This window comes from Lethenteron reissneri, chromosome 20, assembly GCF_015708825.2.
Source record: "Lethenteron reissneri isolate LAM-NWPU_2019-01 chromosome 20, ASM1570882v1, whole genome shotgun sequence".
In the NCBI taxonomy this organism is placed as follows: domain Eukaryota; kingdom Metazoa; phylum Chordata; class Hyperoartia; order Petromyzontiformes; family Petromyzontidae; genus Lethenteron; species Lethenteron reissneri.
This window is the reverse complement of record NC_083798.1, coordinates 7,882,683-7,954,771: the sequence shown is the minus strand read 5'-3', so window position 1 is coordinate 7,954,771 and position 72,089 is coordinate 7,882,683. Positions and strand designations below refer to the sequence as shown.

At 45.7% G+C, this 72,089-nt stretch overlaps 1 protein-coding gene across 4 annotated transcripts; it reads left to right on the top strand.

The window, feature by feature from the left end:
• Positions 1-27,262: 27,262 nt before the first annotated feature.
• On the top strand, positions 27,263-66,149 carry TAX1BP1 (Tax1 binding protein 1). 4 transcript variants are annotated; one of them, XM_061554750.1, is made up of 21 exons: positions 27,265-27,510; positions 33,228-33,418; positions 38,967-39,069; positions 39,522-39,709; positions 41,516-41,674; positions 43,061-43,209; positions 43,831-43,921; positions 44,414-44,605; positions 45,298-45,480; positions 46,033-46,206; positions 46,873-46,927; positions 47,146-47,252; positions 48,064-48,189; positions 48,790-48,885; positions 49,506-49,598; positions 51,895-51,978; positions 53,444-53,527; positions 56,818-56,875; positions 57,044-57,165; positions 63,111-63,163; positions 64,136-66,149. In XM_061554750.1, exons 2-21 carry the CDS (start codon positions 33,239-33,241, stop codon positions 64,341-64,343), a joined length of 2,505 nt encoding a protein of 834 aa, XP_061410734.1. In that variant the 5' UTR covers positions 27,265-27,510; positions 33,228-33,238; the 3' UTR covers positions 64,344-66,149. The 4 variants fall into 4 exon arrangements, with proteins under 4 accessions (XP_061410733.1, XP_061410732.1, XP_061410734.1 ...); XM_061554749.1 differs by having other exon boundaries at positions 27,263-27,510; positions 45,301-45,480; positions 56,818-57,165; XM_061554748.1 differs by having other exon boundaries at positions 27,264-27,510; positions 56,818-57,165.
• The last annotated feature ends 5,940 nt before the right edge of the window (positions 66,150-72,089 follow it).

Here is a 72,089-nt window from a genome sequence, read left to right as displayed (position 1 = left end):
GACACCACTGCTGGCGGAAGGACGCGGTAATTTCCACAAGCCACCGTTGGGTGCCCATTTGTACTGCCGGGTGTGGCAGAGGTGGGGGTTTGGTTTCACAAACTGGCACCATTGTTTCAGCTGCCACGCCAGGAGAGTGACATTGAACAGTGCAAACGCAGGGTGTGCTAACCGTTGCACCACCACCCCGCGGCAGCATTCAACTCGATGCAACCGCCACGACTTAGTTGGCCTCGAACTTAGTTTGGCTCAGAAGACAGAGCGCCGCCTCGACGCACGCGTGCGCCTTGGAAACGAAGTCCCCTCCGCCAATTACGCGTTGCACCACCCACTTACCGCAGCGCGCCACCCAACCACCACATGGCACCGCACCGCATCGGACACCGTAACTTACAGGACCAACCACGGAACCACCCACTGCATCGCACCGCACCACCCAGCCGCATCCCACCGCATTGGATACCGTACCTCAGCAGACACCGCACCTCACCGGACCAACAACGGACCCACCCACTGCATCGCACCACACCACTCACGGGACCACCGAACCATCGCACCGCACCGGGCCACCCACATAACCACCCACTGCATCGCACCGCACCACCCAGCCGCATCGCACCGCACCACCCACGGAACCCACCGAACCATCGCACCGAACCACCCACCCATCGCACCGTCCGCTGCATCGCACGCCGCACCGCTCAGCCGCATGGCACCGCACCGGCCACGGCACCACACTGGAGCGCACCACAGAACCACTCACCACGCGGCACCGCACCACCAAGCCGCACTGCACCGCACAAAACCACCGAACCACCCAGCCAGAGACTGGAACAGATGTGAAGAAGTCTAATTGCGAAGCTGCGTGCCGCATTTTTCACCGGGCGATTAATGCGTGGCGACACTGCTTCCCCTTATTAAAAAAAACACAACAGCTTTCCATCTGCGCTTCTTTCGCTGTTAGCGGCAGCAGACGAGAAGCGCGCGTGGTGTGCGTGGTGTATATGTGTGGTGTGTGTGTGGTGTGTGCGTGGTTTGTGTGTGGTGTGTGTGGTGTGTGTGTGGTGTGCGTGGTGTATGTGTGGTGTATGTGTGGTGTGTGTGTGGTGTGTGTGTGTGTGTGGTATATGTGTGGTGTGTGCGTGGGTGTGTGTGGTGTGTGTGTGGTGTATGTGTGGTGTGTGCGTGGTGTGTGTGGTGTATGTGTGTTGTGTGCGTGATGTGTGTGTGGTGTGCTTGGTGTGTGTGTGGTGTGTGTGGTGTGTGGTGTGTGTGTGGTGTGTGAGTGGTGTATGTGTGGTGTGTGCGTGGTGTATGCGTGGTGTGTGCGTGTTGTATGTAGGGGGTGTGTGTGGAGTGTGCGTGGTGTGTGCGTGTTGTATGTGGGGGGTGTGTGTAGGTGTGCTTGGTGTTTGCGTGGTGTATGTGTGGTGTGTGTGTGGTGTGTGCGTGGGGTGTGTGGTGTGTGTGTGTGGTGTGTGCGTGGTGTGTGTGGGGTGTGCGTGGTGTGTGTGGTGTGCATGGTGTGTAGTGTGAGTGTGGTGTGTGCGCGGTGTGTGTGTGGTGTGTGCGTGGTGTGTGCGTGGTGTGTGTGGTGTGCATAGTGTAGTGTGCGTGGTGTGTATGTTGTGTGCGTGGTGTGTGTGGTGTGTGTGTGGTATGCGTGGTGTGTATGTGGTGTGTGTGGTGTACGTGGTGTGTGTGTGTGGTGTTGCGTGGTGTGTGTAGTGTATAGTGTGTGGTCTGTGGGGTGTGTGTGGTGTGTGTAGTGTGCGTGGTGTGTGGTGTGTGTGGTGTGTGTAGTGTGTGTGGTGTGCGTGGTGTGTGGGTATCAAACTGTGACGTCAACGGAAATCAACGTTTCGCGTCTGCAACCTCAACGGTGTTGTGAGCACCTCAATTGTGTCAAATTAAAACCCGTTTAGGTGCGGATACTATTATGAAAAGGGCCTCTAGTTCATAAATTGAGATTTTACACAGATGTCTGTATGTATATATACATAAAATAAACAAAGTAAAAGATCCCCCGTAAAGCCTGAACAGACTGTTGGGGCAAGTGCTGTTAGCGAGTAGCACCTATGAAGGCCGGCACGGCACACGAGGGGGTGGGTGGCCAGCACCACGCCCGACCGCCTTTGTCTCCCCAGTAGCGAAGTTTACACACCGCACTAGGTACTCGTATGAGGCTGAGTCAAGATAAAATAACAAACGCAGAGGGGATAACTGTTGAAATCACCATACATGCAGGTGATCTCTTCAGATCTCATCAGATCTCAGAGTCTATGCAGGGATGAGCCGGGGTAGTACTTGGTTCGTGGCCACGGAGGCTTGCCAGGTGCTGTAGGCCCCACGTTGTACTGTTGTTTCGGGTTGTTTGGTTTCCCAACACACGAAGCCACTCATTGATATGCAAATGTTTTCTCTAACCCCCTCCCTCTCTCCCTCTCTCTGCCTCCTCCCCCCTCTGTCTATTTAAGGCCACCCTACAGAGATGATCACCCCTCTCTGGTTCCTGTGTTGCTCCCTCTATGTATCTTGGTGATATCTGTCTGCTAATATGTCTGTCTATAGTTTTCTGGTTAGATTTTATGTCGCTATTTCATTATACCTGATGATGATTGCTTGTGTTGCAATCGAAACGTCGTATGCTATTATTTAATTTAATTTATTATTTTATCTTTAGACGTGACTTAACCGAAAGAACCAAATAATCATTTACTGCAGTCACGAAAGTTCTAAAATTAAGATTGAACCACTTCTACGGGGAAGTTTTGAGCTTATCCTTTTTTCTCTCTCTCTTCTCTCTGCCTGTGTCTTCTCTTTGGAATGTTCACACTTAAATTCTAACTTAGCAATCTTTGAAATACGTAATCAACCAGGCTATGCGTTAATTGTGTGTTGACCGACTCTCTGTGTTGTATTACATTACATTTCGATATTTTGCTAGGTTATTGAATTTTAGTTTGTCCTTCTGATTTTCAGACTTGCTTGCCGTGTCATCGCACTTGCAGAACCTTGTTTTTGGACCACTCATTGATATGCAAATGTTTTCTCTAACCCCCTCCCTCTCTCTGCCTCCTCCCCCCTCTGTCTATTTAAGGCCACCCCACAGAGATGATCACCCCTCTCTGGTTCCTGTGTTGCTCCCTCTATGTATCTTGGTGATATCTGTCTGCTAATATGTCTGTCTATAGTTTTCTGGTTAGATTTTATGTCGCTATTTCATTATACCTGATGATGATTGCTTGTGTTGCAATCGAAACGTCGTATGCTATTATTTAATTTAATTTATTATTTTATCTTTAGACGTGACTTAACCGAAAGAACCAAATAACCAATTGCTCACTTCCTTAACGAAATCGGGTTAAACAAATATCCCAAATTAGCCGGGACCCTCTTGAAAACATAGCATAGAGACACCCAAGTGAGGCTTTCCTGGGTGAATCATTGGCATGGTTTGACATTCAGTAAAACACATCAATTTATGATGTCGAATAAGAAACATGGCGAAGTGTATTGCGGTATTTGTCCGTATCAGGGCCACAATTCAATTCGATAATTGTCGTCTCGTGTTCACGGCCTTCCTTGTATTGTTCCTATTTCGTTGTCTCGTTTGCGCAGCTGTGTTAGGTCGTTTCACATAAATGTATCATTAACACATTGTGTGCGTGTATAACGTACACAGCCCTTTCTAACTCCACTGCTGAATGATGGCGTCCCTAAGCCGTGCCGGCTACGAAGATCGATTGATTAGTCATCATACCTCTTCGTGCTGGCCAGTGCGAGTTTGATCGAAGGCTGTTTCCAGGACCAGCTCGGATAGCGCTCACCACTGATTTCATCCGTGGCAGTGGTCCAACTGAGATCGCTAGCGAGGTTCGTAGCACGATGCAGAACCCACTGCGCCACTGCAACGCCACGTCATTCATGCGTCATTTGCGTAACTTCGATTCCCACCACAGGCAATTTGACGCATGCATCGCGATCATGAAGAATGTATATTAATCGATGAATGGATGCTAATTAATTAACTAATCGATGCACCGTCGCATCCCTGGTGTTCGTATCGACACAAGCCGTAGGGTGCCCCTCTTCACTAGGGACCATAAACTTTAGCATCACTAGTGGGGGGTTCACCCCCCCCCCAACCCTAAGCACTTATCAGCTCTTAATTAGGACCGTGCAACAGTGAATGAAGCCAATGATTGATACTGCAGAGTAAGTGAAGGGGCTTTTACGATCCCGTGGGGAAATGCGGCCAGGGCGAGAGATGCGAATTCAATCGTTCCCCCTTTTCTCGCCCCACCACCACGAAGGCCTATTCCCAGCCAAGCCGGAGAGACTGTCTAACCACTGACATCAAGGCCACACCGACCCGGTGCCCGAGGTCAGGTCATCCTTTACACTCAGAAGCAGTTTGAAGACGTAATTTACACCAATTATATCCCAATTGTGGGTTTTATTTTTGCATCATGTCAGGTGAATGAAGAATCCGTTCGGATCTCGCACACGTTAGGGGGCACTCCGTGGAAGCGGATACTGCAGAGCTACCTCTGAAAGCCCTTCACGTGACCTCGGGTATACACGGTCGGAGGCAGCACTTTTCCTACCTGGCCGGGCATGACCTCCTCTCTACCTTGCACAAATGTCCCCCTCCAATTGCAAAAACAACCTTCAAACCCGTGGATTCTCCTGGTTTTGACATAAGCCGGGTTCACAACAAACGTGATTGGCAACAGAAGGAATAGACAAATTAAAATGGCAAGACTAATCACGTAAGCGAGCAGTGTTTAGGAGAGGTTTATATGCCGTTGACCATATTATGAGATGCGTAATAATTATAATTATGATAATGGCCTTTGTGTAGCCCAGAAAGCCTCAGAGTCTCGTGAATTTTATTTTACGAGTGTTTGACATTAGTGTGAGGAAACTGGAGAATAACCCCGATTAAAACATCCATTGCCCAACTACTTCCATAATCCTACGGCCACTTCACCGTCCAATGTAACACAAACACCTGGTGTTCCCAGACAGCCTTCCCATTCAGTCGCCAAAGCAGCTTCCAAGATATTGATGCCATTGAGCACATTCAGGGCTTGACGTGGTCGCCAGGCGCGAGAATGCACGTGGAATGAGCGACTGGTCGGCACAGCGAGATGCGGCGACAAATGTGACCAGCTGCCCGGGGGGGGGGGCTGGGGGGGGGGGGAAAGGGGGGGGGGCTACGATGAAATGCAAAGACCTTGGGCAAATGCGGCCGTGTCTATGCTCATTTTTACAGCGACTCAGGTGAAGGGGACGCGGAGAAATTAATCTCTCAGCCTGTTCGCCTCTTCGTCGAGTTGAACGGAGTGGGGGGGGGGGGCAGCCGTCAGAAGAGCGGCGCCCTGCCGGGTGGCGTAGAGGTCAGGGGAAGTGAGGCCGGGCACCGTCGAGATTCTGGGCCAGAGTTCGGGGTTTCGGCCGCCCTCGACGGCACGGACGTAGTAGCGAGTTGGTTGGTCTCAGGCGGCATGTCGCCCCCGAAAAAGCTCTTCCGGATCGATCACCCGGCGCGGAACATGCAACAATGGGAAGAGTTGATTAAAGCCTCCGTCCCTCCCAGCGGGAAAGATGGGTTGCAACCACAGTTCGTCGATCTCGCAGGTCACGTGCGGCGGTAGCGGTGGCGGTGCTGGTAAAGTGTGGGGCACACCCATGTTATCCAAATCGTCTTGGCCAGCAAGAAAGAGTTAAACCAAATTACCCTCTACAAGTCGAGAGCGTCTCTCCGGGGCCTATCTCAAGTTCGGGGAGGGAGGGGGAGAGGGGGTTCGTCCAGCAACAACAGCAGCAGCAGCCGCGTGAGCAATCACCACGCACCTCCGATTAGCACGGTTGGGTACGTACGGCGCGAAAGAAGTTCAACATACGTCACAGCGATTGCAGGGCTGCGCTTTTACCACCCCCTGCCACATTCCCATTACGGGGCCGCGTCGCGTAGTCGCGCACTCCTCTCTTTCCGTGGCGCCGCCGCCGCCGCTTGTTAGGGGGATGTCCTGTAGGGTGGGCTTTTGTGGTTGTAATGGACACGATTTGTGGATCCCACTTGCCTAACAGCCGACGACGCAGGTAGTCCCCCCTACCCCGCTGTGCGCACAGATTTCACACGTCCTGGGGCTGCTTCGTGCGACTTGCCACACGTTAGTCCACTAACGCCCCGCGGCAGAAACGCAAACGCACGGCTCCGTTGTCGCAGGTGTTACGTGTATTTATTTAAAAAATTTTACTGTTGTGTTTTTATTATTATTATTTTACAAGGTAAGGCTCACTTGACCTTATATAGCTCTTTGTCAGAAGCTACAAATGATAGCTCAACGAAGTGGCTTATTACGTGGACATTTAGAGCAGCAGCCAAACACTCTAAACGCACGTTTCAAAATGTGGAGGGGGGGAAAAACCGAAGAAGAATCCACGCGAACACGGGGGAGAACAAGAACACTCAAAATATAAAGGCGTCAGAGTCGGGATCGAACCCACAACCTCCTCGTCGCAACACCAAAGCACCCCCGGTTGGCTACGTAGGGCGCGAAAGAAGTGTATCCTGTTGTGTGCACATTTAGCGCTTAAGATGTTGCGGAGGCATGGAGCTGTTATGTATAGCTGTCGGCTTTTTTGGGAAGCCATTCCCAAAACCCTACTTCCTCGCACAGTGGGTTGGGCCCCTAAATGTGCTGCGATTCTGCTACCAATGATCTTCTCGAACAATCAGGCTCACGTGCAGAGGGGCGGAGATGGATTGTTTCATCCCAGGGCAGCGAGGAGAGATGGCAATGGTTTAGGGAGGCCTGTAACAGGCAGGGGATAGATCATAGCTAATAATGATGATGTGCTGTTATTCAAATAAGGTTTGGGAAATCGATTGTATCCATGATAAGAACATTTTACTTTGCTTGCTCAAACTCTTCTTGGTTCTTTCGGTAAAGTCACGTAGAAGGGAAAGAATAAAATAATATTAATAATATTAATTATGTTTTATTTTTATTATTTTATTATTTCCCTTCTACGTGACTTTACCGAAAGAACCAAGAAGATGAATCCCTGCAGTCACGAAAGCTTTAAATCGAAATATGGTCAAACTGCTCACACAGCTGTCCCAGCATGGGGAGGGCTTCAGCCAGCAGCGCAATGACAAAGGGCCGTACGTTATTGATTTTAACTTTAATAATCAGAGTCATTTCTCCGAGTTCTCATTGGAAACCCAATTGTCTTGCAGCACCTTCTCTCGGGCGGGAGTTCACGATTGGCAAAGTTGCGCATCGCCTGCCAGACACAGCAAAAGATCGCATTGAGATCGTTTAGGGGTGCAGGGGGGTCCATAGCAGAAACATTCCGAGGCCCTCTCATCTAAAGCCTGAAAGGCCTCCAATGTCACTGAACCCCCCCACCCCCCCCGAGCATGGCACGTGGACTGTGGCCAAAGGGTGAGCGGACCTTGACGGGTAGATCTCACCGCGATGTCCGCTCGCCGGGCTCATTATGGCGAGAGCGCAGCGCCAGCCGCGACTCCGCTCATCACGTCAAAGTAGCGCTGACGCGGCATTGCCGTGGAGCTGAGGACTGAGCCCCGTTGGTTTCGCCTGCGACAGAAGAAAAAAAGCGCATTCCCAATTCATGGGGAGTTTGATCGTCTCAGCCAGATCACAAATTACAAAGGAAACCCACGCTGTGAATGTTGGGAAATTTATGTTTTTTCTTTCTTCTCGCGGGGTTCACTTTGGCTCTGCGAGAGTTTGGCCTCTCGGGAAATTGACCTCCTGTCGGCATCGTCTATTGGTAAGTATATGGCTACTTGGCATGTAATGGTGCACTTACTCATTGATTGCATCTATTATTGTGCTCTAGATATATATATGTGCAACTGACGACTGATTATTTCGAATTTATTCAAACTGTATGCAGATGGTAACGTTACTCTATGGCTCGAGGCTAATTAATGGAACAATACTTGCACGAGACAAATTAATGAAAAACCCAAAAAGTGAGATTGTAGAAATGGGATCTTTGGGTCAAGTCACGACACTCTGAATGGTAACATGAACAATAATGGGACACAACCAAGAGGAGATGGAGCGATGAAAAACCAGCTCGTGTGCAGGAGCTAGACGGATTGTTACATCAAGAGACTGTGATAGAGGCCTTCATCCAGCAGCGGATTGTTAATAACCGATGAAGATGTTGATGATGGAGAATTGTTACACGCCCAATAGCGAGCTGTTCCTTGGCAGTTGGCCTGAGTCCCGTCACCATTAGGATCGTGACACAGAAGGGCAAGCTGCCTCAGAGAGAACACACAAGGTGATGAAGAGGGGAACATCTGCATCGCAAGGGGGGGTGGTGGCTCCGAATCCTTGCCGAGGCCTAGTCCAGGCTCTTGTCAAAGGTGCAATTGTTCCACATAATTGGGCAAAAATACGTCGCTCTTTGAATGCCTTGTTTACAGAAAGCGTCCGACGCTCAAATTATCCATCGCCTTCGATTCCGTTTATTCAAAAAGTCTACCCTCTAGCGGATATTAAAAAAGTCTACCCTCTAGCGGATATTACAAACCAACTTTATGACGAAGTGAAATTAATTGCCTCTACCGCTTGAGTTGATGCATTTGCAATTGTTTTACTATTCCATTTCCACCGGAACATTTGAGCCGAGCAGTTGATTCTGCAAGAAAGAGAAAAAACAACAACAACAATAACTTTTGTCCAGGTAGAACAACTTGCCCAACTACGCGGCATGCTGACGACACCATATAGGCGATCGCGTGGTTCTTTAGCTCACTTCTTCAACAGAATGTCGCAACATTTGCTTTGAATGGCCTTAAGGGAAGCGCAATGAAAATGACTGCTAGTTCCACCTCCGTCTCCTAACTAAACCACCAGCCCCCCCCCCAAGCATTCCCTAAACAACCCACGCCTTTGTTGGTGTGACATACTCACCTGCAGAGCGAGCATTTCGCTATAGGGCAGGGTCTGTAGCGGGCATGCCGACGAGCGAGGGTGCGTTAGGACCCGCTTCGAGCGCTCATATATAAAAGTACGCTTATATATTCCTGTAAAGTGCAATTAAAACGGTTTCTAAAGGTCTGCACGGGAGGAGGTTTACAAAACGGCGACTGTAGTTTATACCAATATTAAAGCAGTTTGAGCGCACAAATGGCTTAATGCCGCTACCCGATGCATTGTAAAGCCCTCGTGTGTACGTATCCACCGGTGCACTCCTATAAGTCAACGGAGCTAAGACAAACGCACCCTACACTCAAGCAAGTTCCCTCTTGTTAACAAGGCGACGTGAGTTCCCCCCCACGCCCAATCCCCCACCCTACACCCGCCATCCCTAACGCGTGTAAACGTGTCAAGTGCTATGAGCTTCAGAACAGCAGCGGAAAAAGTGGAGCGCATCAAGCCACGCTTACTGGTTAAGCGGTGTCATCGTGTTTATTTATTGCGTGGCTAATCAAAGGAAACTTAATAGACAGGCGTTTACTCCTGTTAAATCCATCTTCGATTTGTTTGCGGATCGCCCAACTGCCAGGCTGTCACATATTGGATCCCAGCTAATTGCACGACTGCTAAATGACTATTACCGCGCAGCAGTGATTTTTCCTGAATTGCCTCCAGTAATAGGTGAAACCGCGCAGCAATTACAGACATAAACAGCATCTGTGTAAAAACAAGACAAATTTGAGCGAAACTTCATTTGTTACAGAATTATTCATGTCGTTTGCGAGGGAAACTAATGCTTCCTCGGGGAGCAGTAATTGTGGTAATGGATGACGCGAAGCAGCGTAATGAATCCTCGCGCAAAAATTGGGGCTCTACACGCCGCGGATCGCGCCACCAGGGCATGGCAAAGAGCGGGGCAGGGTCCCGACAATTACGGCCACCCCTTATCAATAACGAAACGCACGCGGCAAAAAAAAAAAAACCCACAACAACAACGGCGCGCTGGCACAATAACAAATACGCGTGCTTAAAGATGCTCAACACCGAAGGAGCACTGATAATTGGAACCCTTACACCTACAGGAAGCCAGCGAGCGCGCGCCCGCTCCTCCTGTCTGTGCTGGCGGCGTGATCATACATCTCGCGTGCCTATTTCCCTGCGTTTGCATCGCAAGCGGCGCTCTGGCTCATAAAACATGTGCACGAACCATATGTATATTTTTGGGAGTTTAACTAAAAATAAATAAAATTCCCCCCCCCCACCCCACACACACACACAAAGACGGATGAAAAACAGCTGACGATGTGAACGCGCGCCGCTCCGGTGGCTGTAACGCCTCTACGCGCGCGCATTACCCGCTTAAGATCGTAATTAAGACGAGTTCTGATATTGTTACAAAATAGCCGCCTCAATTTTTTTTTTTATAAAAAAAAGTTTTTTTGTAACGTTCATGGCCAACCATCGATTCTTGCGATTCAGTACGCCTTAACAAATATACGCAACAAAACCACAAAAAAGTCTATCGCAACGTTATTTTGATTCTGATCGACCACGTGACCCTTCAACTCCCGCACGCAGCGCGCGGTGTCGATCGGACGATTCGCGTGATTTGCAGCGAGCGAATTTTGTCCATCCCCCCCCCCCCCCCAAATAAAAAACATTTTTGGTGGAAACCGCCTTTGTCTGCCGACACGTCAATTGTGCCCCGAGGTGTTTAAATCCGCTAAGAGGGCTATTAACGGGCCTGTCTCCGAGCAGCTCCCAGGCTGGTTTTTTTTGTCAGCAACAATAGCGACACATCATAAGCCCTTTTTACACAATGAAAGGAGGAGGCGGCGGCCCATCCGTCTAGCCCACAGATGCCGTACGACCCGAGCGCCTGGAAAAAAAAAGAATACAAAACCTGCGCAAGAGGGTGGGGTGTGGGGGGTGGGGACGTGGTCTGTGTTGGGGGTGAGAGGGGGTGGGTGGGAAGAGTTGGCGAGCATTGAGCTGAATACACAACCTGGCTCCATTATTTTCACTGGCGGCACCCAACTGGCCAACTGTCAGCCACCATCACGGCAGACAACAATCCGCACCGCCGAGAAATAATTAAATCGGCGCGCGGCATCATGTCCAATATCCAATTAAGGACGGCCACCCGCACCCCCTCCTCTCTCCCCCCTCCCACCTCCCCTACACCACCACCAGCAGCAGCAGCGACGGCAACCACGAAAACCTTCACCAGCCCCGGGATAATCGCTCCCACCCACCGCACCCCCCGCGTCCCCCAGGCGCCGCTAGAAGAGGGCCGTGGACAATCAGGGCGATTGCCTCTATCAGCCTCGCCTTGTAAGCGGAATCGGCGTGACCCTGTTTGGCGCGTTTGATGGCTGCCTGGGGAGTCCGGGTCGCAGCTGCGCGATCGTGCGGCTGGGGGGGGCGAGCGTCGGTTCGGGGTGGACGATTGACGGGCACGCCGAGCGAGGAGAGTGAGCGACCGAGTGAGCGGCCGAGCGGGCGGGCGGGCGAGCGGGCGGTCGGAGTGCGTTGTGGCTGATTGCATTGATCGTGCAGTGCTGCGTAAATTCATCAAAGCACTGTTAATGGTGATCTTCGAAGGTGGCCGGAAGATTTTTGAGGGTTTTTTTCTAGAATGTTCTCCAGGTTCCTCCCACTTGACAAACGCTAAAAAATATTAATTTGACACATATCCCAATTTGATGGCGCTCCTGGAAAATGAGTCTTGAGTTTCGTTGAGGGCTTCCTGGCCACAATGAAGAGCATTGCAATTGTGATGTCCACGAGTGCAACATCACCACCACAAAATCCTTAAATTTACAATCATTATCACCAGCCATGGTCAGTCCACTGCTGGATGAAGGCCTCCGCCAGCCACCGCCATCTCTCACAATCATGCGATGTGCTAATCAACCAATGACCTGCACACAAACCGATTTCATCGCTCCATCTCCATTTGGGGTGTGTTTCCTCCATTGTTAATTCATCCGGCAACTCTGTGAAATGTCACCATTCAGGGTCGTGATTTGACCGAAATATCAAATTATTATGTTGTCCCATTTCTATAATCTCAATTGTATTGTTTCTCATTGATTTGTCTTCATGGTGAACGTCCTTCCAGAACCATGGAATGAGACTAAATCCGAGTTTTGGGGGGTTTTTAATGGTCATTAACGTGGGATGCAGAACGATTGTTTCTTGCTTACAAAATACATTTTCAGGAACGGTGTTGGCAGATGCGTAGAATCGCAAATATGTATTTTCTACAAAGGTGGCGAGGTATTTATATGTATGTATAAGTACCTATTGAAGCTCTCATTAGCCTCATATTTTAACTCTGTGATATACAATGTAGAGTCTGGCGACTGGAGGATTTGACCGCTGATTAGTAAGGGATTCGTATTCAGATGGCGGGACAGAAGATCCCCCAATTACAAGGGCAGTCTCCACCTACAGACCTACTCTGCCCTACAGAAGGGCGATTGCCCGAAACATCAGCCTATTATTTAATCTCCTGTTATACAGCAGGGCTAATGATGGAGGTGTCGAGTGTTTTGGATTAACGAGATCAAGGGGTCACGTGCACGCACGTGATCCGGCGCTTGGTGGGTAATTTAGAAATTTGTGAAACTCCTAAACTTGCACGGCTGTGAGGTTTCCCGTGGGACGGCAGTACAGCAAGTGGGTTCATGCACCCGAGTACTCGGATTCCCTCCCGCGTGAAGCCAAACGCTCATACTCGGAACTGGTGAAACAATCCCCACGCAGCATCCTCATGGAATCGAGACTGGAGACTCGGCGAGGCTTGCCTGGATAAATAAACGACATCCCAGGCGTGCAGGTTGCGTTTGCCCTTCGTCCCTTTGGTCCCTTAAATTGACAGTTCCAAGCAGTGTTCTTCGCTAATTTTCAGAGGGGGGCCACTTCCGTCGATAAGACATCAGTGTGAAGGCCGCCACACATCTGAAACCATTGGGTCTGTCACGTGTTGTTGTTGTCACGTGTTGTTGTTGTTGTGTATTGTCGGTGACCGCACGTCAGGGGCCGCACTAAAGGCCACCAGGGAACACCCAGTGGCCCGCGGGCCTTCCAATGAAGAACGCCGCTCTACAGCATCTTCATGTAGGACTCGTCATTAGCCAAGATCAATCCGCTGCTGGATGAAGGCCTCCCTTAGCCGTCACCATCTCACATGACCAGGGTCTAATTTCACATTAACATTTTTCGGAACGCTGCTAGGCTGGCTTGGAGAAGGGATTACCGGCGTAAGGCACTGCTACTAGAGTGCAAGGAACGTCTATCCATAATAACCCTTTAATATTACACCTTATATTCATACGAGGACAAAGTAAGTACTATATCACAATAACAATAACAAGGCGATATGGATGCGGCATGGCCAAATTGAGCCCTACTCACGATCATGCGATGTAGAGAATTCACTTCGCACCTGCGCACGAGCTGGAAGCGAACCCTGGTCCAAATGGAAGCAGAAACAAAATGATATATAGATGGTATCAGAAAGGTGAGAAGGTAAGAGGGAGAACTCCATACTTCTGGTGCGTAACTAACTGAAGATATATATATAGCCAGGTGAAGTGTGTACCATATCTGCCAGAAACAAGTGCAGCGATATAACTGCTGGGGGGTCATCTCTCCGGGACAGCTCTTGTGTAACGTGGCGACATTGACCCGCGACCTGTTCACCCAAAAAGCAATCCCAGCCGAAGTTCGGACGACGCCGGACCGAGCGTGCAAATTGTGTTGAGAGCGGTCGATAAGTTTAAAAGAGCCGCGGTGGGTACATACTCGCGGCGGTGACAGGCGCCGGGAACAACGAGACCTTGACCCCGTGACCCGGAATCCAATCCCCATGAGAGATATTTTAGTCTTGGATCATGCCTGAAAATTGTGTCAAGATTGGTCAAGTGGTGTAAGAGACACTGTGGACAGAGGAGACGTCGGGACCTTTGAGCAATAGCGTTCGTCGCAGCTCAGGAGCGCCTGATCTGACATTATTCAAATGATGTAATTAGGGGTGGGAAAAAGATTCATCCTTTGAGCGGCGATTCAATGAGTCTTCGCGACTCGGCCTTGGGATTCGTTTCGGCAATTTTTCTATCACTATATTTCAAAACGCTGCAGTGAACTTAGTGGCCACTTGTATCTGCGGGAGGGTCAGGTGAACTCATTAGCACAAAGCACATCATCACCTTCAGCCATTTGTTATCCACTGCTGGATGAAGTCGTCCCCCTGCCGTCGCCATCCTTCACAGCCATGCGTGCGCTGCCGTTATGACAACATGAATAGCTCACTGTGGCAGGCCCGCAGAGAGACAGGGCCCCATCATGAGAATGATGAATGTTCACCATTGCTTCAAGATGACCAACGGAGATTAAACATCACCCATGGGTGAGATTCTCGCACACACACGCGATGTAAACGCACACGAAAAGCAATACTAATTACAGCTGGCTTCTTTCCAATAAGCACATGATTTTAGTGTCCAAGTCTGAAAGTCCACGTTTGGTCAAAACTCGCGGCCTGTTCCGCTGGAAGCCTGATTTGCAAATATATAGTTTGAATATCCGGAAGAGCTCCCGTTTCCTAAGAAGGGACGTGGATCAAAACGTGGAACATCGCAGCCGAACAACACGCGCGCCCGTAGGACCCGTCACGCCCCTCGGAGAACCGCATGGGGCACAGGCGCGCGGAGAGCGACCCCACGTAAACGTCTCCCAAACGTTCTCCAAACGTCTCGGAGAGCTCAGGGCGAACGACGCGGCCTCGCGCGCGACGCCGATCCATCCCTCCTCGTGGAACTTCCAAGGTGGCAACAGCAGCAGCGGAGAGCTCCGATGCCGACCCCCTCCCCCCCCGGTCGAGCGCTACGCACGCAGCGCAAGGACTCGAGACGCGGACCGCCAAATGCCCCCCCCCCTCGCGCGCCCCCCCCCCCGCCCCCCCCCCACATCCACGGAGCAGCGCGGCAGTAATTTGACAGCCGTGCTCCGCTGAGTTAAAATCGAGGGGGCGTAACCCCCGTGCTCTCTCTCTCTCTCCATCCACGGCAGAGGCCATCAATATCACGCGGGCCGGAGAGCCCCGCCCCCCACCCACCACCGCCACCACCACTCCAACAGATCTGCAGATCTGGGCACTGTTTTGGTTCGAATAATTTACTGGTGTAGGGGAGATAGGAGGGGGGTCGGGTAGTTCAGGGGTTGGGGTGGTGGGTAGGCCCCTGGTTTGTGAAGGGATGAGATGGTTGCATGGTTGTGATTTCGGGAGGTTGAAAGACTGGATGTTTGGGGTGTTTCGGAGGCCGGGCGATGAGAGGTTTCGGTGGTTAAAAGGTTTGCATGGTTGGGCGGCTGAGTAGACGAGTGGCTGAGAGGTTCTTGAAAGATCGGCTGGTCGAGAAGTTGGGTGGTTGAGCGATTGGCAGGTTGAGAGGCTGGGTGGATGAACGGTTACGTTGTTTCGTGGTTCCCTGGTTCGGAAGTTGTGGGATTGGGCGGAATTATAGCCGAAATGTTGGATGGTGAAGAGGATGGGAGGTTGGGAGGTTTAGTATTTGAGAGGTTGGGTAGTTTGAGTGTCGGGGGGGGGGTGCAGTGGGAGGAGGCGGAGTCCGGCCTCCCACCAGCAGCTGTTGGCTCACAAGCCGTCCGCCCCATTAGCAGCTTATAATGACGATCAGAGCGCCAGTCAATGAGGAATCAAGCAGAGACTGTCAGCTCGCGCCCTAATTGCCTTTCTCTGTTGGACAATTGCACATGCGCGCGCACACACACGCGCGCGCGTGCACCAAGGCGCGCGCGCACACACACACAGAGGCACGCGTACACACACAAGCCCGCGCGGGCGTGTGCGAGTTGTGGCAGGGAGAGACTAACTACGGAATATGTTGTCATGCTGCCGTGGCAAAAGGTCAACTTGCCAGCGAAATGCTCTCTGAATCCGGCAAGCAATATTCCCGGGATAATTTATTTAGTTAGGCACAAAGTTATTTATTGTGCGTGCCACTGTGAATTAATGAAGTCAAATATATATCGAAGTTAATGTGTTTTCCACTGCCCAGACCCTTTTTGTTTTACTGTAGATGCAGAAAATGATCAGTGAATGTTAGGTTTGGCGAAATAACACTTGCAACTTCAACCAGATTCCCCGTGTGCCACATATTTGTCTGTAACTGAATTACAATTAAACATTTCATATACTGTATTTATTTTTTGAATGTCAGGCTTGCTGGCTGGCGGACTGTCTGTCTAGCTGGCTGGTCCGGCTGTGGCCGAGCTGGCCGGAAGGGAACGTCCAACAGAGAGTAGTTTTACTATGCAGTCATACTGTGTGTGGTATGACGGCGGCTTGTGGAGGCCTTCATCCAGCAGTGGATTGGCCATGGCTGATGAGAATACCTGCGGTATACCAACAGAGTTTGTTTTGTGTGAATGAAAATGTTCTATACACAGTAGAATGTGTTTTTTTTAAATATGCCATCATCATAATCCATGATCGATCAACTGCTGGATGAAGGTTTCCTCAAGCCGTCATCTCTCACGGTCTCGGAATACAACAGCACACAAAATACTAAAACTAACAATCTATTAAAACCATTTGTAAATCCACTGCTGAATGAAGGCATCCGCATGCCGTGTGGGTCATTAGGGTTGTTTAACCATAATTCACCACACTGGTCAGTGCAGTCTAGGTGATAAGTGGGGGGTCCATGACCCGTTTAGATATCACTCGCCTGCGGTGTTAGCCGTGACCGGTAATCGAACTCAGTCAGTCAGGTTCGTAACACCGTGCGCTAATTATTGTGCTAACGCCTCCGTAATGTACCATATAGCGCATGTGAAACTAGACCGTGCCGTAGTGCACACATAGAGATCATGCATTTTCTTTCACAATCCACAGTCAAGCAATTATATCCTGCAACAGCGTCCCGTGCATCGCCGCTTCACAAAAGCCAGAAAGAACACAAGGACAGAAAAATGGCAAAACAAAAAAAAAGTTAATTATTAGCGATTATAGCCAATTACAATTCCGACAAGAGAAAGTCTCTGTAATGAAGTGTTCCTAATGACCAGGAGCTACGCTTTGGAGAGAGTTAGCCCGCATTAGCATACTCGTGTTGAAGGGCCCTCACACCCACGCTAGACCGCACTACCTGTCAATGAGTGATTATGCACAGGCTCGTAATGATGCCGGCGTGGAGGCGGGCGGCTAAAGCCTTGTTAGCGGCTCAACACCTCCCAGAGAAGAAGAGGCCCCTTCTGTTCCACTCCGCCAGAGAGGAAGGGCTTGGTGTTGAAGAGCCCTCCAGTGGCCAAGCGTATAAATGCTTCACATGTGTCAACTATGGTCGTGTGTTGTGGAGGGGGGGGGGGGGGGGGGCGCGGAGCGGTGGCGCAGTGGTTTGCGCGCTGCGCTCCGAACCCGACGACCCGAGTTCGATTCCTGCTCACGGCCAACACCGGTGGCGATTGTCTGAACCGATTACCAAGCCTCCCCTAGGTTGACTCAGCCTAAAATTACTACCTGGTGCCGTGTGTAAACATCGCCACTGGGGATAAAAAGGCGGGCGTGCGCGCTGCTGGCCACCCACCCACCCCGTCGCGCGCAGTGCTGGCCTTCATAGGTGCTACTCGCTTGCAGCACTGGCTCCACGAGTCTGACAAGCCTATATGGGGGAGTTGTGCCTTTGCTCTGCTCGACTGCAGACACGATTATTGAATAATACGCCTCGGTCACAGACATGTCCCTCCACAAGAACAGGAGTGTGTGTTTGCCCTTCCCATCAGCTCCACGACCTTCTGGGAGTGTCAACGTTCAGCTGCTTTGGTCCAACGCAAGACAAACTCTGGAACGGATTTGACATCAAGATAAGGCAGCTTTTTTGTTTCAAACAAGGCATTATAAATGAACTGCATTTTCAAATCGCCCAACGTTAGGTACCAATCGTGCATTATCACAATGTCAGGGTATTAAATAACACATATCCAGAACACGAAAGCCTTGTCATATTTTTGCTGGCCGCTGATACGACTATATAGAACATACATTATACACTCACAAAAATGTATATACAGTATCTAAAAGCCACATGCGTTCACGGGTATCTGCGTGTCGCTATGGTTACCAATGGGAGTATATGGGTGCGAGAAGTCATTGGCAGTGCATTTCAGTTTCTCCATGATGCCAATTGCGGGCATCATCACGCAGGATTTGAAAATCAAACCCGATGTGGCATTTGTTGCCTCCACAACCTGGAGCAATGAACCACAACTGCTTTTTTTTGCTCTATTAATTTGTGTTACTGCATTAATTGTATGTGGGTACAATTTTCCAACAGCGGGAATTTGAAGACAACTCCGTGACATATCTCTTGAATAGTGGACACACTCGTATCTGCAGTATATCATACCGTACTTTTACTTTTCAGATATGCAAAATGGGCTTGCAAAAAAAATAATGTTCATAAATTGACCACAAAATAATAACCACCCCATTCCTCGTTAGCTTGCTGTAGTGAAGTCTACTGGGGTATAAAGTGCAGAAATTGCCCATTGATCAAACATCTCAAAGACAAATAATTGGCACACCCACTACGGATGAATGCATACATTAACATGATTTGATCTCACCCTTGGCAAACATACTAACTTATCCGCATTGAGTAAGCATTAAGTCGTTTAATTAATCGCATGCGCGGCCAATACACGCAATTACTTTGCACGTCCAACAAATCTCTTACTACGCGATGAAAGAAAAAAAAACAAATCAATATTTGTACTCACTCATTATCTCATGCCTAGGGCGACCGTCCATACGCACGCACACACGCGCGCGCGCACACACACACACGCGCGCGCACACACACACACGCGCGCACACACACACACGCGCGCGCGCGCACACACACACACACGCGCGCGCGCGTCGGCCAACACTAACAAGCAAAAAAAAGAAAAAAGTTTTACATCGTCAGAGACGCCCAAAAGTACACGCGTCAAATCCCAGCGCTGCGACGGTTCAAGATGCCAAGGTCCCCACTGAGCTAATTTTCCATACAACATCAACTGCTACTCATGACTGCTGTTCTTGCATGAAGGCTTCTCTCCTCGATGCAAACCGAGACCGTGAAGCGTGCAGCCTTCTGTATGACACATATGCGTGTGTGTGTGTCAGTTTGTTACAGCGTGTATGTGTGTGTGTATGTGTGTGTAGGTGCTCGCTAACAGCACTTGCCCCTACAGTCTGTTCAGGCTATACGGGGGATCTTTGTATTTGTCTTTGTGTACGTGCGTGTGGGGAGCGGTAGTGTAGCGGTTAGCGCGCTGCGCTACGAACCTGGCGACCCGGGTTCGATTCCCGTTCACGGCCACCAAGACCAGTGACGATTATTTGAAACGGTCCTGGGCCTCCCCTCGGTCGACTCAGCCTGAAGCGACTACCTGGTGCGGTGTATAAACATTGCCATTGGGGAGACAAAGGTGGTCAGGCATAGTGCTATAGCCACCCTCCCGCTTCATAGCTGCTCGCTAACAGCACTTGCTCCAACAGCCTGTGTAGGCTATACCTTTGTGCGCGTAAGTGGTGTGAATGTGTTCATGTGTATGTAAATACTGTGTGCATGTGTGTATTTGGTGTGTAACAATTTTAGAATAATTCACTTCTATGATACAAAGAAAAATTAATGAATGCATGTATTTTTTTCCAACAAAATGAGATTGTTTCTGTGCGTGTACGTGTGTATGTACGTATTTCTGAATAATGCATATGCATATATTTTTAAAAATTATCAAATAATTATGCTTGTGTCAGGAACCAGTAATCATTGTCGATGGAATTTGAGTCGTGAGTGCGGCCCGATTGGCATGTGCGATCGTACAAACGGCACGGTGGCCTAAGTCACCGCGTGGTTACTACATTTGTCCATGTTTCTGAATTTAAAGGTGCAGCCCTGCAATTGCTCGCTCACGCCACTGCTGCCGGAAGGGCCTCCACTAGAGGGAGCTCGAGAGAGTGTTTGGTCTACTGCTCCATGCTGACCCACACGTCACCCAACCATGCCTAACCTTCTGCATGGGACACGAGGGGTGGTTGTGGGGGATGGTTGTGGCTAAAACCACGCCTGGCCTCCTTTGTATCAGTGCTGATTTTTATATAAACACTGCATGCTCCACGTACACAAATAAGGAAGTTCCCAGCCATTGGTTTGCCGGGTTCGTATCGCTCGTCAAGCACACGTCAAATAGCCATAACAACAACCACCGTTCGCCACGATGTGGCGCTTGGCTTGTGCCAGGCTAGTTGCTCTTTGAGGGTTGATATATACACATACGTCATACATACATAAATGCATATAGACACATACATATAGCCTTAACAGACTGTAGGGGAAAGTGCTTTTAGCGAGCACCTATAAAAGGCCGGCACGGCACACGAAGGGGTAGGTGGCCAACACCACACCCGGCCGCCTTTGTCTCCCTAGTGGCGATATTTACACATCGCACCAGATACTCATTTGAGGCTGAGTCAACCTAGGGGAGGCCCAGGACCAGTTCAGATAATCATCACTGGTCTTGGCCGTGAGCGGGAATCGAACCCGGGTCGCCCGGTTCGTAGCGCAGCGCACTAACCACGACACTACTAGAGACAAAGACACTTACACACCCATGGACACACATAAATACACACGGACACAAACACGCACACACCTATATATACACAGATACATGCATGCATGCATACTACATGAATGAATGAATGTATATGCACACACACCCATAGACGCACACACACACATAGAGGCATATGCACGCACACGCGCAGAGTGTGCGCTCATTTCCCCGCCCGTTGTGCGAGCCGCTATGGGAATTCCTCGCGGCTCTCAGTGCTGCTCAGCAAGTGAAATTTGCTGCCTAACAAGCCGAGAGGTGCCGCGTCGGACCCTCCTCCTCCACTACCTCCACCGCACAGTGACAGAGCGTGCGTGTGATGGGAATAATGAGCCCCAGATTTCACGGCCCCGACACCACGAACGTGGTGGAAGGAGGGGCGGGGGCGGGGGGGGGGGAATAACGGGGCGGTGTGGGACCAGGAAAAGAGGGGTCTGGGGTGTTGCAAGGTACAAAACTAGCACCCATATCTATAACAGAGAGGGCCCTTGCTTATTAACAGTTCACCAGCATTGATTTAAGGAAGCCTGCTGATGAGAAACTGAATGACGAAGCCATGTCCAGAGATTGCTTGTGTTGAACCAATGCTGCTGAAATTGGGCACCTTCAGAAGGTCGTGCGGTCGGCCGATTGCTTGTGAGAAATAAATACACGGATTTTTTTAATGCGGAGAGAAAGATATGGGAAGGGGATGGTTGTGTCGGCTTACTTATCAAGGTACAGGGGGAACGGCCAGTTCCAGAGGCCCAAAACGCCAAGCAGCCAGTAACAAATAGCTTATTCCTTGGGTCTTTAGGTAAAGTCACGTAGATAAGTTCAAATTAATAAATAAAACTACGACGTTTCGATCACAACACAAGCGATGGTCATCCTCCTAATGACGATCGTCATCTTGATGACGATCGCTCGTGCTGTGATCGAAACGTCGCAGTTTTTAGTTTATTTGATTTTCATGAATTTGAACCTATCGACGTGACTTTACCGAAAGACCCAAAGGATATGAATTCCTGCAGTCACGAAAGCCAAGAACAAATAGCTGCATTGATGGCATCAGGCCCGGACCAGCCATAGGGCAGTCCGGGGCAAATGCCAGATGGGCCTATCCATTCCGAGGGCCGGTGGGCCGCCTTTGTCGGGAAATTGCAAATGTGATCAGAATAAAATATATATATACCATTTAAAAAAATATATACAATTTTTTTAAAGTACTAATATTTAATTACTCCTGATGTGTACGATTCAGTGCTTATTTACGCTCTTAATTGGCAATGAGTTCCATATTCGGCAGCCCCAAACATTCTTCCTCACCGGCCCATTTGTGTTTTTGGACCAGCCCAAATGGCCAAATGAGATCGCACGGCAATTTGGACCCGGTGTGCCTGGGACTGATTTTTTGTACCAGTTCGTCGCTGGATGGCATCAGTGCCGGATTAAGCTAGTGCGGGGCCTGTAGCATATGCTAAAAAGAGGCCCTAAATTAAAAAAAACACATAAATATTTAAAAAAATATTTACTTGCATAGTAAAGTCATTGTATTTTTTTTTATCAGTTAGATAATAATACAAATCGCTAACCTTAAACACCCAGTTGTTCATAAAAGTTGAAGGCAGTATAGTATTATAGTAATAGAGCAAGTGTAGAATCACTGAACCTGAATTTATAGCTTGAAAGCATTTAGCGCGGGGCCCTTGAAAGTGCGGGGCCCAAAGCATATGCTATATACTTTTGCTACTCGGATAATCCTGCACTGGATGGCATACTAGATGAGAGCTAATGCACGTCTCGAATTGAGCAAGGTTATGAGAACGGGCAGTGTTGTGACCTTCAGTGTGGTAGTTGAACACTGTGTGGACGAGATGACAGTCAGTCTGGAAGGTGACAATGCATTGGTCGCGGTGTTGAAAGCTGTGGTTTGTTTTCGTTTGGCGGCCAGCTCAGATGCAATCGCCATCATCATCATCAGCCATGCTCACACACTGCTGGATGGAGGGTTTCCCAAACCGGTTCCATCACTCACTGTCTCACAATGCAACAATACATATATCGTAGTACAATATCTTGCGATAATAATATAAAACCCCAGCATCATGTTTCCATTATCTTCTATGTTAATAATTCAGTGAGTATTTTTCTTCTTCTGCGGAAACACGGGGTTTAATGTTACGGCATGTATAGGTGTCAATGTTTTCAGTGTATTATTATCATATACACTAGATAGCTTGCCGTGTGTGTGAAATAATCACCAATACATTTAAATTGGGTCTTCACAATCCGTACTGACCAGCCTGGTGCAGTATTGTCCAATAACTCCACGCCATAGCGTTGTACATGCATGTGAATACGGAGCTATTTTTCACTACGATGGTAATACCCATCAGGGGATGATTCTACCATTACCAGCCACATGTATCCTCAGTGTATTAATAGCTACATCGCTCCTCGTGACACCTTCCTTTTGGGATGATTGTTGATAATGTTTGCACCACTTACAATTAGAACTGGGCATTGATATGTTAATGAGAGTGGAGCGGCGGTGCAGCGGTTAGCACACTACGCTATTAATGTGGCCAGCGTTTCCTGGTTAAATATATGCCATCATGATAAAAAAAACGACAACAGCGTGGAGTGTTCCAATGTTAACACAGGGTCCCAGGTCTCAATTTCTAAACAGCTAATGGAATCCCATCACGGTGAATTGTCACCTTTCGAACGACACCTGTTACAGTATAACAGCAGTCACCAGACGCTCTCGACGCAGGAAAGTAACTTTCTGGACAGGGAAAGTCCAACATCTATATTTATAACTGGCTCCTCCTGCACTCTCTCAAAATAACCCATGGAAGGTCGCAAGCGTTGGCATTTAAATAGGTAAAACAAGGCTAACTTGCAGCCCCGACACTGCCTGCGCTTGCCACTGCTGGCGTTAGGGCTGCCACATAGATGGAGCTCTAAACTTTCTAGTGAAGCCCCACGAGATGGTATTTGGCCTACTCTTCCAAGCTGGCCAGACGTCTTGTTAAGAGGGGAGAGTACCCACACTTTACCCCACCACACGTGACCTGCTGACCAACTGTGGTCTACCCAAGTTTTGCTGCTGCGTGCACAGAGGCGAGGGGATTGTAGGAAACGTGCCCATTGTTTCAAACGGCCGCGCCGGGTGATCGAATTTAAACCGGAATTTCAGGTCCAGTTGCGGCTGACCGTTACCGCAACGGGCAGCAACCTGACACTGAACCCGAGTGTGTTTTGAAAATGGACTCGTGTCTAAGCCACTGAAGGTTGCAGCGGCAATGCTCATGAATAACCTCACTCACTCACGCTGGGCGCGCGTGTGATGCGAGCGCGCGGCGAACGTGTGTGTTTACTCGAGTCACCGCAGGGCGGTGATGTCACGAGTCAATTTGAAATCCGAAAGTGCCACCTTTAGATGGGAATTCCAGCTGTGACATCGGTCACATAGAAATATCAGTGAATAAAAATAATAAAGAAATACAAATATAATTTAAAAAAAATTAAAAAAAACACTAATGTAGACTGTAGCCTGGTTCTTAATCGGAGTGAGTGCACTGGCAGTCTATGATGTAGACTGTAGCCTGGTTATTAAGTTTGGTGAGTGTACTGGCAGTCTATAATGTAGATTGAAGCAATGTTTGTTAATGCTACAGTCTGGTTATTATGCTACAGTCTACATTGTAGATTGCCAGTACACTCACCAAACTTAATAACCAGGCTACAGTCTACATTATTGACTGCCAGTACACTCATTCCGATTAAGAACCAGGCTACAGTCTACATTAGTGGGTTTTTTTTCACTTTATTTTTATTATAATTTTTTCTATCTACGTGAATTTACCAAAAGAACCAAAGAATATGAATTCCTGCAGTCAGACCATACTTCACCATGCAAGCCAGTCCGGGTTGTTGAAAATTTGTATTTGATCACCTACCCCTTTGGAAATATGACTAACCCCACCCTGGTCACAATACCAAAAAAAGTCAAAAAAAATGTCTCATCTATGGAAAATATGGCGTCATATTTGTTTTCAGTTCTCTTAAATGCCTTCGGATACAAACGTTCCTGGGGCTAAGTTCAAATGCTAATATGGACAAAACGGAAATTGTATTGGTACCAAGTTAGTCATATTTGAACAATATTAGTGTTACTATCTCAGCTCCTGTATGTAGCCCCTTCTAGAACACAATTCACGTTGACACCAGTCACTGACGGAGTCACTCATGACCAGCTATTTTTGTTCTATACACGTACAGCAGCAATGCGTGAGAAAGGCAGCAAGAACCGAAGCGAACTCGGCAAGTCACGCGGGAAATTCGCAGCCCTCGGCGAAGTGACGCAGAATTCGCAAGCGAGCAATGTTCAGCACACGAGTCACGCGGCCACATTGGGTGCGGTGTAACGCGAGTCGCCCTGGGCATGGAGACCAACATTTCCAGCAACTTGCTGTGCCCCGCGGAAACCAAGTGTGGGCGAATTACCTTGCCTCAACTCGAAGGCAGACCCCAAAAATAAAAACAAAATTCACACACCATGGAAACTATGGTACACCCTGTTCCAAGGCTGACATGTGTACATTTGCTGTAAGTTGATGGAATGAAGCGAGAGAGGATTGTTTGATTGAACGAGCTCGTGTGCAAGTGGCTATCACAACCATCATCGTAATTATCGCCATCGTTAAAGATCAACATGCCTGTAATTGTTCTCAGTCACCACAAATCACAACAGCCGCCATTCACCACAAAGTGGCGGTGACGTCACCATGGCGCTTGTGCCAAGCTAGGTCCACTTTGGAAGGCTCGCTGCTGGCGGGTCACGGGACAGATCCAGGTGTTACTGGTTGACTGACAGGCGCTTCCTAATGTGCCAACGTGCTTCGTTTTAACCGCCCGGCGCTCTGCTCGTTGTTGTGAGCGTTGTTAATCTGCCCTCTTGTTGCTGGAGGGCGACTGCTTCCAAGTGCCGAGGAGCGTCCTTAACGAGCATCCTCCATAGAGGCCAATCTTGACACCGCTGGTGCCGGTCATCGGCAAGTCCACTCAGCTCCACATCCTTCTGTACCACATCAGCCCATCTCTTATCTTACGTGAGGCGTCGAGCCCCCTCTATCCGGACGCACAGAAGCTGCTTGGGGATGTAGTGGCTGTGCTTGCGGGCTACATGACCCAACCAAAGCAGCCTCGCCTGTCGAAGGAGCTCACTTATGAGATGGTGTCCACATCTTTCATAATCACATCACAATTACCACCAAAATAAACCACACTCACAACTATCATCACAATCACCCGCCATCGTCATTGCCACCACAACATCAATACAATAGCCAAAGTCAACACAATTAACTAACCATATGGGCCAAATTTACCAAATTTTCCCGAAAACTGCTCAATTGGGATTATGCATGACATACATCGTCCCCTACCATTCGCTTAATGTAACAACATCTGTTGCTAACGCCGTTAAGAGCTTTCTAGCTCCACTTGAAATTTCCTGCAGTAGTATATACTCAACTCATCCCTCCTACAAAAACGTGGCAGGGACCATCTTAACTCTTTGGTTCTTTCGGTAAAGTCACGTAGGTATAAAATACAAATAAATCACGACGTTTCGGGCGCAACACAAGCATCCGTCATCAGGTGGAAAAGCATGGCCTGCTGCTGCAGACTGTTTTAAATGTTTGAAATTGGTGTAGCCCCATGGTTATAAAGGAGTGGCTGGGTCTAGTGATGTTAATGTGAGAAATTAACATGTAACTGGGTACGGAATGGCTATGAGAATGTAAGAGATTAGCATGATGTTAAAGTGAGAAATTAGCATGTAACTGGGCCCGGAAGTAGCTATGTTAATGTTAGAGATTATCATGATGTTAAAGTGAGAAGTTAGCATGTAACTGGGCCCGGAAGTAGCTATGTTAATGTAAGAGATTAGCATGATGTTAAAGTAAGAAATTAGCATGTAACTGGGCCCGGAAGTAGCTATGTTAATGTTAGAGATTATCATGATGTTAAAGTGAGAAATTAGCATGTAACTGGGCCCGGAAGTAGCTATGTTAATGTTAGAGATTATCATGATGTTAAAGTGAGAAGTTAGCATGTAACTGGGCACGGAAGTAGCTATATGACAATGTGAGACAATCTTGAATAAAAGAGAGCCATGAGCAACGGTGGAGACTTCCCTGGGATAAATAACAACACCCACAACCACCGTCCCCATCGACAAAGCCGCAGCGAGCCACGCACCGCCACTCATTGTCGAGACGACTGTATGTCTGTGAATAGAACAGATCTTTAGAGCTCATAGGATTCCTTTAGTTCAAATATTCTGGTTCTGTGCGTCACCAACTCACACGTCATTCGCGTGACGTCACGAGTCAACACAGGATCGCACCACGCCCCCTCTCGACCCCCACCCTCAATCCCCCCCCCACCCTCAACCCCTCCCCCACCCCATCCCCCACCTCTCTCAACCCCTCCCCTCGCGGCGTGCCCACCAATCAGAAGGCGGTATCGGTGAGGCGCGCGGGGGGGGCGGGTGGAAAAACCCAAACACGCGCGTGGAGAGCGGAAGCGGCGCGCGCGCGGGATTGTGGGAGGCGACTTCCGGCGTGGTTGGTGCTGTTAGTGTTGGCGGTGTTGGTGTTGTGGCGGTGTTTGGTGTCGGCTGAGGAGGGCAGTCGCTTGAGCGGGTTCGTGGTAAGAGATCGGGCGGCACTACACGGTTAGAGTCCGGAGGTGGCCCAAGTCACTGCGCTCGTCGGCGCCGTTCGTAGCGGCCCAGACGAGGGGTTGAAGAAGGAGGGACGGGCACGCGAGAACTCGGCTCGGGGTGAGTGATGGTCGTCGTCGTCATCATAATCAGTCGTCGCTGTCGTAATCTTAATAATATCGATACACGTCGTCTTCGGTCGCACCAACGTCAGATTTAACTGTGAAACGTTACAAGATAGTCGTTGGTGTTCACAATCGTGTTTCTAACTGTTATCGTCGTCAGCATCTTCCACTGCCATCATCAGTATCGCCGTCCCCTCAGCATCGTCATAGCCATTAGCACAGTAATCTTAACTATCACGGCCAATTACTATCACCATCATCACCCTCAATGTATGTTTGACTCATCATAGTCACTGTCACATCTTCATAACCATCATTGCTCGCATCGCTGTCAAGCGCCACTACCGTAAACCTCTTACAACCAACATTAAAGCTTCGTACCAATCATCAGTCGGGGGTAACTGCGTGGCATCGTCAACGTCGTTATCCACATCGCCATCGTCGTTATCCACATCGCCATCGTCGTTATCCACATCGTCAACGTTATCCACATCGCCATCATCACCATACCCGGAATCACCATCATGAATGTCGTGCGTTACGAGCGGCAGTGACGTAGGAAGAGGCCCAAGTTGAACAAGTGCCTTCACATCCCCAATTGCGGCATTTCCCTTTGACTTAATAATTTTCTCCCTTATTATTATATATAGATGCGTGTGTTTGTATGTATGTACTATTGTGTCTGCTGCGTCTCTCGATCGTGCGCTGTTTTGAGTAGGTTAATGCTGCGTATGCGCCTCTCTCTCTTTATGGCCGTTACGGACGTGCGCAGTACGTTTAGCTTGCGATGACGCAGTGCACTATGAACCCAACCTCCTGAGTTTGAGCGATTCCCGCTCACGGCTAACACGCTTGGCGGATCTTATCTGAACCATTCCTCTACTAACCTTTCACCAACCTCTGTTGACCAACTCAAATGGCCGGAAGACCTGGGGAGGCCTTCTTCGTCCCGTAGTGGATTGATTGAAGGCCAAGTTATTTTCTGGGCGCACTTTAAAGGGACTCCACATCCATATGCAATGCATACTTGCACAGTATTTCGTTTTTATAACAGCCTTACAGATGTCATCGTGATGGCGAACGTCTGTGATCCATCGCTTTGGAGGCAATGATTGGTGGATTAAGTAGAGAGACCTGTGAAACTTACAGATCATCTGTTCAGCCTTGAGACTCGGTCTCTGCTGCACTGAATCAGAAAATTGCTAGACACTGCTACCAAATTGTGATTCTATGATGCCGTGCCTTGTGCGCCTCGCGTTCACCACAATGACCATCATGACCAAGTGCGGAAAAATAATCCGCGCAGCTGTGGACGTCCTCGTGCTGATGTGAAATGACACACGTGATCGACGTGTACGTGCTCATTACACAATCAAGAGAACTACATGTCTCCTATTCCAGATGACACTGGCTTCCAAGTCCGCAGCTAAAGAACCGATGACATTCCATCGCAATAGACTGTAGCCTGACTACATAGAGAGTGTTGATTAAATCAAACAGAGTGCCACTAAGTTTAAAATACTGGACTCCCATAGGGAAGATCCCGCACCTCCGATTATCACCGTGCAAAATAAGTTTAACAGACAGTTCATAGGTTCAGATCTCTCTATCGTGAGTTAGCAGACATCTCTCCAGGGTACATCAAATGAGCATCACTTTGTGTGAAATCAACAGGGATTGTCTTATGGATACACTGGCCACTGTTGTAGAAATGCAGAATTTCCACCACAGGCCCATGACAACGTACATTTGAGATGAGAGACCACTTGACGTTTGAATATATCACATCCAGAAATTTGGTTATGAAATTTTAGGTGGCAATCAGAGTTGGCCATTCGTCATTACGCCATGTAAATTTTAAGAGGTCAAACGGCCTTGTGTGGAGGTAGTATTTAGGGCCCTAGCTTTCACCCCTAACCCCTCACATAATTAGCCACTCTAGCAAGCACACAGTGGTACAGTGATACTACATAATGGCATACATGAAAGCATTACGTCCCATATTTACAAGACTTAATTAGTGCATCATTATATTCAGAGATGTGGTAACCAATTATTTGTGTGTGCATAAGCACAGGTATTGGAGTCAAAGTCCAAAGGTTTCTCCATTATCGTGTGTAATGTTATCAGTGTGTGGGTTTAACGATTGACACCAACCCATTGTGGTGAATGTAGTGGCCTCTAGTGGATGCAGCTTAAGCTCAATATAATTTGATACATGTTTACACCCACTCATCAGGGTTAGGTTAGGATCAATTCCAATATGGCAACAATATAAACCACGTGGTGCATTACAATGTGGGAAGTGGTGGTACAGTGTTTAGTTCAATTCTAGCCCACCACTAACATCACTGGCGAGTGAATTGTGAATAAGTCTTGCTCCATCAACACGTGCTTAAAGTGTAATGTAGTATGGTTAAATAACCCCAGGACCAACATGGGGGAGTCCTTAATGGAACAGTTGATTGACAATTATGTACTGTATACATTTAAATAAAGCAGAGTGAAGGGAAGCAGAAAAGACAGAAAAATTCAAGTGCCAGCGAAGGGAAATAAATTATTGACTGGGAGCAGCAGAATATAAAAAAAAAACGTACATTTTGCAGGGATTGAGGAGGTTGTGGAGAGGAGCAAACTATATCTACTGCAGTTACTATACATTACTTATGAATTTGCTTGCTAGTACTTGTATCATTTAACCATTTAAATGTGTTATAAAACAGTTTACTTAAACATATAAATGTAAATTAGCTGTACAGTTTTAGTTTGGTACTTTACCAAGGAATTTGAGTTCAGTATGATAATATATAAATGAGCATGAAGCAATGCCGTAGTTTATAATCTCACAGATGGATTATGAAAAGGTAACCTTTCACTTTACTAAGCCTCACATAAGATTTACCAATAAATACAATTCAAGTTATCTTTTCACATACGTTGATCCACGACTGGACGAGAAGGCCTTCCACATGTTGACCTTGGTGGTTGTTTGACCATGCTTCACCTACACAGGTCAATGCGGGTTGGTGAAGGTACAGCCCAGAACTGGTTCAGATATTCACCACTGATGGTAGCCACGGTCAAAAATGCAACTGAGGTTGCTGGGTTCATCTCAAAGCATGCTTCTCACGGTGCCATTGTTCTGCACGTTTCATAATGCGCCGTTTTAGAGGCAACGGTCGATGGCTCATGCAGGGACGTTTCTGAAACTCACAAACCAACTTGGGCTGCAAGGTGGCCAGGAATGGGATACAGCCAGCTTGGCTGTATTTCAAACATTTTTGTGACATCCCTCTTTTTTTCTACCTACGTGATTTTATCGAAAGAACCAAAGAGTATGATTCCCTCTTTATGTTGGGTTTTTTTCTGGGCACTTCAGTTTCACGCTTTACTAAAGACATAAAACAAAATAACTGGCCAAACGCCACACGACAGGACCCTCTTGAGACTCAATACAGCTTTCCTGGGTAAAATTATATCCGAATAACAATACAACCTCTGCAGCAGGTCGCTGCATAGTGTTGATATACTAATACTGTATTCAAGAGCCGAATGGCTCACAGGGCTATACCTAATACATGAACTTGAACTGAAACTAGCGTTTCTTCCTCTTTTTAAGTAACACTGCAGGAAATCCGTTTAACACCTAGGCGTTCACGATCAATTTTATCCATGATGCAGGTTTTTTGGGTTATATCGCATAAATAGTAACGAATTTGCATGTTCTGTTTACGTGACACACCTTACTAAATGGCTCTGTCGGGTGGTAGCGGGTTTAATTACACATTTATATATTTACGTGATCTAACCCAAAAAAACTGTATTATGGACTGTAGAAAGTACTGCATCTTAAAGTGCCAGCTCATCACTTGGACATCTGAGCCATCCAGCCAGCTGTATGTTATATGGCTCAATTGTTACATGCCCAACAAAAACATTACAAGCAAGTCAAAAGTACAGAACAATATTGCAGGCATTGTCAGTCAATCAGAAGTTTGCTGCTTCTAAAAAGGCATTGTGCTTAGATGTGAAGTCCTTTGAATGAAAATGGTATGATTGTTCATAGTGGTTGATCCACATCATGTTCAAGTAGTACCTATCATAGCAGGCATTCGTAACTATGCAAATACACTGCTGTTGAAACATTGCTTTGAGTGTGCTATAGTTAGAATACAGTAGAGTCCGGCATTATGGCTGATATGCAAGCTTGGGATACAATCTTCCTAAAGTAGAACAGAGTGGCATTTACTTTTCACACTGGTTAGTGGCAGGCTTAACGTGACTGTATTGTAACTTCAGTAGTTTTTATTTATTTATGAGAACTGTATTTAACTTACAGCTTTAAGGGAATGCAATGCAAAAAACGAAGATATTTTAGAGGTGTACCTAAGCTGTGCCCTTGGCTGTCCAGGCATTACTCCCACTTCAGTAAAAAAAAATTCTTGCTGTGGTTATCACACATGATGATGATTGCTTGTGTTGCAATCGAAACGTCGTGATTTATTTATTTCTATTTTAATTTATTTAACCTACGTGACTTTACCGAAAGAACCAAAGCGTATGAGTTTGAAGCTTTGTGAACGATAATATTAAACTAAAGTTAGCGCTTTAATGATGCCACCACGTTGACGAATTGAAACATGGGAGCGGCTTCACTGGAATGTTATCATGGTCTACCCTCACAGTAACTTGTAACGTTTTTGTTTTAATCTAAATAAAGCTTTAGACTTGTGTTAGCCGAGGCAGGTATGCACAAAATAATTTTTTTGCACTTTAGTGTTTCGTATTCCAAATAAACAAAAGCCACATTTTATTTTGTAATAACTAACTCTTTAATTAAATTCCATCTAGACTATCACAGTGCCATTCATGGTGGTGTCTCCATTGCAGCAAGTTCAAAATGCTACTCAATAAATCTGCAGTCAGGAAATATGACCATGTCACACTTGCAGTGGAAAAAAAACTGGACTGGCTTCCTACAGGGGAACTCCTTACATAATAACACAATATGTTTTTATACATAACTTGAATACGACCACACTTCAATGCAATATACAATAAGATGTATTTATTTTGCAACCTGTGAATTTATAATGATGTGATTGTGGATTTGCACCTAATAATCTTAATTTCCTGGGAACTTGCTAACCTGTCTGGCTGGTGACATCAAATCATATAAATGTATCCTCTTCAAATTGTTTCTGTCTGGTCCTGAGTGAGACATCAAAACATGGCTCTTTTAGAAGGATGTTTTCAATATTAAGTATGACATGTGATGAGAAGATTGTGATTCTGCGTTGGCAGTTGTATACAAATATCAAAACACTGAACATATGCGTCAATAACACTGCCTTAAAATAAAAATCTAATAAGTGACTTTTTAACCAATTACCTTTCTTCAGAGCACATAAAGACCAGATAACAATTAAAAAAAAAAAATTCCAGATGAAAAATGTTTATAATTGGTCTCTTGAGTAATAGACAAATTCTTAAATAATCAAAATGTATCACTAAATAAACTAATTTGTATTGAAAGTTATGCTATTAAATGGCACGTTACATTGTAGGTTGCCCCATTACAGTAATGTAGACAAAACCATAATTATCATAATCCACATATCCTTTTCTCATAAGTATTACAATACTTCAACAAAAACCCAACGTGAGCACGATTTGTGACCGTCGCACTATTTTGTGCCGTTCTTTTCGCAGAGTTTTACACCATGGCCGAATTGGTGCAGACACCTCCTGTGGGCGACGGCAATCTCGAGCCGTACAGCTTCTCACACGTCATTTTCCACAACGTGGCCCAGGCATACCCACCCGACACACACCTGGAGTGTCGCTACACACTCACGCAGCACATTCAGCCACACTCCAAGGACTGGGTTGGCATCTTCAAGGTGAGGGGGTTGTGTGAGTTTTTCCCGTACTAGATGTTTCTTAAGAAATAGGAGGAATTACTCTAATTATTTAAATTAAAGTATGTTGAATACCTTACTGTTTTCCAAAAAATTGTTTTGTTTTAATCATCGCTTTTACTGATGTTGTGCCTTGTGATAATTGCATTGTTTTTACAGTAGGCTTCCGATTATGACTGCCAGCAAATTGGATGGCATTTGTCATGTGCAGCTTGTTTTGACTGAAAACACATTCACTGCATTCTACTGCATCAAATATAAAGAAAGTCAATTGTTTTTTTATTTACCCTGTTGATTTTTCACACTTTTGCTTATGACACTTAAACTTTAAACAAAATAGATTATTTAAACATGACTCACTGAAGCAAAAGTAATGCAGCTTCCAAACTGTTATATTGTCATTACCTACGTGTGAGATTTTTTGGTATGTAGTGACATAGAATCGGTCACGTAGCAGCATAGCGCTGGCTGCTGGCAGGGAAGGGGAACTGCAGCTTGCAGCAGCCCCGACTGACATCAGGTCACGTGATAGACCAGAGAGGGATGTAGGGGAAAGATTACGGAAGGGGCACATCGAGAACCCTCTAGAAGGTTCCAGAAGGGGGCGTTGCCGGGGGCGGAGCCAGGCCACGCTGACAGTATAAGCTGGGCCCCGGGAGGGGTGCTCGGGGCTGTCGTTTGGAGTGGGGGGATCCCCGTCGTTTTGCTGGAGTCTTCACCGTCATCTCCGTCTTCATCCTCTCGGCGTGGCCAGTCAGGCAGTCTACCAGCTGCCCTGACTGGGGACCCTAGTTACCAAGTGTTAACTGTTAAGGCCGTACAATAAACAGAGTGCCTCCATACTCTTAGTGAATTTGAGTCAGGTACATACAATATTATGGATTTTCCATTTATGTTATTTGTCTTTATTTTACCAGTCCTATGTTTTGTAAAGCATCTAATATTGCTGTAAATGAACACAGTTGAAAGTGTTTTTTTGTGCAATCTCAATGTAGGTTTATATTATTGTTTTTTTTGTCATTCCTCAATAGTTTTATTTAGACTTTGGTTCGTAAAATATTTTATAAATGTCAACTGATTCACTGATGGCAGTCGTAACAAGCAATGGACATGGATTACATTAAATAAAAACATTAATAATTGGGAAAACTTACGCTCAAGATAAATACAAGCTAAATAATGGTCACTCACAAGTTGGAATGGTTGCGAGCGCGGAACATGCCTGAGAGTATGACTACCGCAAGATGGAGGGAATGAGGTCAGCTGGTGTGCATTGGCTAGACACATTGTTACAACATGGGACCGTGGGAGATTGCTGATATTCCATTGATGAATGTTTGGCATGTGGGAGGAAACCTGAGTATGTGGAGAAAACCCACGTGTAAGAGAAGTTAACAGAGTGCCTCACAGATGGATTCAACAATCCGTTGCTGTACTACCATGTTCAGACTTATTTGCTTTGATCTAGTATGCAGTATTATAATAATATGTCACGTGGATGCAGTCTTGGAAACGCATTTGAGTCTTGAAAAATATCTTACAATGCTTTTAAATGTGTCATTCTCATTCATGTGAGTCAGCATCTACACAGATTGCCTTGGAAAGGGAACTGAATGTTCCGTCATTTACAAATAGTTAGGAAAGAGCCAAGGGTTGAACTTTGCTCCATTTTATTGTGTTTTTCAAAAGCCCTGTATATGTAGGTTAACGTTCTCAGTGTATTTTAGTGCTCTCTCTTTAAAACACTCGTGACTTTTATCCATAAAGAAATCATGGTCAATAAATTGCAATATGTCTACATGTATAGCCCGTTTGCCAATTCACTGCTGGAAGGAGGCTTCATGATTCGTGGGTCACGGGGGTTATTTAACCACACACACACTTCACTACCATGGTCAGTGCGGGCTTGGTCAAGGTGGGAAGCATAGACGTTGGAGGATAGAAGGAGAGCACAACGTTGAACTTTGTGGCACTGCCCTTTGCTGCCCACCACGTAGCCTTGCAGGAGCCTATAACAACTAGTTTTGTGCGTGGTTTTGTTGCCCATCCAAGCACTATCCAGGCTCAACTTTGCTTAGCTGCCTAGAGTTTACAAGATAGTGCACACTTGAGGGTGATTTGGTCATAGGCCCACACTTTTTACACGATAAAATATATATCTTAGTCCACAACTCTGAGAATGTTACACATTGTATCCTTTCCGGTCAAGGTACATTGCCGTGTGCATTTACAGGCACACGACAATGTCAAATATGCACTGCTGTGAACTTTGCATCAAACAGGTTTTGAAAGCAAACTGCTTACAACAGCATTATTTTGGCAAACCTTGCTCAGCTATAATGGACTCAACACCACATTCTTCAAATTCGAGATTTCTTGCTTGCCTCATCAACAGACAATGCAAGGTTATGACCTCCCAACCTGTAATCAGCATTATATTATTAGTTCGGTGTAAAACAAATCAATAGGTTTCTTTAAATCTTGACTTAAAGCTTTCGTGGCTGCAGGAATTAATATTCTTTGGGTCTTTCGGTAAAGTGACATAGATAGGTTCAACCGAAAGACCCAATGAATAATAGGTTTCTTTGTTAGTGTTCTCGCAACCATCAGCTTAATTGCTGAAACTAGTCATCTTCATCACTGGATATGCAACGATGTATTTATTTACTAATTTATAAATCGATTGTAATGCTTACAATACATGCATCAAATCATGTACATGAGACTTGGTTATGTACAATTTATGACAACTATGCTCATGTTACAATTAGGTCAATAGAGCAAACAAACTTTACATTAGAGACAGAACAAAGGATAAATAATGAGGTGTAACAAACGGGACAGATTTTTCTCTTAATTCTAATCGTGACCCTGGGTAGAGCTGGTTAGTGTAAAGTTAAATTACTAATCTCATGAGCCAAGAATGTGTAGCCTGCATGTGACGTCACTCAACATGAGGCCCCCCCCATCATTAATATTCATGAGTGGGTGGATTTTTGCACTCACGCAGAGGAAGGTCGTGCTGAATTTAATAATTTATTACGCAAAGTCGCTTCAAATAAGACGTTTCTTTACAGAAAGTGACGGTAAAACATTTCTCGACGCAGCACAGTGCTACATCCGTGTGTGACGTCACTGCAAAAGATATCCCCCCCCCTCATTAATATTCATGCTCGCGTGGAAACTTACACTGACGCACAAGAAGGTCGTGCACTCCACATGCCGCACCCCTCCCCTCATTAATAATCATGAGCGGGTGACGTCACTCCACATGCCGCACCCCTCCCCTCATTAATAATCATGAGCGGGTGACGTCACTCCACATGCCACACCCCTCCCCTCATTAATAATCATGAGCGGGTGACGTCACTCCACATGCCGCACCCCTCCACAATAACCATTAGCGGGTGACGTCCCTCCACGTAGGGAAACCCACCCCCCTCATTAATAATCATGAGCTGAACAATTTTTCTATTGAATATTTCACATTTACTGCAATATGCACCCGTCCTTGGACGGGAAAACAAGCTAGTATGAATGAATAATGTATCAATTAAAAAAGAGTCTTACTCTCATGGTACATGCATTGAATAATATTTGTAAGGATTGGTTTTGTTCGATGTATTTTTGGGGATTTCTATCACTACAAAATCCAGCAGGTAAAGGTTTGGCCCTGTAATTGCTTGATCACGCCACTGGGCTGAAGGGTAATCTGCTAGATCGAGCTCCAGAGATTCATACCAACAATAATAATAAGTGGCCACACCTTCAATTAGCACCGTTGGCTGTGTACGTTGCGAAAGAAGTTCTACATGCAACCAGCCCTTTGTGAATGCAATGTTGGATGTCTGTCATGGGCTGCACATGCGATTGTTCAAGAATTATTCCATAGATTCTTATAACAGGTCCTATGCAGTCGCACCACTATATATTCTGTACATTATCATTTGTGTTAAATTCTGCAGTTTCTCCCTGCATTCACCATGTGAGCCATTCAAGTAATCGATTTGTAACATTTTATCGTTACATCAAATTGTCACAAGATCATAGAATTGCGTTAGGGGTGACTCATTACATGTTTACGGTAGAGTATTTCCCCACTGTAAACATGTGTTGCGCATTTTAAAATTTGTACCGAATGCTTCATAGGTTATCGAGCCCTCTTCCAGTTCTGGTTTTGACTAGTAGAGTTCCCTCTGTTCGGTGTTGCTTGTGTATTTGCCGTTAATATATAGGTATTTGCTGCCACCTGAAGACAGCGGAATAGTATTACACTGCTGAGGTTTGCTTTATATATACGGCATTTAAGTGCAGCAAAAACCCATCCTTCTTAACCTGTTACGGTCAGTATCCTTTCAGTGGATTAAGGCCCGCGATGCCTCGTACATTAAACGCAAAAGTAATGACGGACTGAAAGAAAGCGCCTCTGTGCAATTCACCTTCATTGCCAAAGCTTGTCATTCCCAGAACTGTAACAAACCGGGCACACACGGCCATCACATGAGCTTCCTCCTGCTCGCGGTGTCTCAATCTGCTTAACAAGTTATTCTGTGCTATTTATAGATGACACTTCCCTTAGTGCTTATAAAGAGAGTGCTGTCCTTATAGTTTCAAGGCTCGGTTGTTCCACTTGGGAAATTTGTTTATCACCACAGACCCTGTGAGCTTGTATATTATTAGTGCTGCATGTACAATGACTATTGGGCTGCCTTCTGTTCAGTGTCAGATGACTAAATTTCCTAATAGCTGCACAAACTGATGATTATTTTCCTGCCCTGATAAAAATTTTTTACATTAAAATGAGCACACGTGTTACACTAGTTGCGTGTGCGGGATGCTGATAATTTCATGAAAATTCTAAATAATAAAGCAACTTGTAAGTTCAGAATAGAATGTGTAAAGAAAGTTATTGATTTTATTAATCATGAACAGTTGGTTGCGATGGTTAGGGGCACATGTCCACATGTCTGAAGTATAGCCTCCTGTGATTCATCTGGGTTCTCAGTTGCAGTGACTTAATAGACTTAGACCAAGTCACCAATGATGGCGCAAAAATCAATTTAATTGAATCTGGTTTTCATAATGTGGCAAACAATCCAGCTCTTAGAATTTAAATTCTGCTTTTGGTTTTAACGCAATGCAACGAACATCTCGAACAGGACGGGCGATACAGTGGTACCGCCAAATGTGGATGAGAGGTCACTTGAATGGATCTCAGAAGTAGTTTTGCGATGTCACTTTCCACAAGTCATTCTTTAACACTGAATAATGCATAGGTTGGGGCAAGATTTCTGAGCAGGTCACTTCATCTCATGACTTGATAATGACCGATAGTACACTTCAAATAACAATTGAACTAAAATTAAACAATATAAAAAAAATGGAAATTTAGCTTGTTGATCATACTATCATGCAGACCAGAGGGCATCATCTCTCGTCTGTCATCCTCATTGCGCGGTTCCCATTTTGGTCGATTTAGCCCAGCGAGGTGGACTGAGTGACACTCCCAGCCTTGCTTGTGTGTGTGTAGGTCGGCTGGCGTACCCCACGTGACTACTTCACCTTTCTGTGGGCCCCAGTGCCAAGCTCTACTCAGACCAGCCTCGGCTCGGAGCAGCATCTCATTTTCCAAGGTGAGCATTAACGCCTTCCGTGCTGGCATCAACGAACATTGCTGCCTCCAGTTTTATGTCTTTTTCCACTGCGCTTGATCCATGATGTTTACTGATTTGCATTAAATATAGCAACCAATCATTTTAATCCTTTATTTAAAGCCAAATTGGGCAATTATCAGGTTAAAACGAATTACAGCATTTCACATTTGTATGCTAATGTGTTAATTTCTAATCAATCAGGATAATAATATTGCACCGAAAAGCAACGGCGACTATTAAATCAATAAGCAATTGTAATTTGCAGTTGGTCTTTTAAAATGTGTTATTAATCTCCGCCTTGTCCACCCGCACGGCATGGGGGGGAAGCCTTCATCCAGCAAGCATTTGACACAAGGTGCTGCACGCACGCACACCTCTACATTACGTTTATCGCCACTTGCGACCTTGTGACCTTTCGACCCCCCTGACAGCGTATTACTTGCCGAAAGACGACGGCGAGTTCTACCAGCTGTGCTATGTCACGAGCAATGGCGAGATCCGCGGAGCCAGCACGCCGTTTCAGTTCCGCAACTCCTCCGAGTCCGACGAGCTCTTCACCCTGGAGACTGAGGGTGAATCCGACATCCTTGTTGTCACCTCCAAGGCCGCTCAGCTGAAGGTAACGCACCCTTCGTCGTCGTCATCATCATCATCACCTCGATGGGACAACACAGTCTTTTCGTGCAGCTGGCAAGGCTACAAGAAGGGGCAATGTTGTTCGCAAAATGTTGTTTACACACTCCTCGACATGTGTTTTTATTATGATTCTCGCGAATAGAGAAGCCGTTGCTCTACAACAGAAAATAGGAGACATCTGTAGTTTTAATACTGAGAGCACTGAAAGTAATAAAAACATATTACGTACTAAAATGGTAAGATAATATGTATTGTTTTTTATATATTCTCTGGAATTTAAAGGATATTTTGGCAACATAATTATGTTAATTGGAGTACAAGTTGAAAAGTAATTTTAAATGAATCGTGTCCGTCTTCTGTATTTGTTACTCCCACCTTTTTGGTGTCACTATAATGACTTCCGAACTTCTTCCATCGTTTCAACTCGGTGTTTGTTTCGCGGAAAATTCCTGTTTAGCCAGCCTTCTAACAACAGAGTTATTGTTGATGGAGCAGAGTCCAGCAAGCAACCAGCGAGGAAACTCGAGGTATAGATTATTTTAAATAATAGTATCTTACCTATAAAAGTAATTTCATGTCTGTCTTTGTGTGGACACACCCTTGTGACGCATTTAACTCTCAAACTGCTGGCTTTACATTTCAACAAACTACACACGTACGACACAATAAGCCCCCCGACCAATAAATTGCGATTTCTTTTTCCCATCCGTCAAATGTAAAGGAGTTAAATTAACAATGTATCACTATTATTATTTGTGTATGTATATGTTATGTTTTTGAGAGAATGTTTTGAAATATATTTTTCCCCCGGGCAACGCTGGCTACTTCCCGCTAGTGATGTATAGTTTGCCTTTTCAACTTTTCAACTAAAGACATTAAACAGCCCCAGAAGATGCCACGTGACTACTTCCCTAGTCACTTGAATAAACCTAAACTAGCCACACTTAAGAGCACACTTTTTCATCCTCTAGAAATGTACTTCATTACATGTCAGTAATACCTACATTTTAAATCTAGAAGTAGGATTAAGCATAACAAACTGAAAAACCAAATGTAATATGTGCTATCATTAGGTAACCATCTACTCGCTGCACTCGAGAAGCCAGTTTAATCACAGGTGGCTGAAACCCAAATTCAAACCCAAGTTTCTAAGTGTTGCCAGCTTCGTGTTGTGACCCCTGAGCCCCACCCAGCCACTTCGTAGAACTGTTATTGCTCTTTACGTTTACAATTGCCGTGCTTGACGAGTAGGGCTTTCGGTAACCTTTAATTCCAGTTGTATTTAGCGAAAGTGATGGAGAGCAACGCTGGCTTTTAGGAATAAATGTGTGCGCTCGGCAGGGCTGAGCCAGATAAGGTGTTTCTATTAGCCCCAGATGGCAGAGCAGAAGGAGCGTGCGATGGCAGGTGACATTTTCCTGCTGCCTGACAAGGCCCATCATCTCTCCATAAACACTTACAATACTGCTGACAGCAAAGCAAGAAGCAGATGGCCCGGTGTTCCACACTGAATATTAAACAATAGAGTAGGGACTGCATAGATTTCACAATAGCCCTTTAAAGAATGCTACCAGAAGCAGCAAGAAAAAGGTTCACTCCTAAAAACGCAATAGGTATTCGAAAATAACCTTGTCGATTTGGGAGGAGAAAAACTCAGACATTCCGCGTGGCATGATAACCGTTAAAAAGCTTTTAGCGTTTTTTTTTTGAGTTCGTGTGAGAAGTTAACTTGTACAAATGTTGCCCAAACAAAAGGTTCGTACCACTAACAAGACGTGCTGTCTGATAGAATTCCTTGGAGGAGATGCAGCGCCAGTATAAGGAGCTGAGCCAAGCTAAATCTGATATGGAGGCCGAAGTGACTGGCATGAATGAGAAAATCAAGCAGCTCTCTGAGGAGCTGGATGGGCGGCGCAAGGAGGACTGCGCTCTGCAGAGCCGCTACACGGTACGAGTGCCAATCATTCAACATTCATGGTGCTCTGGCTGGATATTGTTTTTTTACATCGGCATTTCGGTGATGAATGCGGACTGCGCCATTTCGGGAAATATTTTGCCGCAGTTTTCTTTGGGGATGCACGAGCAAGGATTCATTTCAGTTGGGTCGGTCCGGGTCGGTCACGCGGAAAATATTTACACACGTGCCCGACCACATCCAGAATACCTCTCGCAATGGCTATACGTTGCGTGTCTACTCCAGTCGTAGCCAGATTCGTTGAAAAAGTAAGCTCTTTGCACACCACATGCAGTATGTCTCTCACTGTCTGCTAGGCACATGACTACTCCAGTCTTGCCAGCGACCCAGAAAATATTCAGAGAGAAACTAAGCCCTGCGCATGGGTGTGTGCGTGTGCAGACACTACCTTACTGCAGGGTTAATAACCTTCATCGTGGCTAGTGTTCTTGCTGTGCAAAAAAAATAGCCACTGCATAAACAGCCAATACTGGATCTCAAGTGCATTGCTTACATGTAGCTGACAAGATAATGAGGCAAAATAAACCTAATTAAAGGCCACAGCCATGTATAGTTTGCCTGGCATACCAGTGTGCCACGTGTGAGTAATCCATTTCTCTTTTAGTGCTTGACAGAGGACGTTTGACGGTTTGCATTGGAATAAAAAATGACCTTTTCATCTCTGGGGGCTGGGTGACATCATTTCAGTTTAGAAATCCAATTCTATTTTCAGCTGTCGTACCTCAGCAGAGCACTGTGTTTACACATTGAATCATTGCCCTCTGGAGTGGGTTATACTGTTGATATTAAATTCCTGGCTTTATTCTTCTTTTTAAATTGACCATTTAGCCACCTTAAAGGTGTATCGATCGTGCAATACAAATATAAATTAATCCTGAAAGACCAGTTAAATTACCCGGTTGAAATATGGAACGATTGCTCGAGCTCATTGCTCAGACACGTTCGTTTTTATCGGCGCGGCGTTTTCCACTATTTCTTGGCAGCATTTCTGCCGTTTGCTGTGCCTGGTTTGCAATGAAAGACTAAGTTTCCGTTGTGGCTTCACCACCAGATCAAGACGCTTTTCCGTTCTGGATTATTTGGCCACAGTCAACCTTTGCAGAGGACACAAGTTGGTCAATCTATGATCATAACGGTCTTGCTGCAGTTGTGAACATCGTGGGCCATGTTCACAATTCGTCAAAATTGACAACTTGCTCCACTGTCGATGAAGATATAAAAAAAATTCTGAAAAATATGACAACTAGGAACATTGGCCAAACACTTGCCTCAAACACACGTCTTACTTTTTGTCACGAATACCGCGACGTATCATTGTTTGAACGGCGAGATGTGGCTTTCGTCACGCTTGTGATGCAGGAACTCGAGCAGAGCAAGCAGGCTCTGGACTCGGGGCTCGTGCAGCACAAACGTCAGCTGGAGGAGTCTGCCGTGCGTGTTCAGCAACTGGAGGGAGACCTGGAAACCCTGGCCAAGAAGATGCTGGACAAAGAGATGGAGCTGGATGGGTGAGGCCTCCAATATGTTCATATCGACTTTTGCGTTTAGTAGCTGAACATCGTTGCATCGCAGATCTGGTTCATTTGATTCAGCGAATGGCTTTATCATTCTGATTTTAACCGTCTCGTTCAGCTTTCTTTGTTAACATTTTGATTATGCGCATATAATTTGAATAAATTGTCGATAATTAGATTCTTACGCGCAGTTCGATGCACGCATAATGAGCCTAAGAATCAATTTTAACTGATGATATCGCCGCATGCCTACTGCCCACCTTATGGCTGTGAAACTCTTTTGCCGATAAGATTCTTAGGTCCCTGGGTGATCTATTTACAAATTGCTATTTGCCTTGGGGGTGGGTTTGTGAGCGACGTTTATGAGAAGCAAAGTGCATGATTGCCCTTAGGGTATTTATTGACCTCGCAAGCTTATTTTTCATGTTGGTACAGAGTCTTGATGCTGAAATTTGATGTCTAGGGGTTTGTAAAAGCCACAAAACCCGATTTATAGATCGAGCGTGTGCTCACCAGAAATGTGACAATCTCGTTTAAGGATTGATGCGTTTCTTCTGTTGTAAATGCACAGGTATCTAAAGAACACTTCTTTTCTGTGCTGCCGTCCGTGCGCAGGTGCAAGGACAGCATTAAGAAGTTGACTGCTGAAAAGCAACAGCTAGAGACCGAACTTAAAAATGAGAGGGAGGAGAAAAATCTTTTTATGGTAAGTCTTTGAGTGAGCAGAAGCTTTTAATGCCATTTAAGTGCAAGGGGTGGTTGGGTGGCTCAGGAGGCTAACACTGTCTGAATAACACTGATTAATGAACCAGCACCACCGAGATGCTAGGTTCTAAGCTATGTTTCAGCCCACCCTTACACCATGGTTTCAAAAGTGTAATGAGTTGGTCTTAATCCAGTCATAATGATTACACAACAAAATCGTCTTCATCCTGTTAAACGTGATAATTCACTTGATCTATCTAATTCCAGCTCAGAAAAATAATACTATGAACATGCGACCAGCATGTTTTTGCAAGGTATACAAAGATATTTCTCTCGTGTGGATAAAGACATCTCGTGAAGTATCTTCCGATGTAGATTAGTGAAGTAATTTTTCAGGGCAGTTCCAAATGGAAATGTCTTAGTAAGAAAAAAGAAGACCCAACAGCAGTTTCATACTCATGGATGCCAAACTGTGACCAACATCTGTACACAGACGCACATCAAGGAGACGGACCTGGAAAACAAGCAGCTCAACACAAACCTGAAAGCCGCCCAGGCAGAGGTCGGAGAAAAGAACAACGCGATCTCAGAGTTGACTGAGGAAATCTCCCGCCTGCAGCAAAGCGCGGCTCACAGAGAGAGGTCGCTCTGCGGGGCTGCAGGAGCCGTGTCATCTAAACCGGAGGTGAGTCCACGCGCGTGCTCGGATTTCAACAACTCCACGCTGAGCGTGGCACTACTTGATCTGTGCAGCAATCTGCTTGATGAGCTTTCATCCACTCGGCCAACCTTACGGCCTCTTCCGGCTCCCAATTAGTGAAGGTAAGCAAGCTCTTTCTTGGAATTTTGTGGTTTCAGGTAATGAGGGCAGGTGGATTCATTGATGGTTACAATGCAAAGGCAACATTTGCTAATGTACGGTGCTCAGGCATCTGGTCGACTAGCTCTCTCGGGAAGCTACATTTACTGAGTACGCCCGTCTGGTACAGTAACCACTGATAATGAGTGTCTCCTCACATTGGAAGTAACGGCAGTAAATTAACAGAAAATGCGCTTCAGAGGAGGAACCACCACAGAGATGGAGCAGAGAAGTTTATGCGCAGGAATGTAATGGGTTATAGCATCGTAAGACAAACCATGTGGAATGGCAGCGTCCTGAGAGGGCTTCATCCACTGGTGGATAAAGATTGACTGATATCGATAAGACATGTAAGAATTAAAAATAATTATTAGTTTTAGGATTCGACGCAGGTATCTTGATCGTTAGACTCAATCTGTGTCCATGGATGGTTGCATCCCTAATGTAAACTGCACTGCGTATCACATTGCAATGATAAATGGTAGAAACTCTCCTCGTTTGCTCTGCGCCTTCTCCAGAAGGAGCTGGGTGTGGTACGGGAGCTGCTGCGCCGCACCGAAGATCAGTTGGCCAACAGCGAGCAGAAGTTAAAGCTCCTCCAGGGGGAGCTTCTGGACGCGACCAGTACCCGGGACAAAATGATGGCCTCTCTGTACCAAGAGCGCACGAGCAGCGAGGAACTTCGCACCCTCGTCACTCAGGTGCCCAATGATACCAACTCGTGTTCTTGGCTTTGACATTCAATCCGCACGGGACATTTTCATTCCTTGCTCTCTACGTGAGCCTGCTAACATTTAAAAGTCTCGGCGTACCTTATTCGATCTGTGCAAGCGGTCTTGGAATTGCCATTGCTAAAGTTTATTTTTTAATGCACAGTTGACATCCTTAAGAGGCAATAGGTCCATCATTTATTATTTTTAATAACAAGGGTCAAGTGAGCGCTCATTTTGACTGGAAGGAACCAGGGACCCATGATATTGATAATGGTCTATTTAATTTATTGACAGTGGTAAGGTAAAAAAAGTAATTAAAAAAAAATACTCTTTTCCATCCTCAGATTTTTGAGTTGATAGTTGGGAATCATTCTGTGAAGTGATGAAACATCTGATTTTGAAAGCTTTCACTTGAGGGGAATAGTGGGGGGAAATTATTAAACTGTGAAATTTCGCAAACATTTTCTAGTCCATTGCACTGAAGTAGCCGGTCTCATACCTGCGACTTCATTGACCAAGCCGAGTCATCGTCTTTTCCAGATGGAAAACAAGAACGTTGAGGGCTTGCGTGAAGACTCGCCTGGTTATGACGAACTCAGGAAGGAGAATGAAGACCTGAAATTGCGTCTGCAGATGGGAGCCGAGCACTACAAGGAGAAGTTTAAGGAGTGCATGAGGCTGCAGAAGGAGCTCACCAAGGCGAAGCAGCAATGGGTATGTTCCGGGATGCTCGAGGTGGCAGTGCATGCTCCATTTGTGAAATCGAGAGCTGTTTTTTAAATCATCATGCCCACCCCCCTTACCCCTCCCCCCCATGTTTCAATGAATGGTCACGATTTGGGGCGGCGATTTTGTTCAAGAATCACATTTATTTTTTATTTTTCATGAGGGTGACAATAGCGGTCTCTAGTGGCAGAGAATCACATGAACTCCTTTACATACACGGAATACAAAATCGATAATAACTTCCTATACGTGTCATTAGATGCATGTACAGTGAGCATAAGCATTCATGTAAATTGATAAAGATATTTGTCGTTAAAGCCTACATTTTAGCCCTTGGTAAATAAGAGGAGGGACCAATTTTGTTTAACAGTTTTGACTAAAAGTTTTCTAAAAAGTAAAATACATTTTTGAGGTTGGGTGTAATCTGCTCCAGATTACACCCAACCTCAAAATGTCATTTCATGTTCACAGTCCTGTGCATTTGGTCACATGAACTGTTTTTTGCTTTCACATTTGCACTAATCGATTTTAATGCCTTTCACTTGAAAGTGCTGCTCTTCCTCCTCGACTCGAAAAAAACGAAGCGGTTTATTGTGGCCACTTGAACTGAAACGTTAACGCAAAAATTCTCCCTTCACTGCCTTGTTGCGACAGGATGAACAGGTGGAAGCGCCGGCAGTCGTTTCAATGGAAACCCAGAAGTCCCCTCGTAAGTCGAGACACATTATTCTCAAGCGCGTCATTTAAAACATTTCAGTGCCCTTGATCCTGTAAAAAGTTATCGCCGTAACTTATGTCTCTGTCGTCCGCCGGCAGAATCTACGATGGGGCGGTTGAGAGCGGAGAGAGATAAAACTCATTTCATGTGTGTTCTTTTGGCCGCCTTGCACGCATCACTATTCCCTCCCCCTCCCGTTTCCCTCTCAGCTGCGTCTGAGATGAAGGAGAACCTGGGCGGTGAGCTGTCGTCTCGGGCGATGGAGAAGCTGGCGGAAAAAACGGATAAGTGCAAGAAGTATAAGGAAATGTTCAAAGTAAGGATTGCATGCCCATCCCTCCCAGTGTGCGTTTGCTGCACAAAGTATTTTTTGTTGTTGTTGAGATAACAATTGTCGTAAAACTTGAGCCGTAATTAATTGTGCCGTTGTTCGCACGTAATTAAATGCAACACGACATAATGTGTGTACGCTGGAGAATAATGTTAGTGCTTAGATAAAAATAATAGCTTGTTCTAGCTTTGTGAAAGAATGCGGGGAAAAAAATTGGCAAGCATTTGCTTTTAAATGTGATGCATTTTTATAGATGTATAGATAGGAATTGCATTGCCTAGCAAGTGAGGTTATTACTTATATTTTTGTTTTCCCGCACGGCTGATCCCCACATAAATTTGGCAGCGATTCTTTCTCATACACCAGCTGGTTAGTTCTGGCGGCACACTCTTAAATTTCCATTCCTTCAGCTGTCATCAGTAATTGATACAAATAGCCGAGTTAACCAGCGGTGGCTCCACAAACAGCTTTTTTTTTCCCAGCCTCCTTTGGCCGTACACAACAGCTTGGGGGGGTTAAAGTGGCCAATGTTAGACCATTACTCAAATTCTCAGAGCAGGTTGCTATAATTACATATTACGTCTAATTTAAATGTATTTTATTTTCATAAAGGACACTTGCACCGTTTCATTGGGTGAATTAACGAAACAGCTGGCGCAGATTTGTCCGAGCGTCGCCAAACCCATTTTAGGAATTGCATTCTCAGAGAAAGGTGACGTGAACAAAAACTACACACACACACACAAACAAGAACCTGAACACTTGATCTCGGATTGTCGTTCGCGATGTTGCTCAGAAAGAGAAGGAGAACAGAGAGCGGCTGGAAGAGGAGCTGCAGAAGCTCCAGAGGAGCATTGAAGAGGAGAAGCGGGCCACGGAAGTGCTGTCGGATAAGCTGGCTAGAGAGCAGGCCAACATGCAGGTAACGCAGTGCTCAAGTGACTCTACAGTTTCCTTTAGTTACAAGCGAGCGAACCTACAGATTCCTGTGTAATTTGGCAGGGAAGACACCCATGTCACTTTTTTGTAGGAGACGACACATTGACAGTGCTTCATTACTGCCATCGTCATAAACGAATGCTGCCTCGTAATTGAATGCTTGAAGAGCTAATGGTTTGCCGCTAATCTCCTCTCGCATGTTGTGTTTTTTTAATCTTCACTCAGTACGCTGCATCGTCATTCGACGTGCAATTTGGATTTTGTTTTGCTGTCACCAATCCTATTCAGGCCGTTATATTCTCAGTTTCATCGTACAGTGCTCTGTCTTTTGTTGGCAGTTGAACTCGCTTGTTTGTTTTTGTTTTATTGTTTGGCTTGTTTTTTTGTGTTGCAAAAAAGGCATGCTTCCATTTATTTTCCTTTTTCATTTACAGTTTTTTTTCTGCTGTCTTTGTGCCATTTCTCATGTTTAATGCATTCTGTGTTACCTTTAACTTTACTCTGTTTATATGTCTTCTCGTAGGCTTGCCACTTTCTGGGTGCTTTCACAGTGTATGCCCATAATGGTCACTTTTTTTTTCAGGATCAGCTTTCAACAAAGGCATTGGAGCTGAAAGACGTCTGGTCGGCTCTGGAGAAGATTAAAAAGGAGAAGGAAGATCTGCTGACAAAGTTCACGGTAGTGTAAATCCCGCTCGCTAAAACTTTGCGACACGCTAGACTTGAACCATGAATGCCAGCAGCCGTGCATCGCAGGACATGCGCTTACAGCAGCCATAGTAACAAGCTTTTAGAGGAAGTAAGGCGTGCATTACACTCGAGTGGCTGCACATCCCATCTCTACGTACTCATTACCTGAGCACTTTATACTAGGCACACTGTTGACTTTGAGAAATGCTGACATGCTTAAATAAAGAAACAAACAAACAAACACAATTTCTAAACAACGTTGGAGCGGTGCCGATTTTTAGCAGTTATCTCCTGCGGCAGAGAAGCAGCATATGTACGCGTGTGTCTGTTTACTTGTTCTTGTCCCACGGCGCGGGTTCCAAGCATTGCTCACCGGTGCCGTTAGAGCACCGATACAATGCGGCAATCGTAAATTGCGTATTTTGTTTTACCAGTTCACGTGTAGCTTCAACCGCACGTCGAACCTATTTGATTTTCCTTAAGTGGGGGCCCGGGTTAGTCTAGCGATGCTTTTAGAGAGGGCACTTTTGTTGGACGGTGCGAGTGAGCTACATCGGAGGCTGTGTTCGACGTGCGTCCTAATTCTTGTCATGCGATATCAACACGCAGCACGAGAAGGAGGACAAGCAGCTTCTGGAAGAGAAGGTGATGCGGATGGAGACGTTCTTCAATGAGCAGCAGCAAACCAAACAAGAAATTTCGGTATTTCCCACAATGTAGCGTGAGAGCTGAATGGTGCACCACTCCAGAAACCTTTCCAACTTTACAACGTTGCAGTGTTTTGCCACAAAAACTTCACGTGGAGGATATTGCCTCCCTGCTTGCAAACCAGCCCGCATACAATCTGGCGCATGTGTTTTTGGTGTGCTGCGAGAAACTTCCTAACTGCTTTGCCATCCCGCTGGTGAATAATTAGATTTTGTGTTTCAATTTGTTTGCCATTTTCATGGTGGTTCACTGGCAGATGCCAGCAGCATGCTGCGTAATCTCTTGCTGAGTACAGCATGAATTTCTCCGCGGTTTAGCGCGCGCCTCTGGCAAGTGGCCTTCCATTTCAGCGAAGCCCAAATGTGAGCCAATCAATCAATATCTGCCGCTGACGTTTTTGCCTCGCTGCATTGTGTGCGCGGATTGGAATCCCGAGACCACTGCCGTTGCAGCATTAAACTTTGATCGTACCACACTCGTTATAATGTGAGAAAGCTTTTTTTGAAATATACTCGAGGGGTGGGGGTTGGGAAGGAGTAAAGATTTGCAAATTACAGTTTTGAAATCTTAAATATATTTACAATGCGACTGTATGCTATTGCTCTGAAGTGTTTTTGCCCGGGTGAATGTCTTTAAGCTTAAGAGTAGGATTTCCAGTACCCCCCCCCCAAAAATATATTTCTGGAATATGAATTTAGTCATTCAACAAATGGGGGTGGGTATTTTTGCAATATAATCGCACCATCGCACAGTGGTTCTTTACATGTCACAATTGAATGTACTGATATCTAAAAGTAAGAAAAACACTTATTGGCATCAATGTAACGATGCACCGAATAGTCAATTCAAATAGTTTCTTAAGCTCACGTTGCGTGCATTAAATTGAACGTGTAAGAATCAATTGGTTTCTGTTTATGCAAATACAATTTATACGCCGTCTCATTCATGCTCATGGAGCCAACCAAACGGTACAAATCATATGAAAAAACTGAGAAACATCACAAGTTTGGCGGTACAACAATCCTCCTCTCGAATCGTGACCCTAGATTGTGACAATTTTTCAAATTGCAAGGAGGGGGTGAATCTTGATGCGACAAGCGCTTCCCTCGTTGGTTAACACTCGCGCAAAACATGCGCGTGGATAAACAGACCCGCGCACAGCTGGGGTAGCGTTAAGGAGGCCTGGGGCCCGGGTGTGAGCTGCGGAGGGGGGGGACCCCTTGTGCTGTGTATCACAGCGAAGCAGATGGCTGGCTGGCCCCGTGCTATGAAATGTGCCCGAGCCTCGGCGCACCCCAGGGGCGCTACTCCAGGGTAAATCCGTGGTGTGCAGCTGCGTTACCGTCTGCATTGCACCCTCGGCGTCTATTCATTAATCCCCGATCAACACAAACCTCGTACTCACTTTGCCGGCTATTAATGGACACCGCTGGCTGTTGGATTGAAATGTTTCATGCTCAGAGAGTTTAATTAAAAGGGAAATGGCAGTTTAATTGCATAAGCTACATGTGGCTGATAATGTGCAGTCTTTGCCCTTTAATCTTTGAACAGCATGCATTAAACATTCAAAACATTTAAACTTGAGAATATACGCTTCACCCCTTCATGCAGTTTTAATCTTGTTGATGAAATTTCCATGAATCTTAGAATATGAACATGATCTTTGTGTTAATTGACATATCAGGATACATCAATTCAGCTAGTCAGTTTGCCATGTGCTTTGCATACACTAAATGTTCAACAATTTTCATAACAAAGTATACATTTACCGTGACAGCTAAATTGTAACGGAATTCGTATGCATTAATTTGACAATGCACTGCATCTCAAGACACAGTTATATCAATAATGATAATGGTGTCATTTTGAAATCCACTCAGTGCACAGACTGCACGCAGTTACATTTAATAACTAACCAAAAACATTTTAAGTCACCACTACATCTCGCCTGGTATGGATTTAACACTTCCCACCATCCATGACGCAATGAATTTGCATGCTTTGGAGGTCACGATTTGAGGGTCACGATTCGATCCACAGATCAATTCTTTATTGTCATTGTGGTGCAATGGAATCCATAATGGCTTCATGCTTTCTGCAAGTAACTGTATGCAACAAACGGTAACGGAAGAGAAAGTAGTTATTGGATGCACGATTATTCACTGTGGATGTCTTGAGCGTAACAAATCATTTTAAATTGATTGATGTTTATGTTCCTGACCATTATTGACAACAACGTCAGGTGTGTGTACAAGGTGCATTTTTTTTTCTTGTGCGATGTTGCACACAGAGGCAGCAGCAGGAGAAAGATTTTGCAATCTACGAGCTGCAAAATACACTTAAAGAATTAACGGATGAAATAGATGCGCATAAGGTAAGGGCTATGCTGAGCAATGAGGATGGCACTTAACTTTACATTACACATTATCTCCACGATGAACAGTGATTTATACACGTGATTCTCACTTATGTTATTGTAGTGATATCCCTGAAAGATGTTGGTGGAACCAATTACAAAATGTGTGTTTACAATATGTTGAGATATTTACTGAATGTGAACAACTTATACGTCGAAAGCAGCTTTCGATGTTGCCACACGGTACATTAACATATGCATAACTTATTTCGCACCGTACGTAGCCAACTGCTCATTGGAGGTATGGGAAAAGGGGCAATTTACTGAACACAATGTTAAAGTGTGGCCGGGTAGTGTTTAACATGCCAAAGTTTCTTAACGACGTCCTATTCTGATATGCGGCAAGAGGCACTGCTGCTGGGATACCACATGATTTGTGTAGCAGCAGAGTGCTCTGCTATAATGCATGAGCTCAGAATTTAACAATTGCATAACCCACATTCTTACACTGGCCTCTGGCTGTCCCTGCAATTATTTAAATGGCCATGTTATATAAAAGGTCTTCAAATAAGATGTCCATGATACATATTGAATTACATCTCCACTTTGCCGGCGATTAATGGACACCGCTGGCTGTTGGATTGAAATGTTTCATGCTCGGAGAGAGTTTAATTAAAAGCGAAATGACAGTTTAATTGCACTAGCTACATGTAGCGGGATAATGTGCAGTGTTTGCCCCTTTAATCTTCGAACAGCTTGCATTACAAATACGAAAACATTTAAACTTGAGAATCCCCACATTGCCCTTTTGTATAGTTTTGATCTTTGTTGCTGCCACAAATTATAGAATATGAATATGATCTTCATGTTATTGACTAATATTTCAGGATGCATCGTTTGAAGCAGTCATTCTGCAATGTAATGTGCACATACTAATGTTAATAGCAACTACTGGTAACTTTAAACACCATTTTCACAATGTGTAAATGTACAAGGACACACACAAGAATGTAAGCAGAGTGGTGTTAATAATAACATGTGATTTTTTTTTTTCACGCAATGTTCACAATGTGGATTATCGGTTCAGACTGCACCCAACGAAACATTTTTGATTCGTTTGTAAGTTCAAGTCCCTAATAAATGGAAAGCAACCCCACCTTGTTAGTATGGATGTAACAATTCCCACCAGCCACGATGCAATGAATTTTCTTGATTCGGGGTCATGATTTGGGGGTCACGAATCAATTCTTTTTGTCAGTGGTGCACGTAGAATTCATAGCAGCCTCAGCATTTCTGCGAAGCGATTACATGCATTGCACGGTAAAAAATAAACCCTCGGTAGTTCTTATTGTGCACAGGATTCAATACACATATCATAACAGTAAGAATCCATTGATGTAAACATCCCCTGCTCACTTGCAGTGTAAACTAAAGGTGTGTGTGGCATATTCAAGAGGCTTTGTTTTCTTGTGAAATGTCACAGATGCAGCTGCACGAGAGAGATGGGAAAATCGATGAGCTGGTGGCCACAGTCACAGACTTGAAGCTTGTAAGAGAAGAGTATCTGGTAAGGGAGATGCGGAGCAACGGTCATGGCATTGTGCCTTTAAAATATAAATGACGTTCATGATAAACGTATTAGATGCACACAAACGATTCTTATTTATTGTTATGACAACCCCGGTAGGTGTTGTATGTATGTAGACGGAACTTCTTTCGCACCGTACGTAACCAACTGCTAATCGGAGATGCGGGGAAATAACAACAAACTAAATATTAAAAAGCAGTTCTCAAGAAGATAGTTTAACGAGCCTTTTGTCCGTCCAAGGACGGGTGTATTGCAGTAAATCTGAAACATGCAAGCGAAAAGCAGATGGCGACGTGATATTGCATTGATGCGTGTGCAAGTTGTAAGGGCTCGGTGACACAGACCTATTTTATTTTAAGATTATAATCCCTTGTTCATCATGACGTCCTTTTTACTTTGATGTCTCAATAGCGTTACGGAGATTGCGTGACGTGAGGGTTCTGCCTTTGTAGTGAGGGTTGTAAGTTGACGCCGGGGAGGGGGGAGGAGGCGCCTCACCATGGAGTGCCATCAGTAGCTAATTTTTATGAATGGGGGTGGGGGGGTGTCCATTTGGAGGACGTCACCTTAATCATTATGAATAAAGGGGGGCTGTTCGATGTGGAGTGACGTCACCTGTTCATGATTATTAATGAGGGGGGGTCCATTTGGAGGATGTCACCTGCTCATGAATATTAATGAGGAGGGGCTGGTCGATGTGGAGTGACGTCACGACCTTTAAGGACAGACATTCTTGGGCGATTATAGTCGGTATACTAAATTGGTCCTTGGCTCAAATTAGTTGCTGCTCTATAGTAGGTGGTGTTCAGGTATTTAATGTAGATTAAAACAAACTTCTACATCAAATCTAAGGTGCTGCCGCAGTGAACCTACCCGTAGAATTAGAAAAGTTGTACATTCAAATGTGGCCAGTAGAGTTTATCATACACAATGTCTGAATGACGGCATGTTGCGATGTGGCGATGAGGCACTGCTGCTGGGTTAGGGTTGGACTAAAATATTGCATAGCCCTCAGTTTCTCTGGCCTCTGGCTCAACCCGTACACTATTTAAAGAGCAATTTTTAAATAACATATTTAGTACAAAAGTGTTATCAAGAAGATTGCGTTTTTTATATGAAAATCTAAGAATAAAATGTATTCGAAAGTGGGTTAGGAATCTGCTGCTGCTGTGATATCTATAATAAAATAAGAAGTTGGGCGAGCATGCAACCTGCGCTGACAATAAATACACAGTGAGTCGGCCACGTGGAAATAAAGATGGATACATCACACGCTGAACCGCTATAAGTAAATCGTGACCAAAATATAACAAAATCACACATGCAATTTGAGTGCTGGTAATTTGTTTATGGGCCTTTTTTGCTTGTTGCAGTAATAGAGGTTACAGGATCCATTTAATGAGCACCTTTGAAGGACTTTGATAACAGAGGCAGTCAAAAAGAATAGAAAAATCCATAATGTATAACGAAGATGTATTGGGGCACGGCTCTTCCCAGGATTTCAATTTTCTTAGGCTCGCATTTTGACCTTCAGACTACAGCACATCCAGCGTGACCTTAAAAATGTTTTTTTTTTTTACGATGGCCGGCAAGTGGGATAGACATTGATGAAAAGAAGTAAGAGTTTGCTGCTTGCGAGTGATGTGGGCCTGTCATCGTGGAGGAAGCTGTCACGGGTCACACTCTGGCGGCGGCTGGGTCCGCACGCACGCCGCCTGCAATTTGTGTCGCTCGTAACCTTGGCATCATAACAGAGTAATTTGTTTCTGCTGAAGCTTGCAGTCTTTGGCGACGCGGGGCCGGTGCTGCGAATTTGCCACGTCAATAAGAGTCGCCGGTATTTATTCCCGTCGCGTGGAACGTTGGCCGTCGTTTCGCTGGGCCCGGATGCACATTGTGTCGCGTGCGCTGTGAATTCAATCGACTCCCACTAATCTGCAAGTGTGTGTCATCCAGAAAGCGTTCTCGTTTGCGTGAAGTAACTTTCCTTCCCCCCCTCCCCCATCCTCTTGAAACAAACCTAGCGTTAGCGACGGCTGTATGGGCAGTCACGATATTTCACCTTGCTACAGATTGGTACGAGACTTGTAACGATGGATTAGTACGTTCGTCAAATTCGATTCTTACGCTCGCAATACACGCATTGAAATCGTGCACGTGGGAATGGATTCTTTATGCAAATAATCAGCAAATGATATGATCATGTTACATTGGCTAATGGAGCAAGATAAAAATGTACAAATGAGACTGATAAAACGAGAAATAATAGAAAATGATGGCAAAGAATCGACTCTTCATCGGTTTGCAAATGCCATGGCCTGTTGAGAGAATAAAAATACCATGTTTGTTGACCACACTGCACACTGACTGTCACCTGCTATGAAAAACATTACAATGCGTCCTTTGCTCTGGGGAGACCCAGTGGCATAACTTAGACGTAGGCCCAATTTCTTCTCTTGAACTGGAGCCCGTGCCCACCACACTCTGCCACTGGGTACACTATCTGCAACGCTAGGTGCTTTCTTCCAGCCGTCAAATAATTTAATAATTCGATAAAATATGTGGACAAACTCATCAACACTTTCCTCCCTCGAGTGTTTTGCAAGTACAAAGTGCAGCAGCGTGTCGCGAGCCATCCGCTGGCTTGCTCCGCATCGTGTTTACAAGCATTTAAATGTCACTTGACGCAGCCTTCCTTTGAATGTCGATTGTTTTTTTTTGTCGGCTGGGATTTTTTTGCTCATCCAAGAAGGATATTGCTCTCGATTGATTCTGATTATTGGGAGTCTGCTGTATTGCTATCAGGTGTTGTTAACACATTTAAAAATGGAGATGCAACTGAAAACATGAACAAAACCATGTTTTCCATCGCCATTTAAAACCAGGCTGCAAGTCATGAGCTGTCCTGCCCGAGTTTAACTTCCATTGTGAGAACAAAACTCTTTTGAAAATCATTCTATAGCACCCTAGTGATGGACTGGATTGATAAAATAAAATATGGGAGTGTTGCCATAATGCTGTCACAGTTATTTTAAAGTATTTTATTCAATTAGCGGGACTTTTAAACTCTCGTCGGTCAGCCCGGGACACGAAGCCTCAGGATATCTCTACAAGGCAACATCTGTTGCACGTTCTGACAGCAGACAGAATTACATTTAATATTCAGAAAGAAAATCTTTCACCAAGTCTTTACTTCCAATTAACGTAGGGGCTTCAGCTACGAGCATGTGATCTTGTCCGTGATATGTATTGTTTTTATCCTTGTTCAGAAAAAGTTTGCATTTCTGGAAGAGAAGTGCGACACGGGGCAGGGTGGCGCTAGTGGCGGTAAGCGCAAGCTAGCAGCACATGGGTGTGCAGCAATATTTGCAAAGGACGAGCATTTTGACATTGTGTTTTCCTCTGCGCCAATGCGTTTGCAAGCTGAGAGCTTGCCATTGTGTTGGCTGTCCGGTGTGCCTGGGACGCGAGCAGTAAAGTGTTATGTCTTCTCAGGCATGCTAGGCAACTGTGGGATATGCAACCCATGGCTTCACAAGCCCGTGGTCAGCACAGGCCCCTACCCACACCATGTGGTCAAGAATCAACCATTCCGTCGAGATTACCGTAATGAGCAGGTAAAGCATTCCGAAATACTCACGAGTCGGCTTGCCTGCTGTGGAAATTATTTTATCATTTGGCCTTTTTTAATTTATAATTTTTTTTTATTTGGCACAGTAGACTTCTACTAATCTGTAGCAGATCAATTGTGGATGAGCAAATGAATTCTGGTGGAAAACGTTTACTTGTAGTAGGGCGTTTACGTGCGGCGTGGTGACAGTGTGGTGAGAACTTGCCGCTGTACGTGGCACATGTGCGGATGGATCGCAGTTGAATAGAGCGAGTGGATTGACATCACGATGCCATCGCCCTCTTTCATTGTAATTTAACAACAAAAACATCATAGACCCCATCTGGAGTGTACACCTCCGGATTAGTGGGAGTCCGCTGTTTTCATGTCCCGCAACCATTTTTCACCCCTACTTGCGTTTCCTTTTTCATATTTTACTAATTCCTTGATTGATTTATCTATAATTGTTGTCTCGTTATAGGATCCCCCATCTCATCGTGCCAAGTCGAAAGTGCCGTCGTGTTAACACGTTTACCCTGTTTACAGCTTAATTTATTTCACTTTGCTTTAATTGTGCCTAAGAAAAGAAACATTGTCCATGTTTTGTGGTCCAGTCCTGCTTAAACGTGCCATGCGATCTCTCGTGTGTACGCGCGTGCGCGCGCGCGCAAGATAATTTTCGTCAGTGTCGTCGTCTTCGTCGTTATCGCCGCTACCACTTCGCGCCTTGCCAGGGGCCTCACCGTATCGGCACGCGGGGCCGATGGGCAGAACCCGCGGCTCTAACAGCTGGCGCGAGCAGGCTGCCAGCCCGGCGTCGGCGTGAGGCCCGGCTTCCTCCAGCGGGCAGCCGTCGCCCTCCCGCGTTACAAACGACTCGCTTTGACCCTAATTGATGCCTCGCTTTAGGATCCCCTCTCATCGTGCCAAGTCCAGAGTGCCGTCGTATTAACGCTTTTTACAGCATCCCGGAGCGTCTCCCTTCCCACTGTAACGTGTCGGAAAACTCGCGAAGGATAATCTCTTTGTGTGACCAAGGCTCCTTCCGCATGCGCTACTCCGCACGCTCACTTTTGCTATTTTTTCGACTTTGCCCTTTTGCCCAAGTCATTAAAAAAAAACACAAACCGAAACGGATGTTTATGCCGATTTGCTGCGCCGGATTGAAACTCGCCATGCGTTCATTTAACGTTAGGTATGTGCACACCTTTTTGTCAGGAAAATATAAACCTAACAAATATTTGGAAGGATTATAGAATTGTTCAAATATCATACGTTGGATCTGAACGGCTTAGGATTCTTAAATATTTTTCTTATGGCTAAGCCGGTCAGCAGGGTAGAAGTGTTAAGAGAGCTCGGCGTTCTTACGTATTGACAGTCTCTGGAAGAGCTGCAGCCTGCCGCTAGCATAGTGCTCATTCACCCCGCGCGCGGCCGCCTCCCGTAATCCTGTTTGTTAAAAAGGCGCTCAGCGTAACCAGGCCCTGCCACTTAGGAACTTAGGAGAACACATTTGCAATTCAACCAGTTCTGGGAGGCTCGGAGAGCACATTCATTTCAGGCATCTTATGCTCGCTTAAAATAACAATGTAACGAAATACCGCGCGCGCTTCATTTTATCGTAATTTCGCCAAACAGGCTTCACGTTTAGGCTATTTATATGTAACAAATTGGAAATATGCTATTTTCATTTTGTCTTGCTCAAGCAAAAAAAAATGGTTCGCCGCCACATTCAGTGTTTTGGGACTTGTTGTTTTTTCCCCTCCTATTTTTTTTTTTACAAATAGCACATTAATTTAGCACGCACTCTATATTTTGCGCACAATTGTTATTTTGGAAGGGACGCCCGTCGCTGAATTATCGCAGAAAAATGTAAGTTACGTTCGTGGTCATACTCCGTTAGGCAATATGCTAATAGCGCGCTTTTTTTTTTTACACGGGCGTCTTACCCCGGAGCGCTTTGCTGTAGTGGGGGGCAGGCCTTGTTTGATGAATATCATATTTTTTATTTGATGGAGGGGCTGGCTTGAACTGCGTGGCCTCTGCCCCGGCTGTAGGATAAGGGAATGGAGCATCCCTTGCCGCTTCCTGCCCAACCCCGCTCGCTCAGTAATTGGGCTGCCAGCTCTCTCTTGCGCTAATAAGTTGTTTATTGACGTCCCTTCGGACAGGGCCCATGCCTCGTTATTTGTCTGCCGTTAGGTGGGGATTGCGCGGATTAGGGGAGAGCCGCACAGCAAGAAACGGCACTTTAAATCCTCTAAAGGGGTTGCCACATTGACTCTCTGTAATGCATTTCTGATTAATCCACATGCAGCACGCTTGTCAATAAAGATAAAGGTCGGTTTATTGCAGAGTGTGTTAATCCTCCGATATATCCTCCAGGGCTATTTTACGTCCAGCATTTTAATGTGTGATATGCTATTAGGAATACGCGTATTGGTGTCATTTATTACCCTCTGCGCTCTTGTAGAATTCTGCTATGTTTAACAGATGAGTAACGCTATTAGTTAGGAGGCATTAATTGAACCGCTGCCGATACCGTGGTGCATACATTATAAAGTTTTGCCATTGGACACAGTTAAGCTGCTTTAAATTGGTTATTTTTTTTCAGATTTTTTTTAATTTGTAGGCAATACTTGCCATCGGCCAATTCGACTACTTAAACCCCCAAAATAATGCATCCCTCATAAAATAATTGTTGCTAGTTAAGTGCCTTGCATGTTTGCATACTGTGATGTAATCGCAACAAACAATATCAGATGTAATGGTCTCATCTGCATCTGCACAGCATATATAAATAGCGTGCTGGCACATAACAGCTGTTGAAAACAGATCCAGCTGAGCATCATTTGCAGGGATGTGCTGACAGTGATCCTTGATTAAAAGAAGAAAGGGCGCTATTTATTTCTTCATTCGCCATCTGCTTGTGATATTTCTCATGTGGCTCATTTGCAAAAAAATTACAAATTACAATTACAAATTACAAAAATGAGGATGTCAGCTACAAGCATTTTGCAGGTATTGTACCGAAGCTCTCTTCGCAATCGTGTTTTTGATAGCTATTTGTTTGCCCTTGGCCTGTGTCCCCCCGCCCCTTTCAAGCCAACACTTTGTTGGTTGTGGCGGTTTAGAGTGCGGCATTGGCAGTCCAACGCCACGCTTTCAAACAGAATGGCTGGCCATCACCCGCTCCAAATCATCTACGTTTAATTGGCCCGTTTGATGGTTTACTACCGAATTGAGATTTTCCGAGCCACCCAACCCCAGAACGTCTCGCCTCTTTTTCTCTGTAGCTGCATCCGCAGTTCTTAAGTGGCACGAGAAGAGAAATGCGCTCAAATGTGTGCGCGTATGATTTGTGCCGGGGTGGGGGGGGGGGTGGAGAACGAAGAGTGGTCAGATGACAGCCCGCGTTGGGCGTCGGTGACCTAGGTGGTAGGGCGATGGAGAAGGGGGGGTTATGCTTTGGGGGGGGGGGGCGGAGAGGGTTTGCAGACAAATCGGCATGAGTGATGGCTGTCTCCTCAGCCGATGTCAGCCCGCTGCCTCGTTACGGTCAATCAGCGGTCGTTTAGAGGGGAGGGAGCATCCAGCCTGGGCCGCTGACAGCACCGGCCATGGTCCACTGGCCTCTGTCACGCGGCAGGAGAGAGACTGACGCTGAACCTGTCAGCTGGAGGCCCCCTCTCCAGCCTTCATCAATACAGCGATAACCTCCCCGTGTCTCAGGCTGGTTAGGCCTTCTGTGCTTTCCGCAGGTCATAAGAGCCTTCCCCCCCCCCCCCCCCCCCAGCGGTGAGGATTTTATGATTGGCTTTGAAATGTATTTCCTACAGAATTTTGCATCTGATGCTTTGTTGAAATTTATTTTTTCTATTAGGGGCTGCTCGCTAGCCGCGTTTAACCGAACGGATGGTGATATCGTTAATAGCAAAAACCCGGTTGCAAAATCTAAACTAGGTTGATATTTTATGCAACGTGTTGAATTGCGTTTGGAGGTAAACGAGCTTGGAGATGGCGCCGGTAATTGGGTGCTTGTGGCGTCTGTAATACGACGGTTCGCAACACACACAAAAAAACATCGCGACCCGCGAAAGTGATTTTGAAAATGTTTCCCCGACCTCGCAGTGTTGCACTGAAGCCATCATCCGTCTTATATTGTCCTGCCTACCACTGTTTGTCTTTACGGTGTCACGTGAGCTTTTTTTTCCATCGTGGGCCAGCTTGTCAGTTTAGCTATTAAGAATTCGATTCAGTAGGCATTATCACTGAGACAGCCTCCTTGACTGCACATTGGCTGAAAGAACATTTCCACAGACCCCTGCTGCAAACCCTGCTCAATTCCCTATTACGGGAATCAAGTTTTGGTGAGCGGCAGTGAAGAGCAGTTCATCTGGAAGTAAAGTGATCCCTGGCGTGCCGTTTAGGCTCTCGTGACAGATTACTTTCTTGCCTAAGTGTCCTCCCGTAAGTGAAAGATCAACAGCAAGACTCTTATCCAGGGAGGGTGCGATCTTCAGAAGCGATGAGCGCTCTGATTACAAGGCTAAAGGATAAAAGATCCATCATGGCCCAAGGAATGGCACAGCCTCTTCGATCCGCATTGCAGAGATTGATATCCGAGATTGCTGTTTTTGTGGCAGAGAAGATGGGATTTTGGATCATACAGGCTATCAACCACCCTGATGGTTTTTATCCTCACTATGTGTCAAACAACAAAAAATAAACAGAAGCTGTTTGTGGGTAATGTGAAATGGTAGGCAGCACCCATTCTGGGAGCGAGCTTGCAGCCGTGAAAGACTCCCGAGGGACACATTCAGCCTTTAATTAGCTTTCAGTGCGAGAGTAATTGTCTCCCATCGGGGCACCTCTCTGCGCATGAACTCTGTTAGAGAAAACACCGTGTACTGCAAACGGCAACTTCCTTGTGACAAAGTGGTTTAATTATTACCTGTCTCTTTTGCATTATGGATAGCATTTATAAATTAGAAGCTATTTCTCGATCTGTTGCAGTTACGTTGATGTAAAATGCTTACAAAGAATTGTTCTGGTCTTTTTGCTTTGTCGACATTATTTTATTTCATAAGACCGTGCAGTGTTTTGTTTCGGTGGTGGTAATTTCGGTAGAATTGTGTGCTGCATGCAAATGTTATATTCGATACAGTACGGGCATCATCTCTCAATATGCGGAATGGATACATTCCTGAAAAGGTGTCCCTAAAGCTAAATTCCGTTTATCGAACACTATTTTCCCATTGGCTTCCAGATAAATAATTGTAAATGCGTTAGGATATGGAAAAAAAATCGGCCACAAGACATAATAAAATCGCACGTCAGAATGCAGCAAACCTTTTGTAAGCACATTTTATGTAAAAATCAATAAACTCATGATGAAATTATACTAATAATACCCAAAATAAGTCTCGAAATGAAAAAAACTGTACAGTACTTATTATAAACCGTGGTGATCACATTGAGTGCCATTACTATCACTGGCACTCAAGTGGCCTCTTTCCAGACATGTTGACTTACTTTTTACCGAAGCAACTACATTGAAAACGGGCGATTCCCTGCACAGTACCCTACCAGGTGTGGTCAACGCAAAGGCCCGAACCAAATTAAGCTAAGCTTGCTTGGGCTGTGGCACGAAGTCTGTGGTATCGCCCGAAAAGCATTCCTTGAAAACCACCTGGAGGACAAATGGATTGTGTACCCCCCCCCCTAAAAAATATATATGTAAAGATAAAAAATTCCGTAAATGTTTATTTTAACGTATCGTATATGGAATTAGTTCTCTAATTTGTAAGTAACGTGATTGCGAAATTCCATATATTGAGTTGCCATAATAATGAACGACTTTACGTGTGCATCACTTCTGGGAATCACAATTCTTTATTGAGGTGTTGCATAAGCTGGGCTTTAAATGTTCGTCTGTGTGGCACCCTTCAGAATGTTGACGGAAATCAACTACAGCAGGAGCCGGAACCCCTTTCATTCGAAACGTAAGTGGTGATTTTTAAAAAATTACTTATACACAGAAGTATTGTAACATCCGGTTACAGGACAGTGTCTATAAAGCCTTGATGGATTTAGTATGTTCTCTCACCGTTCTGCATGGGTTCTCCGGTTTCCTCCCATGGCAATTTTTTTAATGTGTTGGCCAAACATCCCAATACTGCAGGACCCCCCCCCACTGGAAAACGGAGTATTTGAATTCTGAGGCTTTCCTGGGTATAAAAGAGTAATGACAGATATAATTGTAATAAAACTGTTCACACTGAACCAGTCATTTAGGAATCGACCAAACATGTTATTTTGTGATCATCCAGTTTTATAGACAATTAATTACATGATGAAGTGTACTTTTAGGTAATGTCTAATGATGTTAATCATCAGTCTTCATTTACACAATGTTAAAAAATATATATAGGTGGCTGACGTTTATTGCAATGACCCTTTCGAGCAGATGAACAGGGCAGAGATTATGGACATCTATACTGTTACACCACCCCAAGTGCAGTCACATTGTGTTTTTTCTGTGACAATGAATGTATACAGTTGTGTAATTGTCATGCAAAATATATTGTCTTTGACAAAGTCGTGGAGGATGCACACGATGCCATCAGATCTCGGAAACTAACTCGGGTTGAGCATCGATAGTGCTTGGATGGGCGACCTCCACCATGCATCTCAGGCTGGCGAGGGTCATGTGGTGCGCAGTCTGGCAAAATACATTGTGGAACTGTACTTCTGTGCTCCCACATTCTCCCTGTCTTCACCAGTCCACACTAACATGCTCGGTAAAGGTATGATTAAAACAACCCCCCCCTCCATAATTCGCAACGCACGAGGGGATGCCATCCAACAATGAGTCGAAAAAAAGCTCTGCACTTGGACAAATATTGCCAATTCTTTTGCGTTCTCACCTGTGCCCTGCTGTGGCCTCGTGTGTGTATGTGTGCGCTGGTGTGCAGGATGAGAAAGCGTTGTCCTATCTGCGAAATCAACTTCCCACCAGACTACAACCAGGGGGACTTTGAAGAGCACGTGCAGAGCCACTGGAAGGAGTGCCCCTTGTGCAAGAACCAGTATCCACCAGACATGGATCAGCAGAAGTTTGAGGAGCACGTCCAGAGCCACTTGGATGGCGGGCGTGTGCACCCAGATGATACCATATTTTAAGAGCTATGGAGCAATTTCAGACATAGTCTCTGACCTCTCTACGTCTTACGAATCCATTAGCCCATATTCTGAATGAGTTTTTCCTTTTTAGATATTCCTATAATAACCCCTAAATAGGTCTCTGCTCTGCCATAGAATATCTGGCTTATGTAGGCGTGCCTGATGATACGGAGTGGTTTTAACGAGGCCACCTTGGCATTGAACCTGCATAAGATTTCCACAGCCTTTGCACAGCCACACGTATATGTACACACACAGCCGAAGTGTCACAGACACTTCCAATGTCACCAACTTGAGAGTTGTTAAAAAGTAGACATCACCAACCGACGGGCGTAGTCAGCGATGCCTTAGCCGCACATTTTATCTTGTGCTGAGAAACTAGCCAAGTAATTTTTTTGCTCGGAATATACGACAACCAATAAACACGTACACAAATATTTTCCTACAATCACAGGTATGTTTCCTATATTGTTAACAGCTTTCCAAATGAAATATAGAATTACTACGGATCATAAAACTAATCTGTACATTTCTCAAATAATACTATATCATGCGCAACAAAAACTATGAAAATGCTTTCGCACTTCCTGCACGTGAACGGGGAAATGCTTCCGTGCGGCATTATCGGCGTTATCAGTCATCCCACAGCTCAATGAACGCCTGCCCAAATCGTCACCATCGCGGTTGCGATTCAATTATCCATAAAGCTTCCTGCGCAAGAGCCAATCTCACCACTTCATGTCCACGGTGGACGTGCGCTTGGAGCGCGTTGTTCGGTTTGACTGCCGCTCTGCCGCCTTCCTTGATCATTGGACATTGTCACGCCGTCAGCTGTGTGTCCTGTCCAAGCCCGCTTAGCTTCCTTTCAAATGTGATGTTCATTTCCTGTGCATGTTCTATGATCGAGGTGTTCACCTTTAAGGTGTTCTCCTTTAAGGTGTTCTCCTTTTCAGAGTTTATTTCGAAGTGTGCAAACCTCTCCATGCTTGTTTTGTGCGTTCTTAAGAATTTTGTTCCAGTCTCTTGAGTCGGTGACCATTTTGAAGATCCATATTGTCACGGCGAGAAACATACAATGATTAATATAAAATAGAAAATACAATTAAAATAATTCTAGATTTGAAGTTTTCGTGACTGCAAGGATTCATACTCTTTGTTTTTTTCGGTAAAGTCACGTAGGTAAAAAATGTAATTAAAAAACAACTAAATTAAATCACGACGTTTCGGAGGCAACACAAGCTTCTGTCTTCAATTAAAATACATTTTTTTTATTTTCTGTCTGTGACTTTACCGAAAGAACCAATAATATAAATTCCTGCAGTCACAAATTTATAAGTAAACATTTACACAATTATTAATTTCCACTTATATTCCACATATTTTTTTCTTTGGTATCCTATTCATTTTGTGACATGTTGGTTAATCACATCGGTTCACCTTTCGATAATTCCCACGTATTTGTGCCGTTAAGTAGGTGAGCAATTTGTTTGTTAACCATTGCCTGTGATTATTCTGGTAATATAGCTAAGCTTTGCAATTAGACCTCTGAGACAAATCAAAAGCTGGGGACTTTTATGTAGCAATTCGCATATATGTTGAATCTGCACGGGGTAAGTTGATCAACATCGTATATACAAGTTTGTTAACGTGGTTAAATCAACAATGGGTTTTGTTTATCGTTGGTTCAATATACGAGTTTCCATCTTTCGCGTGGTTTAAAACTCACACTATTTACCATGTTTGTTTCGTCACTTTAAATCATAACCAAATGTAACAACAAAAATAATAAACGACATTGACAAGATACATCCTGTGACTTTGCCTTGAACATTTCATATTCATATAAAAGAAAAAAATCCACAGCTTGGTATAATTATTCACCAAACACCAGAATTCAATCTTATGCAAATATCCGCAGCCCTATTATTGTCATCCACAGGTACAAAACCCCCGGTACATTCTGCTCGTTTTGAATATAGATGCGAAACTAATTTACAAGGCCACATGCACTTTAGGGTAATACGCAGTTTCTGATATTGTTCATTAGCCTCTTGCAATTGTCGTCCAGTCTTTTTCCCACACCACCACGAGCAGCCACCCCACCCGCACCCCACACAATCTCCCCCCCCACACATCCTCATCCTCCTCCCCTCGCCGCTGCTCGTGCAGTCACCCGCCCGCCTCGTCTGATTGCCGAGGCGTTTGGACGCCCCTCGTTGTTGTCTGCCCGGGCTCGAGGAAGCCGCGTCCACAGAGGCGCCTGTCAGGAGCTGTCAGAGCTGATGGGCGTGCGGGGGAAATTACCAGCCCCTCTCATTTATACACGGCGCGCCTTAAACCGCCAACCTCAAAATAACACTCGCCAATCAGGTCGCTACAGCGCTACACTAAATGAGATGCTTTCGCATTTGAGGGCGCCGTGCGAGAGAGAATCTCCCTCGTCACGCTGCTCTGTAAAGCCGCCCCGTCAGTCACATTAACTAACCGCGCCAGCCTTTTATTCCTCCCCGCGCTCCTTATTGCCTTTATTATGCGAACGGCAAAAAAAAACCCGTTTGCTCCTCTTCGATTGCTGATTTATGAATTATATCTTAGCGATGTGGTATATTTTTTTTCTTTCTCTCTCTCTCTGTGTTTCGTCTGCTCATCTCGTTCGGTTCAGTCATCATTCGCGCGTGTCCGGGGGTTTGTTACTCGCTTTGTTTCGTGGGAGCGGGTGTGGAGCAAACGAGCAACGCTTTTGCCTCCGCGCGCTCCGTAAAGCAGCCGGGCCCCACTCGCTGTGGCGACGTTGCTCGCCGAACCGCGCGCGCCCTGCGATTCCTGGCCGAGGAATCCCAGGGCGCGTGAAACGTCGGAGGCGCAAGGCCCTGCAATGCCTCTGGCTCGCTCCACACCATCTGCTGGAACGGCCTCGGCCACGAGGAGCTCTCGAGAGCCCGTCGAGGATACTTTGGCCTACTCTTTCCACGATGGCCCGGACGGACGCGCGAACCGCACCACGCGTGGCAATGCCGAACGAACCACTTCCTAGATTTGAAGTTTTCGTGACTGCAAGGATCCATACTCTGTAGGCTTTTTTCGGTAAAGTCACGTAGGTGAAAGCAAAATAAAATAAAAATACATTATTTATTTTGTTTTCACCTACGTGACTTTACCGAAAAAGCCAAAGAGGATGAACCACCCACCTCCTGCGCGCGAAATATCTCCAACGCTCAAGGAACTCGAGCGGCAATACAACGGCGGAGAATATCGCCCCGGTGATTGAATGCTTCATCGGGCAAGGGTGTTTTTTGGTGCCATCACGCACGACGCACGGCACTCGCAACCCCGCTGTGCTACGGGGTGGCCAGCAGATGGCAGCACGGAAAATCGGTGCGCTAACCCATCTGGTCCAGACTCGGCAGTCACGACAATGTTTCGTTAAGCCCTCGTTGATCGCGGTAAACGCGTGCCTCAAAAGTGCCGCGTCAAGCAAGGGATTTACCGAGTTACTGAACCGCGTGTGCACTGTTAACTCGGCCTGCAGTCGTCCCACGGCGGATCGCAGAACCGAGATGACGATACGCCGACGCGCACTCTTTGATTCCGTGGACTGGATCGCTGTGCCACTCTCAGCCTCGCGACTCAAGAGAGTCGTTTGTCACCGACCGCTCAGAAACCGCCTTATGATGTCGCGCGTTCCGCGTTCTTCGAAAAGTATTCCCCCCAAATATAACAACCCTGTTGTCGCGACAACGCGTGTAAAAACAAAAAACCTGCTACGCACGGACTCGCCACATATATATAAACAGTATCCATAATACTCTTTGGTTCTTTCGGTAAAGTCACGTCGGTATAATTTTTTAAATAATAAATGACGACGTTTCGATCGCAACACAAGCAATCGTCATCAGGTAGAAAGATACAGCCGTAGAACTGCTTGTTCAGCTTGTTGAGCAGTTATACGGCTGTATCTTTCTACCTGATGACGATTGCCCAATGATGCTGGTTGCAATTACCAGCTAAACGTCGTACTCAAATTGTAAATATTGTGGCTTCAACACACCGGTGGGCTAAAGCAGTGAACTATTTGTCTTTGTCAACGTGACACATTTTTACTGATTGGCCGTGTCGGGTGGTGGAGGGTTACGACACATTTATAAATAAACGCGATCTAAACCCAAAAACGTTGATTATGAATAACATTGGTCGCGAAAGCCTACGTGTTAAACTGCTTGGGTTGCGATCGAAACGTCGTATTTTATTATTAAAACATTTATACCTACGTGACTTTATCGAAATAACCAAAGAGTATGGATTCCTGCAGTCACGAAAACGTCAAATCAAGTATACATGATGAGTGGTGTTTATGGGATTGGCCCTTCTTCGTAGCAGTGAAGAAGATCCATTGCTCAAATAGTCACCGATTCTTTTCTTTCTCTTCAGTGCAGTGTTGTTGACGAGTCGGTTTAGTTTCTGTCCGCGTATATGCACCAGCACGATATAGCAATATTGTTATACGGAGCGTTGAGTATTATCCCCTCCGACGCAAGGTGCGATTTTTCTTCTCTCCGCATACGCCAATTTCCCTCCGACCATACAAAAAACTCAATTCAAAGCAATTGCCCTGACATCCAAAATCAGGACCCTCTTGAAAAAAGGGATCTTGAGACTCGGTAATATTTTTGGTCGACAAATAGATGGAATCGTATTGTTAAATAGCTAACCGTTATTAGCATAACCGTATCCCTTGTACAACCCCCCCACCTTAACCCACTCGCGAGCCCCTTTTGTAATTCTGTCACCCTGTCCTAAATCCTTATCCGGTAATATTCACACTCCATGCCTCATAATCCTCTGACCTGTGACATCCTTGGCAAGTGTAGGCCATTGTGCCGGGTTGCAGCCCAAACTCCCAGAAATGTTTAATTATCCACAGCTAATTTATGTAATTATAATAAGTGTCTTCACTTAATTAGGCACTCCACATTCATCTTGTTAAAAGGGATCATCTCAGCAGACAGATCACCCGAGAATGAATCTCAACGGGCTCTCATTTGCCAAGTATTAAAGGCGCCCTGATGCGCTTCATTGAACAAATAAATGTAATATTAGGTGGAACAATTCCCCATCCACCGCGCTAGCAATTCGATTAATGGTCAACATTCAGAATCACGATTAGATTAAGGATAGATTCTTCTTGTTTTTATGAATATAGGTGAATGCAGCGGCCACTCTTGACTACACAGGCGCATCTGAATCCATGACAACATGACGCACACGAGTTGATATGATGCTTGTATTGTGAGATTAAGAATCAACAATACATTGACGAATTGATGATGCATAAGCGCAATGTTGTATATATTGAGTGAGAAATGGCACCTGCTGAGATGTTTATGTTTTGACAAGCCGTACACCTAATCTCTAATGGATTATAGAACATACGCAGATTAAAGACATAATTTTGAATGTTAAGAAAAGTGAGTGGGCTTGTGCATATCACGTCGCCTATTATTATTATTTGTACTCTTAGTTCTTTCGGTAAAGTCACGTAGGTAAAAAATGAAATTAAAATTAATAAAAATAAAACAATAAAAAAGAAAAAATCACGACGTTTCGTGACTTTACCGAAAGAACTAAGAGTATGAATCCTTGCAGTCACGAAAGATTCAAATCTAGAATTATTATTTGTGCTTGTCCACCACTGCAACGGAGTGCCAGACAAACAAGGGCACACGTAGCCCGCGAGGACAGCCACCGCAGAGACGGAACAATGAGATCAGCTCGCAGGCGTCGGGTTGCGGGGGAGGATCGGTGAGATGGCTCGCTACATCGCACGACCACGAGATAAAACAACATCTCGCAAGGATGCCTTCATCCGGCAGTGGCTAGATCATGGCTGACGACGACGATGAAGAAGAATGTCGTGAGAATCGACGCCGTTCTGCCGCGGGTTATCTGTGCGGACAGATGTGCCCGTCCTCTTCACGGTTAGGGCACGCGGAGGGCTGCATCATCCAACATTCACGAGGCGTTTCCGCCACACGGGGAGGGGGGGGGCATAACCCCGTGCCCGCTTAGCCCCTGCTTGGCGCGGGCATTGAGAGGACCGGTGGTGAGTGGAGGAGTTGGGGGTGGAGGGATGGGGGTGGTGGGGGGGGTGGCAAGGCTCCGAGCAGAGTGGACAGCGCAGATGGTTCGCCTCCAAATCCCGGCCGTGGGGAACTCACAGAAGGAAAAGTGCTGATGTGTTTGACAGGTCTCCCAGCCTCCTCAGACTGCCTCCGTCCCACCAGCCCCCTCCTTTCGCTCTCCCTCTCTCCCTCCCCTGTCTCTCTCACTCTCTCCCTCTCTCTCACTCTCTCTCCCCCCTCGCCCTAACCCTCTGCTGGCCGCAAGGTCGGAATACAGATAAGAGCTCCAGTCCCACAGCGAACGGGATTGCAAATAACGCATCAATACCCGCAATCATGCTCTTCCCGACAAGAAGCAGCAGCAGCAGCAACAGCGGAGTCCCACTCACAGCTGCGCACGCTCGCAGCCACTGACGCGAACCGTTTCTTCTCTTTCCCCTTCGCATGCGCGCGAGGGTTTTCTCCGGGAATTCCAAGATTCGTGCTACTTTACACAATGATGTTTTTTTTGTTGTTCGCTCGTTTTGTTTTAATCTATCAAAATGTAGTGGCCTAAAGTTCACGTTTGTTTGTTCAACCAGGTGTGAACTCCATGGAGCAGGATTGGTCTGACTGACCAGAGTGTGACCCGGGTTACAAAACTAATACAACGCAATGTAATAATAATAATAAAAAACCGGAAGACAACCAACAAGCCCAGGTGTAATCCTCCCCGTGAAGAGAGACTCACAATGTGCACACTGTGTTGGTGACATTGTTGTGTTGCCAGTGGTGTACAATCATAGATTAATAATAATAATACGTGACGTTTTTGGAGGCAATGGCTCTTCATCGCAGCACATAAATCATGAATCATTGATGTGCCCTGTAGAAGGGCCAGTGTTATTGACGAATGTGTTGAGGTTTCCAAGGATGTACAGGGAGGGCGCCAGTGTAGATGGGCTTTAAGTTGGGTTGAGATGGGTAGATTGCCAATAAGGCCTCTTAAGACTATCGAGGGGCTACAGCATACGACCTGCCCCCCCCCCCCACACCGCAACTTTCAAAAGTTAGGGGTGGTGGGGGCGGTAGCAGATACACCCCTACCTCTTGTTTCTATATCAACGCAACACACACAAAGATAGACACAGAGACACAAAGGGAGACAAGCACAGAGAAAGAGAGAGACGCTAAGAAGGACACCCACCACCGATTCGCACGGTTTGCTATGTACGGTGCTAAAGAAGTTCGACATTGTGTCTCTGCGATGCAGAGACACAATATCTAAAATGGACACAGAGACACCGACAGAAACAGATAAATGCAATCTCGTGTGGGAGCCCTCTGAACTTTTCAGAAAACTCCACGGTTTCCAGAGCGCATGCAGCAACTGCGGTCAGAATGTGGCCTTATACATCCTCATTAAAACCGATATAGCAATAAGTAAAATGCGTCATCAATATTATTTAAAAACACAATTCGCACAAATAGATGTCATGTAATTAGAAGATTCTTTCACGCTGAAATCAGTCCAATAATGATCAGGGACATACAGGAGGGCTTAATTTCAGCCTGGTCTCCGATCCGGCACACCACATCCAGTACACATCTCGCTATGGCTGTGGATACGAGTCACGCGCCTACTCCA

What these genes read in the sequence shown, in the direction of transcription:
- TAX1BP1 (XM_061554748.1), top strand. Translation starts at nt 33,239, where the DNA reads ATGGCCGAATTGGTGCAGACACCTCCTGTGGGCGACGGCAATCTCGAG. An exon ending in AAACCAAACAAGAAATTTCG is followed by an intron (nt 49,599 to 51,894) that starts GTATTTCCCACA and finishes TGTTGCACACAG; the next exon opens with AGGCAGCAGCAGGAGAAAGA. An exon ending in TTGTAAGAGAAGAGTATCTG is followed by an intron (nt 53,528 to 56,817) that starts GTAAGGGAGATG and finishes ATCCTTGTTCAG; the next exon opens with AAAAAGTTTGCATTTCTGGA.